Source organism: Oryza glaberrima, chromosome 9, assembly GCF_000147395.1.
Source record: "Oryza glaberrima chromosome 9, OglaRS2, whole genome shotgun sequence".
Lineage (NCBI taxonomy): Eukaryota > Viridiplantae > Streptophyta > Magnoliopsida > Poales > Poaceae > Oryza > Oryza glaberrima.
Window position 1 is genome coordinate 17906093 of NC_068334.1, and position 63436 is coordinate 17969528.

At 43.1% G+C, this 63436-nt stretch overlaps 10 protein-coding genes and 1 pseudogene across 11 annotated transcripts; 4 read left to right on the forward strand and 7 right to left on the reverse strand.

The window, feature by feature from the left end:
- The first annotated feature begins 4833 nt into the window (after positions 1-4833).
- On the forward strand, positions 4834-9415 carry LOC127784566 (3-hydroxy-3-methylglutaryl-coenzyme A reductase 3-like). Its single transcript, XM_052311895.1, has 4 exons — positions 4834-5859; positions 6115-6296; positions 7311-7657; positions 8524-9415. Exons 1-4 carry the CDS (start codon positions 4892-4894, stop codon positions 8764-8766), a joined length of 1740 nt encoding a protein of 579 aa, XP_052167855.1. The 5' UTR covers positions 4834-4891; the 3' UTR covers positions 8767-9415.
- Positions 9416-13419: 4004 nt separating this feature from the next.
- LOC127785392 (uncharacterized) lies at positions 13420-15808 on the reverse strand. Its single transcript, XM_052312826.1, has 2 exons — positions 15370-15808; positions 13420-13986 (listed from the first exon to the last, which is right to left on the reverse strand). The coding sequence occupies exons 1-2, from the start codon at positions 15740-15742 to the stop codon at positions 13457-13459; spliced, it is 903 nt and encodes a 300-aa protein (XP_052168786.1). The 5' UTR covers positions 15743-15808; the 3' UTR covers positions 13420-13456.
- A 3922-nt stretch (positions 15809-19730) lies between these two features.
- Positions 19731-20515, forward strand: LOC127785446 (uncharacterized). Its single transcript, XM_052312898.1, has one exon. It carries the CDS (start codon positions 19791-19793, stop codon positions 20340-20342), a length of 552 nt encoding a protein of 183 aa, XP_052168858.1. The 5' UTR covers positions 19731-19790; the 3' UTR covers positions 20343-20515.
- Positions 20516-24149: 3634 nt separating this feature from the next.
- LOC127785294 (uncharacterized) lies at positions 24150-25031 on the forward strand. The gene has a single exon (XM_052312730.1). It carries the CDS (start codon positions 24210-24212, stop codon positions 24813-24815), a length of 606 nt encoding a protein of 201 aa, XP_052168690.1. The 5' UTR covers positions 24150-24209; the 3' UTR covers positions 24816-25031.
- A 9115-nt stretch (positions 25032-34146) lies between these two features.
- On the forward strand, positions 34147-38906 carry LOC127785374 (uncharacterized). The gene is made up of 12 exons (XM_052312805.1): positions 34147-34815; positions 34975-35122; positions 35791-35851; positions 35985-36098; positions 36381-36512; positions 36609-36713; positions 36855-37249; positions 37371-37470; positions 37574-37633; positions 37715-37801; positions 37986-38114; positions 38362-38906. The coding sequence occupies exons 2-12, from the start codon at positions 35016-35018 to the stop codon at positions 38659-38661; spliced, it is 1590 nt and encodes a 529-aa protein (XP_052168765.1). The 5' UTR covers positions 34147-34815; positions 34975-35015; the 3' UTR covers positions 38662-38906.
- A 5835-nt stretch (positions 38907-44741) lies between these two features.
- On the reverse strand, positions 44742-46763 carry LOC127785094 (tetraketide alpha-pyrone reductase 1-like). The gene is made up of 6 exons (XM_052312518.1): positions 46523-46763; positions 46247-46419; positions 45944-46135; positions 45685-45847; positions 45331-45523; positions 44742-45208 (listed from the first exon to the last, which is right to left on the reverse strand). The coding sequence occupies exons 1-6, from the start codon at positions 46749-46751 to the stop codon at positions 45058-45060; spliced, it is 1101 nt and encodes a 366-aa protein (XP_052168478.1). The 5' UTR covers positions 46752-46763; the 3' UTR covers positions 44742-45057.
- Positions 46764-46905: 142 nt separating this feature from the next.
- On the reverse strand, positions 46906-48284 carry LOC127785095 (uncharacterized). The gene has a single exon (XM_052312519.1). It carries the CDS (start codon positions 48087-48089, stop codon positions 47097-47099), a length of 993 nt encoding a protein of 330 aa, XP_052168479.1. The 5' UTR covers positions 48090-48284; the 3' UTR covers positions 46906-47096.
- Positions 48285-48296: 12 nt separating this feature from the next.
- On the reverse strand, positions 48297-49209 carry LOC127785097 (uncharacterized; annotated as a pseudogene).
- Positions 49210-49392: 183 nt separating this feature from the next.
- Positions 49393-51506, reverse strand: LOC127785098 (protein Iojap, chloroplastic). The gene is made up of 5 exons (XM_052312520.1): positions 50985-51506; positions 50761-50887; positions 50296-50434; positions 50041-50129; positions 49393-49945 (listed from the first exon to the last, which is right to left on the reverse strand). The coding sequence occupies exons 1-5, from the start codon at positions 51192-51194 to the stop codon at positions 49833-49835; spliced, it is 678 nt and encodes a 225-aa protein (XP_052168480.1). The 5' UTR covers positions 51195-51506; the 3' UTR covers positions 49393-49832.
- A 523-nt stretch (positions 51507-52029) lies between these two features.
- Positions 52030-55206, reverse strand: LOC127785092 (NAC domain-containing protein 16-like). Of its 2 annotated transcripts, none has more exons than XM_052312515.1 (4): positions 54867-55185; positions 53723-54765; positions 52921-53470; positions 52030-52718 (listed from the first exon to the last, which is right to left on the reverse strand). In XM_052312515.1, the coding sequence occupies exons 1-4, from the start codon at positions 55030-55032 to the stop codon at positions 52369-52371; spliced, it is 2109 nt and encodes a 702-aa protein (XP_052168475.1). In that variant the 5' UTR covers positions 55033-55185; the 3' UTR covers positions 52030-52368. The 2 variants fall into 2 exon arrangements, with proteins under 2 accessions (XP_052168475.1, XP_052168476.1); XM_052312516.1 differs by having other exon boundaries at positions 52680-52815; positions 54867-55206.
- A 267-nt stretch (positions 55207-55473) lies between these two features.
- LOC127785093 (chaperone protein dnaJ 10-like) lies at positions 55474-60011 on the reverse strand. The gene is made up of 10 exons (XM_052312517.1): positions 59646-60011; positions 59465-59524; positions 58709-58791; positions 58307-58466; positions 57640-57769; positions 57306-57464; positions 56997-57175; positions 56802-56882; positions 56565-56711; positions 55474-55956 (listed from the first exon to the last, which is right to left on the reverse strand). Exons 1-10 carry the CDS (start codon positions 59730-59732, stop codon positions 55855-55857), a joined length of 1188 nt encoding a protein of 395 aa, XP_052168477.1. The 5' UTR covers positions 59733-60011; the 3' UTR covers positions 55474-55854.
- Between the last annotated feature and the right edge of the window lie 3425 nt (positions 60012-63436).

The following is a 63436-nucleotide window of genomic DNA, read 5'->3' on the forward strand; positions in this document are numbered from 1 at the left end:
TGACGAAATAGGATCAATGCAGATCGAGGCATATGCATTGCATGCACGCGACCAATTAATATGCTACTCCCTCTGTTTCACAACGTAAGTTATTTTAGCATTTCTCATATTCATATTGATATTAATAAATCTAGACATATCTATCTATCTAGATTCATTAACATCAATATAAATGTGAAAAATATTAAAATAATTTATATTGTGAAATGGAATTAGAGTACGTAGCTAGCATGTAATAAACATGTGTCCGAATTGACGAACAATTGACGAAGAAAAACTGCACAGGCGCCTGCTCATTCATACGGGACTCATGCTAGCGGACGATTGACGACCAGGGGTGATGCGCATGTACATGCTCGATTGACACTTATGGCTGCACATATTTTTTGCGAGCACACAAAAGTTCTGCGAGTCTTTGTATCAGAAGAAAGCATGGGTTTTACAGCCGGCCACCTACTACTAGCAGCAGGCGGCACAGATGAGGATTTACATGCATGTTGGACGCTAGGTTGACTTAACTAATTAAAACTAGCAAATACAGTACTACTTTGCAAAAGCTAAAAGCTATTACTAATTTGCTTTTCTCTCATTTTTGTTTACGCCGGGAAAATTTATATATTCTTCCTCCATTTTAAATATTGTATATGACAATATTAACGTTGGATATTTCTTTTTTTAAAAAAAAAGTTAGTGTAAACATAAGTCATAATTAAAATATCTTTAAGGTAAATTAAGTCACAATACAAAAAATACTTAATCGAAATGATCAAAGGTCGTATCAAAAGTTAATATAAATCATATATTTTTTAAACAAAGATGGTATTAATTCAGATTATGAGATAAATAACTCACTCCGTTCTAAAGTAGGTTTGATAACAACATGGTTGTTGACCTACATACTTATTACTAGTGTATAGCATATATCTGTTGGTATCTTTTTGTTCACAAAATGTTCACTATGATACTAGAAGCATATAAACCTGGCAATCACTGCTGGTCACTTGAGTGACTGGTGTATCTCCATCTGTGGCGGATCCCAAAAAGAAATAGTAGGAAGTCTGAACAAGCTAGAACAAAACTACAACATGCTCTCCTACCTACGTATGACAAATAATTTTGTGGAGGCTTCGTGGGGTTCCCATAATCCTCATGTCAGTAGTGGAGGCTCGAGCCCCCATAGCTCAAATGCTGGATCCGCCTCCATGTAGGAGTATGTGAGCAACGTGTACGCATTGATGGCACCTGATTGAAATGTACTAGGATAAAGATGGAGATCGAAGAACGAGATTAGTATGCAACAATTACCTACTCCCTCCGTCCCATAAGAAACCAAACTAGTACCGGATGTGACACATTCTATCTCTATTCAGATTATTGTATTAGAATATGTCACATCTAGTACTAGATTCGTTTTTTCGGGATGGAGGGAGTACCTGCCAAATATGTGGAGGTCAAAATTTGACATGCTATTTAATAAGTAATTAATTAGTACACGTGACAACCATATCATAGAGAGAAGCTAACTAAGATGACGATGGAACACCGAACAACTGCCGCAGTGCCGCTGGAGTGCTGATCACAGTGATAAATTCGTTGTGTCAAAAATTGATTCCAAGCATGGTAGTAGTTGTACTACCACAAAAAATAGATAAGTTCAAGTCCAACCATAGATTATTAACATTTGGACATTGCAACGATTCTACAGCTGGCTGGTTGTATAAAAATTTGATAAGTTTTCCAAACCATGCATGGCTGGTGTTTGTACTAACACGAAACTATATGAGATTAAGAGTCTTATTCATGGGTTGGACTCTAAATTGTTGGCCTCCAACTCGTAGAGTGCTAGGTCGCCAGGTCGTCCAACCTGTAGCACAAGAATAAACTTAATTTCTTCTCCTTCCGTTTTGTCCCTCTCCTATGTTTCTTGCGTAAATTTTACTTCTCTTAATAAAAAGGTGTGCAATCCTCTTGCATATTTTCGAAAAAAAATTGGCCTCCAACGCAATCATCAGTACGACGATTATATAGTATTACTTTCTCCATTCTAAAATAATTTATTTTTACTATCATATTTATCCCAAAATAATTTTATCTTTTAAACAATAAATTTTGTAAAAGTGGGAAACAATTGTATTGAGTTTCATCAAAGTGGGAGACAATTAAATGACTCTGTAGTTTTTCCTTTTTGTCTTTGGATTGATATGTGTGGGATGAGTGAAAAATGAAATTATTTTTGAATGGAGGTAGTATGTATGAAAAATATTTTAATCCTTTGGGTGCATATGAACTTTTTTAATATAGATAATTTCTGAAAATATTTTATATGTATGTGCCATAGATTATTGTGGCATTTTTTTTTACAAATACGTAGGGTATAAATTCAATCTGCAGATGCAAAAAAGGGATATGACAACAAAAGGTGATATTGTCTAAATTTATAATGAATTATTTTGAAGCAATTATATAAAATAATTGAAAAGCAATACCATAAACAGTACTGTTCTTAATTACAATTGATGGTACAACTATCTTTCTCTCTTTATTGGATTGATAATTTTGAATGTATTTCAACGATGGCGATTCTGCTAATTTCTATCTGTGTCTTGTAATAGAAGTTTTGTTTCAAAGTCGACAATACCACACAAGTTGCAACTGTCCCAAATATAGAATGAGGTATTTGGAAGTAATGATATAGAATAATAATTGCAAAGCAAATATCATAAACAGTACTATTATTAATTCCATTAAACCGGTACCTATCTTTATCTCTTTCTTAATATCTCTAAATAGAAATCAATTTTTTGCGGGAAAAATAGAAATCAATTTTGACAATGACAATTCTGACCATTTCTATATTCGTCATGTAATTGAAGTTTTGTTTAAAATTCAACATTACCTCTTAAATTTGTTTTCAAAAGTTCATTTTGTCGTCTCAAAAGATCATGAAAACGTATTATCTTAATGCATGGAAATTAATTTTCACACTTACCGTCCACACAACAACAGCAGCACTCTATTTTTTTCCTCTTTTTGCAAGATAAGGATAAACCTTGTATATATGGAATGAAATTATTTTCCAACACATAGCCTTTTGCACACTACTCCCTCCATCCTAAAATATACAGACACTTTATAAAAAATTTAATAATCAATTCCTACTAGTTATAAATATAATTTAATAATCAATTCCTACTAGTTATAAATATAGGAATTAGTTTATTTTGAGATGTAGAGGGTAGCTTGCAGCTGTCTAGATTAGTCGAGGGAGTAGCAAAACTTGTTACATATTTTTGTTTCCTCGATGACAATACAAATCCCCTAATGCTACTACTACCACTTTGGAGAAATATAATATATCTTTAGCCCTAATAATCCAACACGTCGTTGCAGCACTCGAGCTCTCGGTTGCCTACCTCACTGCGACGTGTGCACAGCAACAAGACTACGTGGGCAGCTGCAGTTCCAGCAATGGCATTAGCTAGAAGGAGACAAAAAGGAAAAAAAAAAGAAGAAGAACAGAAAAATGAAACTGCTGGGAGAAAAAGGGAAAAGAGAAACAGACCACAAACTGCACAAAAACCATCAACCCAACGGCAACCCAGAGAAGGAATGGGGAACTGTGGTTTCGTCTGCACGTCGTGCAAATTTTGGTTGAAAATGTCTAATTTTGAAAAGTTTATTTAGCTCTTAATGTTTAAACTTGGGTATTTAACCAATACTGTTTATATGATAATCTGATTCTCTTTAGTTAAGTGGAGTGCAATACTCCGTCTCCTTCGGAGATTAAAAGAAACGGTTAAGCATGTTTTCCGACCATTTTCAGAGGTTATGCTACGGTTTATTTTCAGTTTTGACCAATTATTCAAGCAGCAGTATCATGATACAATAGGCAATGCATCTAGTCCATAGGGAATTTAGTTCGTTTTGTAGTTGAAGTAATCAAATTTGATGTTACCAAATTTCAATATTTTTACGAGTTGACTAGGATTCAAGCCAATTTTTATCCAACCAAAATTGATAATTTCAATAATATCCCATAGAAGTTTGGTTTTTTACAAGTTTTACATAGAGTACAAATTCTACACTACAAATGTTTTGCCTATATGGGTTTGAAATTTCTCATCAAATTGGTTCTTATTGATCAAACTATAGTTGATAAACCATTAAAAATGAACGATGACATTAAAATTAAATTTTAGGTAAAATATTATATTTGTATTTTAGTGGTCTATAAAAGCCATGGCTGAAAAATAATATACTACAACAGGAAAAAAATAAAAACCAAATATGTAATTAGGTTTCAACATTTAAATTTTGGCTACAATGATAAACCAACAAACAAGTATGGAAGTATTACCAAAATGATTACTCCCTTCATCTAGCATTATACCAACTTCTATCTATGTATCTAGATAAGTTTTTATCTATATATTCCGCACGTTTTAAAAAGAACATCTTTTATAATGAATCTAGACATATAAATATACCTTTTATAATAAATCTGAACGTAGACTATATTTAAACTCATATTTAAAAGTAGTCATTTTTTTGAAAGGATAGGGTATAGCCAAAATTGTTATGTTTTCGAGTACTAGTACTACTAACTACTAGCAAAGAAGTTACTAGCCAAAATTGTTTTATTAGAAGTTGAAACTAAAAGAAAAGGAAGACAACGGAGGCCAGCAGGGGATGTGGGCCCCACATACGCCGCTCGTGGTGGGACCAGACTGTCATGGACCCATTCCGAACCCGGAGACGCCATTATAAATCGGCTCGAGTCCGAAGCAAGCCGAACCCGGATCTCATCTCATCTCGGCCGGTCTTCGATCCCCAAACCCCCCCGCCCCGCCGGAGTCCCCCCTGCTCCGACGAGCCTCGCCGCGCCGCGCCGATGGCTGTGGAGGGCCGCCGCCGCGTGCCGCTGCCGCTGCCGCCGCCGACGAGGCGGGGGAAGCAGCAGCAGCAGCAGGGGGGGGAGAGGGCGAGGAGGGTGCAGGCCGGGGACGCGCTCCCGCTGCCGATCCGGCACACGAACCTCATCTTCTCGGCGCTGTTCGCGGCGTCGCTGGCCTACCTGATGCGGCGGTGGCGGGAGAAGATCCGCACGTCGACGCCGCTCCACGTGGTGGGGCTCGCCGAGATCCTCGCCATCTGCGGCCTCGTCGCCTCGCTCATCTACCTCCTCAGCTTCTTCGGCATCGCGTTCGTGCAGTCCGTCGTCTCCAACAGCGACGACGAGGAGGAGGAGGAGGACTTCCTGATCGACTCCCGCTCCGCCGCCGCCGCCGCTGCCGCGCAGGCCACCCCGCCGCCGCCGCCGCCGCCGGCGCCGTGCTCGCTGCTGGGGAGCGCCTGCGCCGCCCCGGAGAAAATGCCGGACGAGGACGAGGAAATCGTGGCCGAGGTCGTGGCGGGGAAGATCCCGTCGTACGTGCTGGAGACCAGGCTGGGCGACTGCCGCCGCGCCGCCGGGATCCGGCGCGAGGCGCTGCGGCGGACCACGGGGAGGGAGATCAGGGGCCTCCCCCTCGACGGCTTCGACTACGCCTCCATCCTCGGCCAGTGCTGCGAGCTCCCCGTGGGCTACGTGCAGCTGCCGGTGGGCGTCGCCGGCCCGCTCGTGCTCGACGGCGAGCGGTTCTACGTCCCGATGGCCACCACCGAGGGCTGCCTCGTCGCCAGCACGAACCGCGGGTGCAAGGCCATCGCCGAGTCCGGCGGCGCCACCAGCGTCGTGCTCCAGGACGGGATGACGCGCGCCCCCGTCGCCCGCTTCCCCTCCGCGCGCCGCGCCGCCGAGCTCAAGGGCTTCTTGGAGAACCCGGCCAACTTCGATACTCTTGCCATGGTCTTCAATAGGTATAAACGACGCATTCCACTTTAATCCCCTCTTGTCCCTTTCACTCTATGTTGCACGCGCATAGCAAAATGACATTTTAGACGGTGTGGCTCTTGTGTTGGACGACACGTCTGTTGCAATCAGTCCACATCAAGACATAAATTTCATTCAACCTATAATTAATTCCCCGCTATTTTGTTTACAAGTTTTGTTTTACAAATCTTAAGGTTGGATGGTAAGATAATATAAGCTAATTTGCGGAAATATATGAGCAGATCGAGCAGATTCGCTAGGCTGCAGAGAGTGAAGTGCGCGGTGGCCGGGAGGAACCTCTACATGCGGTTCAGCTGCAGCACAGGGGATGCCATGGGGATGAACATGGTGTCCAAGGGCGTCCAGAACGTGCTGGACTACCTTCAGGATGACTTCCCTGACATGGATGTCATCAGCATATCAGGTTTTTACTTCAATTTTTAAGCCATGCCATGAACCAGTATACTTGCTTTACTTTTGAAGTTTATTAGTCTGCGGTCGCACGGCGGCTTATACTCTTGTCAGCATATTGATTGACTAGTTCTTCCAATGGTGCGTAGCATATAGACATTAGATAGCGTTCAAACAACTTTAATAGACGGTGGCTAACTACGGAAGCAGAACAGTGAACATAACCAATTGGTGGATTGCATAGGCTCATCGTAAACCACCGCTGAAAAGTTTCCCAAAAGCTTAATCGATATTGACAAAGAAGAGAACTTTTCAGCCAGACAGTCATGAACTATCTGGGCAAGATAGATGGTTAGGTCTCAAATTTAGGCACTCTGCTCGTTTTGCACAACAAAAGTGAGGGGAATTGGCGAAAATGATTTGTTGAACTGCAAAATCTTTCTTTGATGTTTGCGCTTGATCTAAGCTGATGTTGACCTTGTTCTTATTAATGGTGTGGTTTTTACCTTTTCGCCATATTCCTCCACCTGTCAGCTGTCGATAGTTCTAGTGCTAGTACTTTCAAGCGATGACAAGATGCCGATAAAAGATGTTTGACGAAGCCAACACATCCTTCACTTGCATACTACATACACTCAATTTTCAACATAACACAAGCAATATTCTTATCCTGATTTCTTCCTGCAAGGCTTGGCTGCCATCTGTAAAGCACTAAAATTTAAACTGATTCTTATTGTGAGAGAATCTCCAGAGATACTATGTTAGAAAATCCTACGAGTGGTGTTTCTTTGCTCTTTGGAACCTATTGAGCTCATCAAGTCATCATAAAGCAGTACTGTTAGTTACCCCCATGATCACCTCCTGATAGCAAGTTAGTAGCTTTTAGGTGATCTGTTGATGATTAGAACAGGATATGCCGTTAGCTATACAACTGTATCTTGTGTACATCACAACATAATAGCTTTTAAATCTTTCCATACTTTTTCATGCTTTATAATTTCCTAAACTTATATCCTCATACAAACAGGTAACTTCTGTTCTGACAAAAAGTCAGCTGCTGTAAATTGGATTGAGGGACGTGGAAAGTCTGTGGTTTGTGAGGCAGTAATCAAAGAGGAAGTTGTGAAAAAGGTTCTCAAGACCAACGTTCAGTCACTAGTAGAATTGAACGTCATCAAGAACCTTGCTGGTTCAGCTGTTGCTGGAGCTTTGGGTGGCTTCAATGCCCATGCTAGCAACATTGTAACAGCCATCTTTATTGCCACCGGTCAGGATCCTGCACAGAATGTGGAAAGCTCCCAGTGCATCACAATGTTGGAAGCTGTAAATGATGGCAAAGATCTTCATATCTCCGTTACTATGCCATCAATTGAGGTATTATATTGTCCTTTAACCTCAGCTTCTTCGTATTTTTCTTAGATTGCAGGCTATAGAGTTTGTATTGATTATTGAGTAATCTTCACCTAGTACTAATTGTTTGTCTCACACTACTGAAAGGCAGTGCCTTGCGCTAAGCTTCACCGTTATACTAGTTAGTGATTAGGTGCTAGGCAGGTCCTGTTACAAGCATAGCGCCTTTTGGAACATGCATTGTGGTCCCTGATCAGTTGACACCCATCATCTATGTCTTGTGTGGAAAGCTAGTGACTGGTCAAAACAATTTGATGTCCTTCATGATATAGGTTATTATTTTGTTTTTTTTGCCCAGCAGATGCCCTTTTTTAGTATTATATTTTTGACTCCACCAAGGAGCAAGTATGTACATGAAATTAAACTTGACCACAAATTTAATCTTGAATTTATATGGAAAAACCACTATGCAGAGGTAGGAAGTACTATGTCAGAATCAAATCATTTGCATGATGTGTTTAGCTAGTACATGTTTTGTCGAATAAACTCTTTGTCTTTAACGATGCTAATTCATCATTGTTCTTGGACAGTTGGTATTCATAACCTCCGTGCTTTTTTTTAAAAAAAAAAGAAACAAGGATTCCTTTCATATGCTGTCCAGTGTCCACTTGCTCACTTGCTCTTGTTATAATCAACAAATGCTAGCTAGATCAACAGCTCTCGTGTGTTTTATTAATGGCTTAATCTTGTAATTTTGTGTTTGCTTTTGCTTAGAAAGGCATCTACTAGCCTGTAGGGAACACCTGGTGGACATTTATGCATTAGCATTTATCTTATGTTTGCCAATTATATATAAATTGATGAGGTGTTCTGTGATAACCAAAATGCAGGTGGGCACGGTTGGTGGAGGCACACAGCTGGCCTCACAGTCTGCTTGCTTGGACCTACTTGGCGTGAAGGGCGCAAACAGGGAATCCCCAGGATCAAATGCGAGGCTCCTGGCCGCCGTTGTGGCTGGCGCTGTCCTTGCTGGGGAGTTGTCCCTCATCTCTGCTCAAGCTGCAGGCCATTTGGTCCAGAGCCACATGAAATACAACAGATCCAGCAAAGATATGTCCAAGGTCGCCTCTTGAGCGTATCATTTGGATCATTGCCGAGGAAATGGACAAAACCCCGTAATGTTAACTACTGTCTAATTGTCTTCTTGTACCCGCTGGAGAGAGTCTGGAAGTGGACACCCAAGAGCTTCACATGCTGATTCCATGTGGCATGCTCGAGGTAAAAAAAAAAAAGGAAGAAAAAAATGAGACAAACCCATCAGGCTAACGGGTGTCTACTCAGTAGAGTTGAGTGGCCATATTTACCAGGCGGAGGATGCCGTTGGTGGTGTATGTGGCCTATTCGTTTATTGATGTTTATTATTGCTCTTCTACAAAGTCGCTAACTCCGGACGATGGGCATTCTTCTATCACTGGGTTCTGTGTCCAAAGCAAGCTTGCATTACAGTTCACAACCCTTCCTTGGGCGCGTCGTCGGCAGCTGCTGGATCTTTCTGTCAGTTACTGCCTCGAGATGCTTGTATTACAGTTTCAGCTTTGTAACTAGCTAATTCGTTTTTTCGTCTAATCTTTTTTTATTTTAATCTTGCCCTGGTGATAGTCGGTTATGTTCCTGTAAAAAAATGTTGTGGTCCAGGGTGGTTATTTATAATTCGTGTTGGTGGTGGTGCAACTGTATGGTAGAGTTTATGTTGTTTCCCTTAATAAATTTTCTTTTACCAAATGCTTATCCTTTTTACTGGTGAACTCCCTCCGTACTCGTAAAGTTGTTTTGGACAGCGACACAGTCTTCAAAACATAATTTTGACTTCTTGTTTTTATAAAAATATTTATTGAACAGTGATATATATGTATCCTTTTATGAAAGTATTTTTTAAGACAAATCTATTCATATAATTTTTACATTTTCAAACTCAACAATTTAAGAGTTATTCATGATTTATATTCCCTAGGTTTGACTTAAACATTGTCCTAAACGATTTTTTTTACGAGTACGAAGGGAGTATATGTTACTGTATGAGGCAGTGTTAAGATGTTAAGGGCCTGTTTAGAGGGCTTCTTCTCACAGAATCTCCAGATCCCCTAAACAGTTCAAATTGTTACCCAGATTTTAAGAATCTGGAGTTGTAGAATTGAAAAAATAAATTATAATCCAGAAGCTGGAAAACCTAACTTCTCTAGATTCTTAGGAGCTCGCTACTAATTAGCAGATTCTTAGAATCTTAAGCTCTTCAGAAACAGGACCTAAATTACATTTCCAAATGAACCAAATATTTCGAGGCCTTGTTAAGCTTCAATCATTGGATCCGTCACTCTGTCAGAACTTAGGAAAAAAAAATCTATTTCACGTGGACTTCAGTACTTCACATCCGAGGCTAGTGATATGTTTGGCCCTGATCCGATCAGGAAATCCCAGAAAAAAAAATGCAGCGGTCGCATGTTTGGTTCTCCACTTGGGTCTCAGTGACACATCCAGTGTCAGTCTCACAGTCTCACGATGATGAGATGCAGCAAGAGGCAGATCAGGTGAGCTACTGCAGGAGAAGCAATGGCAATCGCACATGTATGTGGTTAGAGATGGGCAAGTGCAGTGCACGACCACGAACACCATTTGGATCCGGCAAGTCACATGGCCCCGTGGCTGCTGCCAGATTAAAATAGCTATTAGCTCGCAAGTTGCAACAACTATAGATAAACAGACTGATGGTAGACTCTGCTCCCTCACCTCTATCAGGTCTGGTTCGGTTAATCCCCGTAAGAGAGAGATTAGAGGGGATTTATTCCATATCTACTGTGGTGTAGAATTATTCCCCCTCAATCCCATCCAGTCCTCCTCAATTCCCTCTAAATCGAACAAGGTCTCAGGGAGCTCCCTGATGAAGATCTAAACGACAAACGTGATTGCACGCACGTCGTCGAGGCCTCGATCGGTTGCTGCGCACTGCGGCGAACTTTGGGTGAGGAGCAGTGGCGGCGCCAGCACTCCGTCGTAAAGCTCGAACGACTAGTAACGTTTGTGGAGCCCGAACGTTTGTCCGACCTACTCGGGAGTTGTCTTCGCCGCTGATTTAGAGGACCAAATACACGGCCGTTTAAGAGCCGCGTGGTTTTGGAGCTCTCACATACCTTGGCTTGCTGCCGGTTTATGAGACACCGGAGTTCTAAAATACAGGTACCGGTCGTGATGGTCCACGCTGCCATGCGTGGTGTGTAATGGGAGCACGGGTTCACAATCCTAACGAAAACTGGAGATACCCACACTCATGAGCGGTTTCGGTCGGGCCATATATGGGACGGTGAACTCTTGGGAGTCTACGGCTGTGTTTTTTATTTAACTTTCCCAACCTTTGATCCCTCGTTTTTCATTTATACACTTCTCAAACTGTTAAATAGTGTATTTTTACTGAAAATTTATATAAGAAAGTTGTTTTAAAAAATCATATTAATCTATTCTTTTTTAAAATAATAGCTAATACTTAATTAATTATGCATTAATGAGTCGTTCCATGTACACGAGGGAAGCAAACACAAGACAAGCAAACCGTTTACTCTACAAGGAGAAGCTGAAGCCGAGTAGTTCAAAATCAGCTTAAAGCTTATACATGCATTAATGACTCGGGGGCTGCCATGTTAATATGGAACACTTGGGCACCTTATTCTCGCGACGTCTTTGACGCCACACATGCTCCATAACTTGATCAAAATACATGTAGTTTTGTGAAGTTTACAAATAACTATTTGTTAACTGTCTGATATGTAGTCTATTAGCTATCTTAGTTTTTGTTTTGAATTAAAAGTCATGAAAAATGTTTGCAAAGCATCTCCAGCAGTAGCCCCTACTCTAAGAGTCTCTAATGGTTAAATGGGAGCTGCCCTCAAATCTTTAGGACTCTAAATATGTCATTAACTCTAGCAGTAGCCCCCATATCTTAGCCCCTATTTCTTTTTCTCTTTTATTGTAGTATAGAATATATGTTTATATCTAGTTTAACACCACAATAATTCAAACATATAAAATTCTAGCGCATGGAATTCAACCATATTTAAATTTGCAATTTCAGACATCACGACTCAAATTTTAATTCAAAATTTTCAAACATGAAAATGATATATCCTACAAACAAATATTGAACAGAAATTGATAGAAAATGTAATGAAACAAACAACCGAGCACCATGAAGCGCCTACAAATGTTTCACAAGATCATCTCGAAGTTGCTCATGTGCCTGCCGGTCTTCAATTTTTTTTTTAATCTTTAGAAACTTCTCTACCATATGTCCTCGTGTAGTCAACATGTAGATAATGTGATGCCATATAACTATATCGCAGCTGATTGAATTCTGAAAAAAACAAGAGTACAGTAACTTCATTCATACAAGTTAAATAAAGTTCATTCACTTCTAAGCTAACCAAATATCTTACATGCATGTGTGTGTGATCTGAACATTGAAATTAAGCGCCATATCTCATAGAAAGGATAATATTCATATCAACTTTATTATATTTGGGAAAGAATTCATAGCTAGAAACTATATAAATTGCCATTGCAATGCATATACAAGATCATTATAGGTCTCAGTTTTTTGGGTGTGTTGGTGTTTCAGTTCGGTTTCCTTGCTAGAGAAATTAAAAAAAACAGAAGATAAGAAGCACCAAAGACTATTGACTCACATCGTTGGTGAACAAGATACAGATGTATAGATTTTTGTTAGATGGGTTGATCAGGAGTTGACGACGAAGGACGACAACGTCGCCGTGGCCCGGGACGTCGTTGAGGGTGATGGTCTTGCGTTGTGGTTGTTGATGACGACGGTACCCGAGCTTCTCCAATTCCCAGCCGATTTGCTATGGGGAAGGCAGTGGCCAGATGATGCCGGCCACCATCGATCTACTATGCGGGAGACCATCGGCGAGGTCGACGACTGGAGAACGTGATCTCGGTGGTGTGGCGATGGAGGTTTTAGAGACTGCGGCGGCGATCGCACCTAGGGCGCAGGAGAAAAGAGAGCGCGCGTGACGTGAAAATTTTCTCACGCCAAAAGAAAATAGATGGGGGTTGTGATCTCGAGCCCCCGGGACTGGGGGCTGTGGAGGAGGATATGAGGGCCTTATTTTGGGCCTCTAGAAGGGCCATGCTGGACTTAATTTTTTACCCGTAACCCTCAAAAACTATTTAGGGACTGTGTTTTGGAGCCCTGCTGGAGATGCTCAGGCTATGATCTCCCCAAGCTTTCTCGACTTATACCTCCCTCGTATTTCGCGCGCACGCTTTTCAAATTGTTAAACGGTGCGGTTTTTATAAAAGGTTTATATTCAAAAGTTGATTTAAAAAATCATATTAATTCATTTTTTTAAAAAAACTAAATACTTAATTAATTATAAAAGAACGCGGAAGGTGAGTTCTCAACCACACCTCCATATCTCGTGCCTGTGCGAAGATATCTTTATTATTTTTCTTTCTTTCTCCTTTCACCTTTGGTGAATAAATGTAAATATATCACCTGTCAGTTTGTACATATGTGTCAGGTTATAAACATTCCTTTTTATTACCTTAAAGAGAGAGTGAAAAAAAAGGTACACCGTTATGTGGAAAATGTAGGTACTACTTTCGTTTCAGATTATAAGACTTTTTGTCATTGTCCATATTCATATAGATGTTAATGAATTTAGGCACACACATATATATATATATATATATATATATGAATGTGAGCAATGCTAGATGAAGTAGTATCGATCCATGATCAGTTTGATTTGTGTTTAATTATCTGAAGCTTGATCTGCCTCTGCTCCTCCCGATGTTGTCGACGAAGGCCTCGCCGATCCCCTCCCCGATGCCCTCGATGAGGCCGCCGATGACGCTGAACAGCGCGTTGATGGTGACCCTGGCGACGGCGGCGAGCGCGCTCCCCTTCTCCGGCGGCGCGACGCCGTGCACGTACAGCCCGTTCACCACGTCCTTGGCGCACCGGGCGTGCAGGTAGTACCCGCACGGCATGCACTGGTACACGTACTGCCCCGCCGGCCGCCGGCACCGCCGGCACATCTGGCACACGAAGCTCGTCCCCACGCCGCCGTCGCCGACGCCGACGACGTCCGACGTCGGTGTCGCCATCGGCGGCGTCGGCGGCGACGGCGCCAGCATCAGAGGGTGCTCGTGCGCCACCGGCAGGTCCATCCTCCACGACATGGCGGCGCAGCACGGGTGCATGGCGAAGCTGCACGACGCGCACCGGAACGAGAAGCCCTTCACCGACTTGCCGCAGATGTCGCACTTGCAGCGCAGGAACCCACCTGAAAAACAATCGGATCGATCAACTTGGAATTCTTCTTACCTATATCAAACATATACTCCATGTGTTAAAAAAAAACCAACCTAGTATTGGATGTAACGTTTTCTAGTACAACAAATCTGGACATACTTCTATCTATATTCGTTGTACTAAAAAAATCAAATCGAAAACTAGGTTGATTTTTTATGGGACAGAGGGAGTACGTGTATGCTCGTATATGCACATTAATCAGTACAGTGATGGATTTTCTTCCTCGAGAGGGTGTTTTCTCGTTTTATCATGTAACTTAAATAATTGTATTTTTTTATAAAACAGATTAATATTCAAGATTAAATTTAATTTGTACGAGTTATAAAAAAAATAACAAATTAAATTGAAGCTAGTATATGCACATTCACTTATAATTGTTATTTTGTTATAATTTATGAAAATCGAATTTGAATTGCATATTTGTATAGAGATGTATTTCATGTTAATCTATTTTGTTAATTTTTTTTAATTTTTTGATGACTATTTTTGAGTGATGAATACACTTTTCTTATTAGTAGTGCGTTAGCGTAGGAATCATCCTAATACTTCTAACGTTGGAGAAAAAAAAATAGAGTTTGGTTGAGAGGAGAACCAAAATAGACAAGCAGAGAAATATTCTCCCAGGGTGTTACCACAGTTATTTTCTTCGCAGTTTGACTAATTATCAGTCGCTCAAAATTTAAAATTTTCTTATCTGGCAGCTATTCCAAAATATTTATCTCACTCAATCAGTTTAGAGTCTGACTTCAAATTCTAAGACTCGGTGGATAAAAAAAAAATCTAAAACACGAACTACTATTCTAATTAAAGTGTGACACCAACTTTGTTCTAATTCTCACCAAATGAATACTTATTTTAGATAATGGGGAATCTCAACCATTGTTTCAACAAAAAGTGTAGCAAAATCCGTAACCTTTGAGCTGACCATGACAACTGGACCAAATAAAACAATGACTTTACCTTAAAAAAATAACTGACGTTGGATAAAAGAATATTATTCGGTAAACAATTCTATCACTACATCTCCACTCTGGAATTAAAAAAAAAATCCGCATAACCAACTGAATACTTATCACCTGCTTTTCAAAATCTTTTACTCGCAATCACCTTGTCCTATATATGCTTGTTAGTACATGCTACCTTCGTCTTTTAATATATTACACCGTTGACTTTTGGGTACAAGTTTCACCATTCATTATATTAAAAAAAAGTTTATGTAATTATTTATTTTGCTACGAGTTGTTTTCTCATTACAAATGGTCAAATGTCTAAAAATTAACAGTGTAATATATTAAAAAAAATAGAGGGAGCATTAATTACATTATCTTTTCTTTTATACTTTTGCATTGTGTACCTGGTTTGACGAAGAAGAGAAGGTGTTGGTGCTTGGGATGGAAAGGGTGGTCATGGAGGGACGGAGGAGCCAGGGCGCAGAACTCGTGAAGCTGGAAGCCGCAGAGCTGGCACATGAACCGCTTGCCGGCGCCGTACTCCTTGCACCCCATGCACATGAAGAGGTAGGGGAAGTCGAACCGCGCCAGCCGGTGCTCCGGGTGGCTGAAATGCACCATCTCGCCGTCGCCGCCGCCGCCGCCATCTTCACCTCGTTGCTGATGCTGACCTGAACAATAGTACTGCTCTTGCTGATCTGATGAAGAAGAAGGAGGAGGAGGCAGCCTGCCGCTGAACTCTCGAGATTTCAGCGACATGCTGCGTCTCCTGCTCATCTTGCTCGAGCTAAGCTAGCTGCTCTACCTCTTCTTGCAGGTTAATTACGGCTCTCCTCTTCAGCATTGCTGAAAAGAAATAGACTGGTGCTTTAGGGAACTTATAGTATTATCAATGAGTACATATAGGGAAAGCAAATGCACAGGAAAAAGGCTTGATCAGGAAGGTGATCGTTTGGTGTTAATCACCGTTTTCTACTACTAAAAATTATTGATCGATCTGATATTACGTGCACAGAGCACAGCAATGCAGCAGCCTTATTACAACCATGTGGTAAAGCTAGGTTTTGATGCTTGTGTGATGAACAAGTCTAGTCTAGTCTCCTGTGCGAGAAAGTTACAGCATCAAGAAATCTTTCTTTTGCTTCGCAGCATCTAATTCCTGTTAGATTCAGAATGCATGCATGTGAAGTTATGTGGGTCAGAAAAAACTACCAGTTTACCAGGTTAGCAAACTGAACTTTTCTCTTGATGTGTGAAAGGATCTTAGTACGTCGTTTGATACCTCTGCCTCGAAACCCCGCTTCCTCCATTTGACCATTTGTTGAAAGTGTTCTAACATGAGCTGGTCCAAACATGATGTTAAAATTTCCTTGAGAAATGCCAGAGGCAGCATCCCTCTAGTCTCATCTATTCTGCCTAGTTAAGTGCCTTTTCCTTTAATGAACTCGCCCCTAAAAGTCAAAAAAAGTCTATTTTATCATGGAAAGAACACTAAACTGGCAAGAGAGTTGATAATCATATTTCAATACGTAGAAGTAAAAACCTATACAAGATTGTGACATGCTAATTGTCCAATTTGTGGTTTAATGGAGGAGGATGGATCGATATCATGCCACTTTAGAGTGTACCAAGTCCAAAGCATTGAGAGAAGCAGTGTGATCAGTTTGGTCTCTGTCTAAGGAAGCAGGTCTTACAAGATACATCAAGTAGCACAGAAAAAGCTCATCTACTGTATGTTTTATGGAGGGCATGGCGCCTGAGGAAATATGAATGACATGATCCATGGTAATGGGAAGGCTACAATCGCAGACTCTGTGAATTTCCTTGTTAGTTATGAAGACACACTGTTGTCGCTCCGACAACAGCCTGATGATCTTAAGGGGAAAGGACCGATATTGTTGAGAGAGAGAGAGTTTTATAAGGAGTCGGTAGTCGGTACTGCCAACACCAATGAAATGGTCAGTACCACCTAAGGGCATGCAAAGCTAAATGTAGATGCAACATTCAGAGAATTAGAAACATGTGAATCAACTGCAGGAATTGTAATGAGAGATTGTCGAGGTCTGGTGCATGCTACCGGTTGCGCATAAAGCGTTGCCCTAATGTAGCCCTGCCCAGCAGTCCAGCCAGAAGCTCTGGCGTCCTTAAAGGGCCCAAAAGCCGCAGTGCAATAGGTGCACATGTCAATACTACTAGAGATTGGCAATGTTGAGGTGGCTATAAGGTTACAAAAGAATTTCCGGCCAGATCATCATGGAAGATGATGATGACGGATGCAAAAGGAGTTATACAATGGCTGTGTTTAGTTCACGCTAAAATTAGAAGTTTGGTTGAAATTGAAACGATGTGACGGAAAAGTTAGAAGTTTATATGTGTAGAAAAGTTTTGATGTGATGGAAAAGTTGAAAATTTGAAGAAAAAGTTTGGAACTAAACAAGGCCAATGTATGCAGAGTGTGCAAGTGCACAAGATAAGAAGAGATGCAAATAGGGTAGCTCATGTTCTTCCTAAGCTTGCAATGTGTTAAGGTGCAGAGTGGAGGTTACGTGCTCCTGAGATAATTCTTGACTTTAAAGAATATAGCCCTATGTTTAATCATTAATATAAGGTCTCTCTTTACTTTAAAGAAATAAGATGGGTTACAACTTACAAGAATAAAAAAAAATCAATAAGAAAGTATCACCAAGTTCCTCAACAACAAACACGCTGTAGTCGGCAAGACAAACCCATAGCATGTGCAACAAAACCCAACACTACACCAACCCTTTCACTAAAGGCCATTGACGGAGCCCAAACATGGGTCACCGTTGTCGTTGTTCCGCAAAAGTGACATGGCAGTTCCGACTTTCACAGCGAATACATGTCATTGTTATCAAAGCTTGCCAAAACAAAGCAACTTCGACTTCAGCACAAACGTATGTTGTCATCTCCGAGCTCATCACAAAAAGATCAAGTAGCTCCGACTTTTCATGGCAAACTTCAGTCAAAGCCACCATATTGCCACTTCCTACACATGTCTAGCACCAACACCTAGAAAAAGGTACCATGTCATCGCCACTTCCTGCACACGGTTGATAAGGAATATTTCCCTTAGCTTTGAAAAACAAGCAGTAGCATTTCCCTCTATTTTCAATACATAACAAAATTTATATATCTTGTAGTGTCTTACTCTTTAAGAAATGTCATGAATTGTTAGATTACTTGGTAGCTACAATAACATCTACTGCATGTTGGTCCAAAGTCCAAAACAGAACACTTTGATCCTTATGGGAAATGCAAGGATGAAAGCCTTCAATTTAGCTAAGCTAGTAATTCACAAATTATTCAAAAATAAAAGTCCTCGCTCACTAATAAGATCCTATTTACATAAATAGGTATATCTACACCATCCTTTCAATGTTAGAGTGCATAATCCATGAACCCACCAATAGTTGGGCATCCAAATTACGTTATCCTTTGCAACAATGCAGGTCCAACAAAAACCACAACTTGAGATCCTGAGCCTACACGGTCAGGTGAACAACATGATGGTTGACTATCATCTATATGTTTTATCTTTCAAATCTGTCTTCAATTTCTAATGTGAGACTAAATCAACATTTGGAATAGAAAAAGAACTAAATGAGAATTTATGGTTCATTTTTTTCCCTTAGATACACCTGAACCGAACGTTCCAAAATACACGCGAGTCCGCTTGATAAACTAGTGCTCCTACTCCCTCCGTCCCATTTTAAGTGTAACCATGAGTTTCGGTGCCCAACTTTGATCGTCCGTCTTATTTGAAAATTTTTTATAATTAGTACTTTTGTTGTTATGAGATGATAAAATATGAACGGTACTTTACTTTCGACTATGTTTTTAAATTTTTTTAAAATAAAACAGAGGATTAAAGTTAAGCGTGGAAAAATATGGCTGTACTTAAGGTGTGACAATGGATTACTTATTTCCGAGGAATTTGGGGGGAGGGGGGGGGGGTGTCCATAAAAAAGTCCATGTCAAATCCATGTCCCCTCTTGACAGAGCACTACTCAAGTCCCTGTATATATCCCCATGCGTCGTAATTAATCGTAATCAGCTGTCGCGAGCCGTGACGACTGACGACGACCTACTGTAATCAACTCTCCTTACTCCTCTGCAATCTGCACCGCACGAGTAGTGCTCGTGCGTCAGCCATGATGATCAGATGATCCCAAAACCATCGATGACATGTCGCTGTCATGCCACCACACCAATTAATAACGATTAACAAAGTTTAAAAAGTTAACGATTAACAGTGCCATGTATGCACGCATGATCATTATTTTAACACTTCAGCTCCTCTATAACCCTTGGGTCCTGAAGATTAATTAAGTCCGTTGATATGTCAGTCAAAGAAAACTCGTTTATTAATTAGGTTGTGTTTAGTTCATACCAAAATTAGAAGTTTGGTTGAAATTGAAACGATGTGACGAAAAAATTAAAGTTTATGTGTGTAGGAAAGTTTTGATGTGATAGAAAAGTTAAAAGTTTAAAAAATTATTTTGGAACTAAACACAACCTTAGTTTACTCGAAATGTGTCCAAAGATTCTTCACACATTTCCTCACTGATCGTTTTAATTGACCACGTACTCAATCCGGTACTCTCCTTGTCTCCGTTGACACTGACAGGCGTGACGGATTCGCCTGCGTCATCAACACAAAACATATGCACTAATGCTATCTCAGTACTATATAAGTAGAGATTAGCTACATAGGAGTGGTTCTAAGTGTCAAAGATTAGCTTGAGAGAAGTGGCTCTTAAGTGTGCCAAAGTGCGTTCGTGTCGATCGCGACTTGGAGAAGGAGATGGGCTGCTGCGTGTCGCGCTCGACGGCGGCGGCGGCGGTGGAGCGGCGGCAAGTGGTGGCGGTGGACGCGACGGCGGCGATGGTGATGGACCTGGACGGCACCATGGCGCGGCTCGAGGCGCCCGTGGCGGCGCGGGTGGCGCTGGGCGGCGACGCGTACTCCTGCTTCGTCTGCGGCGCCGACGAGCTCGACTACGGCGCGCCGGCCCGCGCCATGGGCGACGACGAGGCGCTCCAGCCGGGGCAGCTCTACTTCGTGCTCCCCGTCTCCGCGCTCCGCCGGCCGCTGTCCGGCCACGACATGGCCGCGCTCGCCGTCAAGGCCAGCGCGGCGCTCTCCAGCATCGGCGTGCCGACGTCGTCGGCAACGCGGCGCAAGGACGACCGGGACGGCGCCGCGGCCAGCGGCAAGCGGCGGCGGACGTCCCGGGTGGCTCCGCTCGCCGTCGTGAGCGGCATCGATGCGCACGCGACGCCGTTGATGGCGAAGACGAGAAAGTGTGGTCGTCGTCGTGCATGCGTGCGAAGGTTGAGCGTAGCCAGCGAGTGATCCGTCCATCCATTAATTCGACGATCTCAGCATAGCTGTGATTAGCTTTTGATCACACGAGTTATTGTGGATTTGTGGTTTAGTTTAGTTGATTTTTAGTCGTTCATCCCCCATTTGAGGAGGTAGCCATGTACAGTAAGTAAGAACGTACAAAAAAACAAAGCACATTTTGAACTTTTTTTTTTTCATGTATATTTAATTGCGATGTTCCGATAATGACACTATGGTACTAATTATCGAATGAATTAAAGGCAGCATGCCATTCAGTTATGAATCGCAATCTTAAACTCAGATAATTTTTTTATAATAGAATTGATTACATTTTTAGTCTCTACCCATGATCACACAATCAACAAGAATATATAATGGACGTGATGGGACAAAATCCTAACTTTCGCCAATAAAAGGGTCAACTGAAATAACAATTTCAAGATCACATACTCCCTCAGTCCCATAAAAACTTAGGACGTCTAGATTCATTGTACTCCTCCTAGGTTAAGTTTTTTCTGCGACGGAGGGAGTATATTCTAGCACGATATTTTGTAAGTACTATGACATCCAAATTGGAATAAAAACTCCTTGGCTACCAATTTCAAGTGTGTAGCAATGATTACAAACTCAGCTAATAAACAAGTTAAAAGTATCTTATCTATACTACTTTAAAAGAGATTAGTGATGGTGTTTGAGTCTACCTTCAACCAGGGTTTGCATTTTTGAAATGAGTGTTTTTGCTGGAGGAGGCTGAAAGAACCAAATTTTTTGGTATTTTTTGGCCGAAATTATTTAAAAATTTGACAGATTTTGAATAAATTTGGATAAACATTCACCAAATTCAAAAAAAATTGAAAAAAACCAAAAAAATTTGGGCGAGATAAATGCTTGCCGGTGGGGTGGGGGTGGGGCGAAATTTTGGAAATTTCCGAAATTGCAAATTACTACCCCTCTAGCACCACAAATTGATGTGGGACCATAACCATAAGATCTCCACAACACGTGAATGTCCCTAAAATTGATAATTCTCAAAAAAAAAATTTGTAAAGGATACGTACGAAAAGTAACAAAACCTTTAAATACACATGCCAATCACAGATGAATTATAAGCATCCGATCTTGTATTATCTGATATTATGGTTTGTGAAAATAGACAATGATAATAGAAAGATGTGGTGTAGCAACATGTTTCAATATGGTTATCTTGAGAGATGACATTATACGTCTAATCGACTAAATATGCTATAAAGTGGTAATTTCTGTTTTATTTTTCTTTTATAATATCCGTTGCAAAACCAAAACGAACGGCGATCGAACAAGCAGTACAGTACGAGCACCAACGATTTTTCCCGTTGAGCGGATGTCCCCCAAAGTTCAAATCCAAAAGCAAAATCTTTCGCTCTACTGCGGCTGCTTCTGTGTGTGCTACTTTCTCCGTCCTAAAATGTAGGTAATTTTTAAGATAGACATGGATATTAACAAAATAGGTACTACCTCCATCCCATAATATAAGAGATTTTAGGTGAATATGGCACGTCCCAGTACAATAAATCTAGACAGATCGTCTGTCCAGATTTATTATAGTATGATGTGTCACATCCATCTAAAATCCCTTAGGGCAACTCCAATGTATTTGGCTAGCTAGTCCATAGATATGGGACCCACGGCTGGGAGTCCATAGTTATAGAACCCACCATAATATGAGTAATTAAAGTGGGTCCCACAAAAGGTAAAAAAATCAGCACTCCTACAGCGTCGCTATTCCCATACCCTCCATACAGGAGCTGGCTAATGGCGATCCCATCCAACCCTATACACTCCTCTCCTCCCTTCCTCCTTCCCATCTTCTCTTCCTACTACACCATAAATTTTAAAAATATAAAAAAAACAAAGTTGGAAAAATTTATATATAGAAATACTATATAAAAAAATATTTGGATTCAAATTCAAATTTGAAACGGGTATGTAAACTTTTGACTTATAAACTTTAGGTCTACAAACTAATATTTGAATTCAAATTCAAATTTGAATCGGTATGTAAAGTTTGACTTATAAACTTTGATTCTATAAATTTTAGGTGTATAAACTTTAGATGTATAGAAATACTATATATAAATAATACTTGAATTCAAATTTAAATTTTGTTCTTTAACATTTGTGAACAGTGCTATTGTTCAACTATCATTTTTTATTATCTTATTGCATACCTATAGTGTTATAGACAGCTTTTACTATACTTTTGCTATAGACTACTTGCACAATGTGGTTAGGTAGCTGAAAAGAATATAATATTGATTATGGACTACTTTTACACAATGTAGTGTAGAACTAGTCTATAAGCAATACAATATTCCATTCAGCCACTAAAAAACATTATGGAACTAGTTCATAGCAAGAAAATAACAAAAGTTACCCATAAACATATGGGCTGCCCATATAGAATAAAATATGTTATTTGTCTCTACTTCCTCTCTCTCCTCCTAATACTACTTACTACCTATATACATTGTGAATGTTACAATAGCTAAAACCCATATACGTGGGTCCCATGTATATGGACTACTTTGACCATATACATTGGTGTTGCCCTTATATTATGGGACGGAGGGAGTAGATATGATTGAAGGTTGTGAATGGTGGAGAAAAAAAAAGTATATGAAGTAAATGGTTGTGTGTTTGGTTGAGAGGGGAGGGCAGGTGGAGAAATAGCTTTATTTTAGGACAAGTTACTGTACTGAAAATAGCTATATTTTAGGATGGAGGTAGTACTAATGGTCCGCTAGATCGAATCGATCGTTGTATATTTACAAATAAAAAATAATTTACGAATAAAATTTTTATATATGTGTTCTTATAATGATCTAAAAGCAAAATCTAAAAAATAAACTACGACGAAAATACCATAAAATCAACTTAAATTTAAAGTTGAAAATTTAAATTTTAGCTGATAAATATAGATATAAGCGAAAAGATCAGGTTAGAGTGAAAACCAAAACGAACGGCGATCGAACAAGCCAAAGGCGAAGATTCGCCGCACGGTGTGCCTTGGATAGGAAGATCAATCCGAAAAACCTGACTTGCGAAGAAAGACGAGCACATCTCCCTTGTATAAATGTGTAGCAAACCGGTCAATCCGCAAAGTGAGATCGAGACATTTCACCATGAATACTTTTCGTTACCTTTGTGACGTTGATTGCCAACAGAACTTCACAGACCGGTCTTCACAAAAACAGTGAAAATTTATCCCATTACACTGTTGCTTTCACAAGTCCCCCGCATCATCCTCCCACCGTCCTACAGAAAATCAATCTAGTATTAGAGTATCTTAATTCGTTATCTTAAAAAATATATTATCAAGACTATATTAATTTTTTTATAGGACAGAAAAAGTAAACTCCTGCATTTCGTTGGCCCAGTACTTCAGGTACCCCAAGATGTACCATTCGTGCGTACTACCAGAGCGCCGCACGTTGCTGTCACCCAACGCGAGCCGTGACGCCGCCAAAGCTAGCGTCCGCTCCGCTCAGTTCGTTCACCGATGCTTCGCCACGCACGTCCGCGTCTCTGCCTGTCACGCTCGTTCTCACAGCGAGAGATCACCAGTCAATAAAAAAAAAAAGTCCACAACTCAATGAGCTCGCATCGTACGTACGGCCGGACACTGACACAGGATGCGTGACGCACTCACCTGCGTCATCGTCGCCTCCCATCTTGCTCCCACTTTCCCAAGCAAAAACGCTCGTTGCTCTCTCTCTCTCGCCTATAAAACCAGCCATGGCCGATCGACTGCATCATCATCTTGCTGCCATATCCACTTCGACTCCAATCCATAATCGCGGATAGATCACTTCACTACTGCAACGGATTACGACTCCAATGGGTTCTTGCGTCTCGCGCTCTACGGCGGCGGCGGCGTCGGCGATCACCACCACCACCGCGGCCAAGGTTGTGTTCCGGGACGGCTCCATGGCGCAGTTCGCGGCGCCGGGTAGCACGGTGCGGGACGCGCTGGGCGGCGAATGCGCGTCGTCGTCGGCGTCCACCTGCTTCGTCTGCTGCTCCGACGAGCTCCGCTTCGACGCGCCGCCGCGCGCGATGGCGGCGCACGACGCGCTCCGGCCGGGCCAGCTCTACTTCGTGCTGCCCGTCTCGGCGCTCCGCCGCCCGCTCTCCGGCCAGGACATGGCCGCGCTCGCCGTCAAGGCCATCGCGGCGCTCGGGGCCTCCGCCACCGCCGCCGGCAGCAGCAGCGGCGTGTCGTCGCGGGGCAAGAACGCGCGCCCCGCCGGCAAGCAGCGGCCGCAGGCGACGGCTCGAGTGGCGCCGCTCGTCGCCGCCGGCGCCGACCACGTGTACGGCGGATACGACTCCCAGAAAACGGTGCGCGGTGATCGGACGGCGAGGATCAACGGAGGTGGTAGCATTGCTCGCCAACGCACAGGATTGCAGAGGTTGAGCGCCATCTCGGAAGGCGATGAGTGATCCAACTTGTTAAATTGCTATATACAAGTTTGATCAAGGATTAGTTGTTAATTATAGTTCATCAAGTTGTTAATTAGGTGCTCCCACATTTGTAGATATAGGAGTCCGTACTGGTACAGTATGTTCAGGGAATTTTGATACTGATTCTTTGCAGTATGCCATATCTTTTTTTAGGTAATAGAAATTGTTTATAACTCCATACTACCAAATGACACATAACCAATGAGTATTAAAAGTTAAATAAAAAACTTTAAGGTTATGGGATAGATCCCTATATGCCATATTGTTTGAGTTGTTCTTATGAAATTTGTGCACTTTATCACAATGGATTTGATGGAGAATTTGATCTGGAAATGTTCTTGTCCTTGCCAGACTTATCAGCTGCAGTCTGAACTCTGAACTCTGAAAGCAAATTTCCCTTTTCCTGCTGAGAACTCTGGCCCAACTTAATTGTACATTTTTTGGGCCAAAAATGGATGAGCCAGCCCATCCAGAGTCTTGAGATCGACGTCAAACAAAAACCTTGTTAGGTCTTCTTTGTGTGACTACTGTACTTTTCTGATCGTTTACATTAACAAAACCTCCATCAAAAGACGCCATTTTAATTCCCAAGTGTACTCTGATATTCTTGGCAGATGGAAACATTTCTTCAGAAGTAAGCGCCAAGATTCTTTTCTTTACCAGATCTTAAAAGAAAACATCATTCATCTCTCTTTCCATCAAAATCAAGAAAAGGTGTACTTATAGCCTGACGATTATATTATTCTTCACAAAAAAAAAAAAGAAAGGCCTGACGATTGTAGCTTTTATTCGATCTTCAAGACCAGGAGTAAAGCTCTGCAAATTCTGTTCGTGATAAATTAGTCAACTATACTAGTTACCGCTCAATGGAATTAACAACTGTAGCAGTACATTATTATTTTACTCTCTACTCTCAACACAAAAACATGTAATCTTTTCAGACGATGTTAACTGACGACAGAGTACAAAGCTCACTTGGCTAGCAGCCTAGCATAGGACCGAATAGCTTAATATCAGGTGCCAAATAAATCATCTTCTGCATATTAAGATCATTATCTTACTGCATTATATATATCGGAATTGCTAGATTTTGCGACATATTTTTTAAAGAGAACTTTTGGTTTTTAAGGTCGTTAGATCTGCTAGCTCTAAGATTCATGCAAGAAGATCGCATACAAATTACAAGTGGAATTTTAGGCCGTTAAGTCTCCTCTATTTTCACGAATGCGCGAAATAATTGCACGCCAATATATTATAAGAATAGAGTTAAGTCTCCTCTAAAATTCGTACAAGCAGATCACACACAAAAATAGCACGCTGAAAGAAGGAGACGGGCACGCAATCTCAGGATTGCTATCGCTAGCTACTTTCTCTGGTTTTATTTTAATTGACGTTTTGGATAATAATACGGTATACAAAATATATCTTTGACCTTATTTTTCTATTGTAATATATATAATAGATAAATATATGTTTACTTTTTATTATAGTGCTTTGAAAGACAAATCTATATATGTTGTTCTAGTTCTTTTAAACTAAATATTTTTAAAGTTATTGATGGTCAAAGTTATAAAAGTTTAACCCCAACCATGTCCAAAACGTCAATTATTATAGAACCGGAGGGAGTACTGGCTAACCTGGCACCGACTCTAATTTGATATATTATACAATTATAGTGTAATTATATTTAAAAGTTTTTTTAAAAAAAATGTTGCAACAGATTTTAGGTACACCCTATATATATATTCGTGTTCGTTGGAACTAATTAAGCCGTCTTTACATCAAAGTAATATATTAATATGACATCTGATCTGCCAGTCAACTCGTATATATGTATGCGAGGTTATATTAGGATTTACTAGTAGACTAGCTACATTATATACCACATACGTAGTGCAGTATATACGATTTGCAGCGTCCTTCAGGCAAGAATAATACGTGCGTTGCTGAGCTTTGATTGCATAATTAATTAAGGATATAGTACAAACGCAGAACTGACAGCTGAACAACTAGCCGGCCCAGCTAACTATAACTGCAAGATGGTGTTCCATATTTTGGACCATTTTTTCCATGCAAGCATGCATGACACGACGTCGTCGTTGCTGGTGTTCAGCTACAGTGATGGTGATTAAGATTTAAGATGAACTAATCAACAAGCTTGCATGGTTGTTATGATCGGGATATATATGCTAGCTGTGCTTTCCCTCCGAATTAGGAATTTAGGATCGGATATGATCCTGCCAGAATCTGTAAAGTACATACCTGTATATATACTTCTATATATAAGATTAAGAATACGTCGTAAACACTTAAACTTATTAGCGCAAGTACAAAGGTAGAGACCGGTGTGGTCTCTACGTTAATTAGAGGCTATCATGTTACAATAGTTAAAACAGTACGGTCTCTAACCATTAATGTATCAAAATACTTTCTTACTAGTCATCTTTCCTATATTAGACTCAATGCAACGAAAAATTTCTTAATAAATGCTAAGAGTCGACTCTATGCCGCTGTCATGCGTAGCAACCATCTTTCTCTTTCCTTCTTCCTCTCTCTTCCATGTTACCAAATATGCTCTTCCATGTTACCAAATATGCTTGCATGACAATAAAAAAATACCGCTAATAAAGACCATTGTACATGCCCATGGGTTTTGATAAACTGAATTGTCCTTTTGTAACATATATTGAGGTGACTTAGGGCATGTACAAAGGTAGAGTCAGGTATGAGCTCTACGCTATCTAGATACTAGCATCCTACAACAGTCGGAGACAATATAGTCTCTAATCATTAATGTATCAAAATTTTTTTTTTCTTACTATTCTTTCCTTTCTTTCACCACCATGCAACAAAATATGCTCTAATAAATGATAAGAGTCGACTCTGAGCCGTTGTCATGCATAACAACCATATTTCTCTTTCCTCTTTTCTATTTCTTCCATGTCATCAAATTTACTTGCATTGCAATAGAGATAGACCACTAATAAAGACCGTTGTACATGCTGTTATATATTAGCCTATTTGGTTTAGCTGAATTGTCCTTTATACTTCGTTCAAAGGAGCTGTTTGGTTTAGCTAGGCTATTCCCGTGAGAGTTGTCATTTATATATTTTTAAGGACGCCACATAAACAAGAAGATATTAATTATTGATTAAATATATATAGCTCATACAATGTATCGTTTTATTCTTTTTATAGACAATTCATGCAAGACAGTGTAGACATGATTTTATCTAAATGAAACCCATTTCATCTCTCACTTTGTTAATTCCTTATCACATCGTCAAAAATAGTAATATGTCATCCTATTTAGGCCCTCTTTATTTAGACTTATAAGCCAACTTATAAGTCGAAAAGTCTAAGCCTAAACAAACAAGTAGCTTTTCCGTTTGGCTTTTTTGAAGCCATAAGCCACTCTAACACTATTAAGCCAAAAGCTAGGTTAGATAAGCTTTTTTGGCTTATGTGAGGTAGATGTATGACTCAACCACTAAACTTAGGACATTAAATCCACCGGCTTATAAATCATATAAGCCAATAAGCTAACTTAAAAGTCTAGGCCAATAAATCTAAGCCTAAACAAAGAGGGCCTTAATGAGAATGAAACTCTCATTGAAAGTGGCCTTAAACACATGTGAATACTAATTATAAAATAAAAAATATACTTATTTTGATTTTTTAAATAAACTTTTCTAAAAGAATATGTCGTTATCAGTTTAGGAAACGTGCTCACGATTAAAGAAGTAGCCGAGCAAACAATTAAGACACATCATGAGATTGCTATAAAAGTTTAGCCTGATAGAATTGGGTATAGTTTCGGCTTGGTAGTCACAAACAAACCAAATTGGAGTATTGTAGAAACGATTTCTGCGGGGGATACGATAGGAAATCCCGACCGATTAATTTGTTAGTTAGCACTAGCTTGTCTCCTTGCCAACCCTCTTAATTTCATACTGCTACAGGAGCAGCGATTAATTAGTTAGTTAATTACATACTCCTATTATATATTGTACCAGTGATTATGTTGCAATTGTGTACAATTTGTCATCAGATGTACATGTGCCAACCTCCATTTTGCGGGCACACTCGTACTACGTACTATCAAACAGTAATAGGAATCCCAAGGTGAGTACCCTGTGTCTGGAACACGGATTTCACAGGAGTTTTAGACGAATTTCGTACTCTCATACTACAAAGTACAGTACACTTTCATTCTGTATGCATATGGTCCTGACTATACAGCATTGGATAAAGGCTAATCAATGGCGTTTACCGTACTGTGTTTGGGGGGGGGGGGGGGGGGGGGTAAATGACACGGTTGCGTTTAATTTCCTCCGAGCAGGAGACAGTACATATGCATGGTACTACTCCTTGTTACTACTTCTGTCCCAACGTAATTATATTTCTAGAAAATTTTGGATATATTAACAGTAAACACAGATGATCATAATAACTTTACATGCATATATAGAACAAAAGAAAGGTTGAGGCAGATGGGGACGGAGAGATGTGAGGGCAGAAGTCATGATAGATATCACCGCTATCTCTATAAGCGGATTTTTCTTTCATTTACGTTGTATTTCTACTAGGGGTTTTCGGATAAAATATAATGGTGTGTCAGGTGGTTCGAGAACATATACGATATTTTGTACAAACACGATAAACTTTTTGCAAAGTAGCAAAATTCGCGTACATCTCTCCTAGGAGCTAAAAGAAATTCGAAAACGGTGGAAATCGATACGGGATCAAGTCTTATGAGACGAGAATTACAAATATATTTTTTTAACGGCGTTGTGCTTTCAGTGGTAGGCGACGTACCCGTCGACAGCGAGACGCCTATGGTAACTTCGTCAATCTCTTCAGAATTTGCCGGCCCAGTCTTCGAAGATGCTCATAGGGGTAGGGTTTGCGTGCGTGTGTTCATAGAGGTGAGTGCGCGTGCGTTGTGAGTGTCTGCGTTGTACTGTGTAGTTCTAAAAAAAATTGAATGATAGAAATATAATTATTCTGAAATTGAAATGGAGATAGTAACAATTAACATTCATGATTCATCATTCATTCATTGATTCGTGCGTGTTAATTCTCTCGGTCCCCGGCCGGCCGGAGTTAAGTACGGTTGAGTCCCACAACTCCACCTCTTTGTGAACTTGTGCGTTCGATGTAAATGAGGATGGCAAGAGTGGGTGGTGTGGTACTGTAGCAGTACCACTGCATTCTGCAGGGGCCTCGTTCTTAAGAAGCCTGGGCCATGAGGCCATCCTGTGCTCGTACTCGTACCAAATTATTCTCACTCCGATCAGCTATCAATTTATCAGTACTTGTATTGGTGGCTCAGTTTAAGTTTAGATTATCGGATATATTGTTATTGTGGATTATCTGTTTGATTTTATGAGTAAAATAAATAGTTTAAGAAATAACACGTAACAAATAGATTAAAACATGTGATCTTAGCCATATCGGAGAAGAAAATTTTAAACAAAACATATTTTTAAACGTGAAGCAAATAATCTGCTTTTAGTAATTCGATAAATAATTAAAAACAAACTGAACCTGAAACTCTGAATATCATCAGCAGAATGGTATGGGAGTTGATTTTTGTTTTCAGAAAACAATCCCTATGATATATGAGAAATGGCAGAGAGAAAACAAAGGAAGGGAGGTGACGGTGGTCCTATCGATGTCGGAGAGGACTCCGCATGCGGAGATGAAATTTCGTGGAGGTTCCATTTGCAAAGGGGTTGTTGCGTCGCTGGCGATGCCGGATGACGGATGGATAGGAGATGCGATGCTGTGCATTTTTTTTTTCTTTTGTCCGGCGCGTGGCCATCCGCTGATCCGTCCGTCCACGTAACAGCAGCAGCAGCAGCAGCAGCAGCAGCAATGAGTGGATCGCTGGATCCTCTTGGGTTTCTGGATCGATCCGGCACCGACACCCCGCCGCGCGCACGGGCACCCGCGCTGGCTCGATTCCACCGTGCGCCCCACACTAATTTTGGCTCGATTCCACCGTGCGTGCGTGCGTCCGCGACGTACGCCGACGTGATCAGCCGCCGCGGGGCGGCAACGGGAGGACGTCCAGGTGCGCCGACCCAGACGACGCATCGATCTCACGCGACTCCACGTCTCTACCGTACTCTGCCCCGGCCCATTGCGGCGGTCGCCACCCAGGTTATTGCACGCACAAAATGACCGTCCCGTGCTCCTCGTGCCACGGCGTGAGAACAAGGAGAAAAACCCAGCGGAACAGAGCAGCAGCAGCCGACATTCCGATCGATCCTTGTGGAAACTGTTCGGATTTCCTAAGACCGGATCGAAACTACAAACCGTCCGGTTTTTCGGTCAAATTTAAAAATTCAAACTGAACTTTAAATTGTGACGAGATTTGTTTGGATTTTTGTCGGTTTTTTCAGTTATTTATGGTTCTTGTGAAATCTGATGATACTGAACGTGAGCGGGTTTTTGATTCGGTGTGAGGATGGTGAATCTGTCCTGCACCCGTGAAAACGCGCGCCTCTACAGAGAAAATATACAGTGTAAATCACATATGTAGTGAAAAATATGAAAACTACTGTTAAATCAAAAAATTACACGTCGAAATCGTTCACATCACCATAAGTAAACACGAGTAAACCTACGAGTATTTTTCGTGAACACGCAAAAGGAGTGTACGTTAATATATTAGATAAAAAGAGTTTTTATTACCCAACACAATCAGCCAGACCGACTTATGCCAGGGAAAGGAGAAAAAGCAAAAAAACAAAAATTAGGAAAAGACTACTACGGCAGCTAAACGTAACTCCAAACAGCGGGAAGAAGCATAGCCACGCTATAATTCCAAAAAAATCCCAAAAATGACAACGCAAGAGTAAACCTATAGTTACTCTATAAGGATGAGGCGGACGAATGTCAGTCGTCCATTTTCAATCCGTCGGTAGTTTTCAGGTCTGTAGTTTTCACCGTATAGTTACCCCGGGTCTGCGTCGTTTTTCCGTTCGCGCCACGCGCTCGCTGCCGTGTCGGCAGGCAGGCGAAGACGCGAGTACAGCGCATAAAGAAAACGTCGGAGTCGGCGCCTTCTCTCTGCGGCCCCCTCGCACTTGTTTATACAATGAATTTGCCATCACCACGCATCAAAAACCCTCGCCGCTTTGCTGCTGATGCCGCGCGCCGTGCCATCTTTACTTCCTTGCACGCGCACGTACTTACTGTATTACTTAACGCCAAGATGCTTGCTGCTTAACTGGAACACTAATAAGTAGAGTAGCCGAGGCCGTGAGTACTCTAATCTAATCTTAGTGGCTCGATCGATCCCATCGGATCTCGGCCCATCCTTGTCGATAGCTTCTCTGCCGGAATTTGTAAACTAATCAAGGGAGTAGTAATGACGGCTCGTCCTCCATCATACGACTCCTCCCTCCACTCATCAGCTCCAGCGCAGAATCTCATGCCATGTTTGCCTTCTCATCCAATGCAACTAGTACTGGTAGTACGAACTGCACGGATTTTAGGAGTACTCACATTGGCAGTGAGGCCGAGTTTAGAACAGGTATAATAGTAGACTATTAGCCAGCTATAAATATATTTTAATAAGATAGAAGATGAGAGAGAAAAGCAGCGGGCTACATATCTGTAGTCAGCTGCAGCACGGACTACAAGACGCAATGTGTGCATGACAGGTGGGACCATATATTAATAGTATAGTAAGTAACTATTGTATGAATTAGCTATTAGATTAACTATAGATAAATTAAAGTTAGTAGTGGGCTATACTATTAAACTTGCTCTTAGATCCAAAGTTTTTCTTCAAACTTTCAACTTTTTCATCGCATCAAAACTTTCTTAAACATAAACTTCTAATTTTTTTATCAAATCGTTCCAATTTCAACCAAACTATCAATTAAATTGAGTCGAACTAAACAGAGATTAGAGATCGATCGCATCAGGCTTATCAGACTTCAGAGACGGGCCGTGCTACTACTGCACGCTACTGTGGATGCGAAACGCAACGCATGCAACGCGTGTGTCACTAGCGTGGCGTGGTGCGAAATCTCGGAGTTGAGTACATGCAACTGCAGAAGAAGGCAACCGCCTGGGTAGTGGGTACAGGTTTGACCAAGCAACTGAAGCGTCCGTCACGTACACAACCTCCTGTTGCTACTCAACTCAACGTCCTCAACCTGGCTGTGTTTAGTTCGGCGCAAAGTTTAAATTTTAATTAAAATTAAAGATGATATGACTAAAAAGTTATGTGTATGACAGGTTAATGTGATGGAAAAAGACTGAAGTTTGGATCCACTTTGGATCTAGATACCGCCCTGATGTTGCTGCTCATCGTCTCAACCTGCTGTTGCTGCCTAGCTGCTCGCTTCTGTTGCACAGAAAGGTACAGTACGTTGCCCACTTAGAGTAGTCTCAAGGAATCTACATTTCGCCGTCTAGTGGTAGAAGCAAAATTGTGGTATTTACATCATGAAGAAAATGAGAGTGCTAGGGGTTACATCGTAAAGTGATCAAAAGCGGATGAAATGTACTCCCCGTTTTAAAATATAAACTTTTTTAAAATTTCGTTTGAAATGTATCTGGATAGACGTGTATAGACACGTAAAATGTTTATATTTTGAAATAGAGATAGTAGATGATTTACTTGTCAACATATTAATATCTCTAGAAATAAATTAAGTAGCTCAAAATAAGTCGCCTGAGCAACATATTTCATTTTTTTCGAAATCACATTTTAGAATGTGAAGGAAATAATTTCATGAGACTGGCTTATTCAGCAGTTTCGAACGGGGCCTTGGCAGGTCTACAACAATAAATTATATTTGATTTTCTTAAGCACAACACAAATGCAAATGCCCATGCAAATTTTATTTGATTTTTAATCAGAAACGAGCTGATTCATGTGAAATTTCTATCTTTGTAGGGTGTGTTCGAAAGAGAAGGTTGGAAACTTCTCTCGTGCGAAAGTAGAACGGGATGATTCATTAGTACGTGATTAATTAAATAATAGTAAAAAAATGGCACAATATTTGTACTATTATTGTCATCCAAACAACATTGGCTACATTTTTTCTCTAACATATCATCCCTATTCCCCTAAAGAACATAGTTAGTGACTAACTAACCAAAACGAAAAAAAAAAAACAAGTTGTCTGGGGTGGATACATGGAACAGGTATCAATCAAAGGTGGTGGACTAGGTAACTTTTGCTTAATCCCTTCATATGCCAAAGCAAAGCAAAGAAACAAGAAGAGAAGGTAGCAACCTAATTCCCTCATTCTCACACCTGTCCTCTCCCTCTAGCTTCCCCACCTAATAATAGTCTACTCATTCTCACATCTCCTCCTGCAAAAAGAAAAGGATTTTTCAGTACAGGGGGATTCGGTGCTCGTCCCCTTCCTCCTCTCCTCTCTCCCTGCTTCTGATGCTGCTGTCCCAACTGTAGCAGTAGCCACCACCTTCTCCATCTCGTCGGCTCTGATTAGATTTCTTGATGTCGTGTTAGCCTTTCCCTGTTCCTTTAGCTAAAGAATTTAACGGCAGTGGGGCAGAGACGGATTGATGCCATTGTTCGATTCTTTCTCCTCCTTTTGCTTCCTTTTAAGCATTGCTTTTCCTGGCCATTCTTTTCCATTCCCATTTGTTTTGTAGGCTAGCTGCCATAGCCTTTTTCTCGTCTTCCAGGGCTAGTATCTCAGTATCTCCACTTGCTTCTCATTCTTATAATCGTCGTCGTCGTCTTCCTCTGTGATCTGTGGTTGCCTTCTCTGCTTCGCCTCCATTTCTGTTCTTGGCTGCTTGTTCTTCTTCTTGGGCGTTGTTAGCCAAGAAAGCGAATTCGTTTCTTTTTTTCTTGAGCGATTTGAGCTCGGTTCTTTCTGCTTTGGACAGCGATTGAGTGAATGAGTGAGTGAGTGAGTGAGTGAACTCAGGGCCTTTCCTGCTTTCTTCATGGACAGCTCACTCTGCACAGCTCAAGGTAAGGGGACACCTGCTGTTAGATTCATCTTCCCAAACGGATTAGTGCGAGTTCAGCCTGATAGCATCGCTGGAGCGAGTGATTAGGAGTTCTTGGCTGTTGGGATTGCTCGCCATTGCACACGTTCTGGAGTTGTTTATGATTATCGGTGCTTGGCAGGTTCTTGCTGAGTGAAGCAGAGAACTTTAGCTGCTGCCGCCATGGATAGGGCGTCAAGATCAGGTGTTCTTTCAGAGACGGCTTCTTTCGCCGACACTCCGAGGTCCATCTATTCGTCCTGCAATCTCCAGCATCTTCAGTCACAGAGGTTTGCGCTTCTCTCAGAGTATATTAGTCCATAAAAAAACTAATTTTCTTCTCGAGCTTGTGCAATTCAGTGTCAATTTCAATTCGTAAGTTATCTCCTGCATTGAGTAAGCAGGAATGAGTAATTTACAAGTTCTGAATTGGTATTTGGGGAAAAAAACTGATGAAAGAGCACTGAAAAGGGAGCTGTGTCTAGAATCCAATCCGTAATTAAGTGTGCTATTCAGTCTGTCCCATCATTCATACGCACATAGGGAGTAATTTTGCTGAACTTTAGTTCGGCATCTAATTAATTTGGTACATTACTCAGCAACCGTCCCTCTTCAGTCCACATTGAATACCTCTTGACCACATACATGTAGTTCTTGTACGGCTCCACTGTACATTAGTGTTCAGAGTTCACTAGAACACCATTTGACCACATGGTATACAAACACAAAAAATAGTTTTGAACAAAATTAAGCATAAGGATATAGTTATAAAATGATTTTTTTATATATATTTGTGAATTTGCGGAAGAATGTACTATCCATGTAGTGTCCGCTATACCTATCTTCTCGTACTGTTTTTTTTTGGGACTTGTATTTTTTGATGAAGGCTTGAATTGCTTAGTTAACTTTCAATTTGTTGTGTAATTTGATTGAATGAATTTTCTTTTTTTCATTTTAGTATCCGGAAGATACATGAAGGTGCCTTGGATATATCGCCACGATTCTCCTACTGCAAACCTGTAAGTATACCATTTTCACTTCATTCGCCATTCGGCGCAGAAATAAAAAGTTATTCTACAGTTATTATCGCCGACTAGACCCTTGCATATATTGCATACAAGTACTTGATTTTGATTTTACCACATCATACAGAATGCTAGTCAGGACAAGATACTGCACAGAAGATTCTCACTTAACTTGCCAGAGCATATGCCAGGCCATTACTCCAGGACAGTAACTGAAAGAAATCAAAAGGCTGCTTCAAAGGTCTGATACAATTCATGGAAAATTGTTTCGATATTTTTAAATATGATCAAATATGAAGAAATTCATGCCTTCTATTCATGTGAGAGTTTGTTCTACTTTTTTTTTCATTAGTAGAACCATAGAGTACAGTAATTACACCCCTAGTGTGCATGGACATTACTAATCCAGATCAATGCACAATGAAAGCTGAAAGTTATAAAAAAACTGGGATGCATGATAATGAGTTAATCTATGGCCATTTATTATAGATGTATCCTTAGTCTTGATCTTGCATTACTGCAGTCCATCACAGATCTAGTCGTGGAGATTGCGGCCCTTGAGCAGGAAGTCGTCCGAAAGGAATTGCATCTGCTATCCCTCTACAGAAAAGCATTTGATCAGTATTTATCGGAGTCTGGCAGTGTTACGAGTGAGGTACATTATTAAGGATGATACACAAATCAGCAGAAATCATGTGATGGCTAGTATAAAGGCCAAATATTCATGTGCTAAGATTAATGCCATTGACAGGTGGATCAAGAATTGCTGAAAAACATTGACGAGGGTGCCCTTCGTTTGAAAGACATCAAGCAATCTGCAGCCTTCAACTTACCAACAGTCTCAGATACTAAAAGTGTGCGAACCTTTTATCTTCATTTATTTATTTTATGAAAATGCAACAGCTCATTTGAACGGACACAGACCACACTATTATCTCCTTTTAGTAACATATTCTTTGTATTTGAAAACACCTGACTCGTCTCTCATATTTTGCAGGAGGTATCAAGATCACCTTCAAGGCATTCCAGCCTTGTTAACTTCTTGAGTGCATCTATTTCTGAATATGTACCCAAGATCTCTTGCAAACTATCAGAAGACATTCTGAGCTGCATAGCTGCTGTCTACTGTAAACTCGGAAGCGTGCCACTGCAAGATAGCGAATACATAACCTCCCCCAGTCCTTCTGTTTCATCTTCAAGTACTTTTTCTCCGAGGAACCGCAATGATAGCTGGAGCCCTCGGTACAACTTCGATATCACCCCGAGCCCTCGCCAATATGGATACGAGAAAGAGAATAATGAACAAAAGAACATAGGCATGATAATTGTCCCAAGGATACGAATAGATGCTGACAAGTTTGATTACGCCTCAAAAATGCTTGAGACTATCAGGTAAGCATTTAAAATAAGAAAATTACAAAAAAAAGTCACTTATTTAATCATGTGAACTTTTCTGCCATAATGTTAGATGCGTCAATTAGTGAGCTGTATAATTGTTCATAATGTTTCCCAGGTCCCTGATTCAACGGCTTGAAAAAATTGACCCAACAAAGATGACACACGAGGAGCAACTCTGCTTTTGGATTAACATCCACAATGCTTTAGTCATGCATGTAATGCTCTATACTAAAATCGGATATCACCTTAGCTATGTTCAGTATTAGCCTCAGAAATCAGATAATGGTATTTAACCTAAACTGCTTTGTAATATATCAGGCATTTTTGGCCTACGGGCTGCACGATAAACGCATGAAAAGCACGGACATGATTCTGAAGGTACATCCTATTCTCTAGTCTTTAACTTCACTCATTTTCATATATGAATCTTTCTGACCATTCTGACAAATATATTGCCAGGCTGCGTATAATGTTGGTGGGCAGTCAGTAAACGCTCAAATAATCCAGAACTCAATTCTTGGATGCCAATCCCATCGTCCTTCGCTGGTATGTCTGCCTTTCATTTCCATTAACAGGACAGACATTTCTCTCTAAAATCATCAACACTTTGACAGTATAAATAGTCAAAAACAATCATATGAAAGAAACAGTGTACGGATAAACCAGAGACCACCGTAAAAGTTGCCATTGTGGCAAACTAACAACGGAATCTTGTACACCGTTTTCGCAGTGGGTTCGGGCGCTGTTCGCACCAACGAAGAGATCCATGGCAGGGACAGCCAGGCATCCATATGCCCTTCAGCATCCAGAGCCAGTTGCTCATTTTGCCCTCTCCACTGGAGCATTTTCAGATCCACCTGTAAGCCACCACTTCCAGCCATACTTCAATCAAGAAATTTTTACGGTCTTCGAGTAGGTACCATATTTTTCTATCGCAAAATTTGGTACTACCCAAGGTACTACTACAAGTACAAGGTAGTACCACATTCAACGCTAGAAAAAGCTGTACTTCCTGTACCTCTCAAGGACGGTAAAAAATGACTCCAAACATCCATGTAAAAAAAAAAGGAAATATCAAAGCTGTAAGTTGGATCTTGTGTTTGTAGGTGAGGCTGTACAGTGCGAAGAAGATACACCAGCAGCTGGAGGTGGCGAGGACGGAGTTCATCCAGGCGAACGTGGTGGCGAGGAGGCAGGCGCTGATGCTGCCCAAGGTGCTGCACTACTACGCCAAGGACGCAGCGCTGGAGCTGCGGCATGTGGTGGAGCTGGTGTGCGAGAGCATCTCGGAGGCGCAGCAGCGGGAGATCCAGCTCTGCCTCAGGAGGAGGATCGACAAGTGCGTCGAGTGGCTGCCCTACAAGTCCTCCTTCAGATACGTTGTACATAGGGACCTGGCCGAGTAGGCATGCAGCAAAAAAGGATTTGGGTTCGTTTTATTCTTCTTCTTCTTCTTTTCTTTGTTTTCTTTTCTTTTTTGTTTGAAATTCAAATTTCAAATTGCGGTTTGGATGTGCAGTGCTGTCTCGTTGTGGTGTAAGTAAAAGAACGGATTTCTGGTGAGGGCAATGGCGTGGGTTGGGTTTGTAATGGATTTTGCATTGTGTGTGTGTGTGTGTAAATATAAGTGATTTGTGAGTTGTGATGCTAATAGTATGGCAGTGTCGACAACTCGACAAGAAAGGGGAGAAATATTGGTAACTTTGTCACAGTTCGATTTTGTCACGAGTGCCAAAACTTTCGCCACAAAGTGAGAGTATGACATGTTGAACATGTATTCTTAGCTTAACTTCCAGAACAGTATGGCATGTTGAATCATGTGCTTAATAAAGTGTAGCTTGTCTTAGCTTATACTTCCTCCGTTTCACAATGTAAGACTTTCTAACATTATCCACATTTATATAGATATTAATGAATCTAAGCATATATATGTGTCTAGATTCATTAACTTCTAAATGAATATGAGCAATGCTATAAAGTTTTACAATTTGAAACGGAGGGAGTAGTACTTTATCCTTTCTTAAAAAGACTGTCACGGTTAAATACAGCGGTTTTAGAGACATGTAACCATGCCTCAGGCTAAATTCCTTTCACACGAAGATTTTGCTCTTAATCCATTGCAACCCAAAAATCTAACAAATATGAGCCGTTGATTTGGTTGTTGATGAATGGTTGAGATATCTCGTACTTGGTGGTGGGAAGAAAAATCCTCTTGGAAGAGAGAGACAATGAGGGACTGCCATTGAAGAGAAGAAGCAACCAGCAAAAGTGGTGCAGTTTGTCTACCTTGGTGGATCTTACCCGATCATCACAAGTCAATGATTAGATGTTTAAACGTGGTTGGATTGGCACAACCAAACTTGAAAAATTCATTCATCGCTGTAACACCCTGAAAATTCGACCAACAAAATCAAAACTCTAAAAGTACGGATTTTCAAAAACTTTTTAAATAAATTGCATCATGCCGATTTTATTCGTCTATTTCATTGGATTTTGATTTCGGAGTTCGTTGATCGCGAATAAAGAATAATTAATTAGGAATAAACCCTAAAATTAAACTGGCAAAATAAATAATTAAAATATAATTTAAAATAAAGATTAGGTGAGGTTGGTAATAAATAAAAATATTATCGCGACCATATTAGTATCAATTAAATTTAAGTGCGATGGAATAAGAATTAACTTTAATTAAATTCAAGTAAATTATATAAAAATAAAATATGGGTAATATTAATCTAGGGTGAATCCATTGGTTAGAATAACATAAATATTGAGTACACTTCATTTATGCAAAAATTAGGAATTAAAGAATAAAATTTATATAGAGAATAGGCTAAATTAGGGTTAAATAAGAACTAGCACTGTTCATTGCGCAGTAGGTGCTCGACGAGGTTCCCTAGCCCTGCCCCCTCCTCTGCCGCGCGCGCCTATCCGCCCCGAGCCCCGCGCCACCGTCGCCGTTGCGTCCTGTCGCCGCTGACGCGTCGCGCGCCCATCCCGTCGCCTCGCGCCCCGCGCCGCGCCGCCCACCCGTCGCGTCGCCGCTGCCGCCTGTTGCGCGTCGCCGCGCGCTGTCGCCGTCGCGTCCCGTCGTCGCTCCGAGCCATGCGCCGCCGCTGCCGCGCCGTCGCCGTCACCATCCCGCTGCCGCGCCGCGCGTGCCGCCGTCGCCTCGAGCCCCGTTCCGCCGTCGCGTCGCCCGTCGCCTCGCCGCCTCGTGCCCCGCGCCGTCGCGTCGCCACGCGTCGCCGTCGTTCCGAGCTCCGTGCGCCGCCATCGCGTCGCCATTAACCGGCCCCCCTCTTCCCTCTCTCCCTATAAAAACCCCACCTTCCCCATTCTCCCCACTCCATTCCCTCCTCCTCCCCTGTACCCTCTCCACCGCGCCGTCGTTCTCATGCCACCGCGCCGCCACCCTCGGTGCCGCCTCACCGCGCCGTGTGTCGCGCCGGGCGACACCACGCCTTGCGCTGCTGTCGCCACCGCTGCCGTCGTCGCCGCCGCCGTCGGTAAGCCGCCGCCCTCCCCTCGTTCCGCCGCCGTCGCCGCCCGGGGAGCATGAGCCGAGAGAGAGAGAGGAAGAAAGAAGCCGGGGAGAGAAAAGAAAGAAAAGAGAGAGAGAGAAAAAGAAAGAAAAAAAAGAAAGAAAGAAAAAGAAAAGGAAAGGGAGAATAGAGGAGAGAAAAAGAAAAGGAAAATAAATAGGAATTTAAGGGAGATTAAGAAGTTTAGAAAATTTAAAATAATTAGAATTTAATTATAGATTAATTATAGTCTAGAATTGTAAAATATTAATATAATTATAGATTATTTTTGGTGATCTCTGTAAGTGGCCGATTCGCGGTAGGAATTTAGATTTATTTAAAAAATAAATAATTATGTTGAATTCTTAGGAATGTACTTCTAAATCACAAAGTGACTTGGGTTGAATGACCCTGAAATTGGAATAGCGTGGTTTCGCAAACTTTGTAGTCGATATAGAAAGATCGATTCGCGTTCGACTTTTATTCGAGTTTATTTGGATTTCATTTGAATTCTAATTGAATTCAAATCAATTCTTCGCATGTACTTTTAGACCCCGAGGGAGTTGTGGATCCGAGCGAGGATCAAGACCCGCAGGACTACGAGCAAGGCAAGTCATCACTATTCTTTGAACATGTTGATCCCAATTGCGAACTTATTTTGTTTACAAGTAAAATGGCATGCAATGATGAACATCCTACTTGTGATTATGCCATGCCTTGATTATTGTTTACCCCTTATGCCTTCGTAACCATGTTTACGTATGAGTCCCTAGTCAATTATGACAATTGCTTAGAAATGCTATTCTAGAATCATGCATACTCATATTTATCAAATGCTATATGCTTGGGCAATTACCTTTGGGAAGGTAATTGAGATGCGGCATGTGGAGACATGAGCGCCATATTGCCATGATGTTGATGACATGATTTGTGAAAGGAGAAATAAAATTAAACAACTGTTTTCGACTGGGGTGGACGGAGGATTTGGGTGGTGTCCGGAAAAGGCTAGTACCGTCCCCGGTCAATTAAGGTCCAAGCCATGAAGTTAAGCATGAAACGACCCCCGTACAACCGCACTTCTCGTATGGGTATAGACCTAGCGGAGTAGATAACTGAGTGGAGGCAGTATCCATGTATAGTGGTTTCTTGATGTGTGAGGCAGGGGCTCTACGGTGGGGCAGCCATTAGTAGGACCGCGAGGCGGGTGTCTACAGTGGTGTCGCCATCGGTAGGACTGCCATGTGAGAATCTAAACATAATTATAACTTAATGCATGTGTGAGTCTTCCCTTCCCGGGTGCGCCAGAACTCCTCTCATTGCTAGAAACCGTGTATGCCTAGAGTGCATGAGGATATAAAGTTCATGGAGCAGGTACTGCCAATGCGAGGTTATCAAAAAGCTTTGCCGTGACGCATCTTATGTGTTGGGACGAGGCTCATGTGTTGGGCAGTCGCGGAGTGTGGGTAAAGTGTACATCCACTGCAGTGTGAGTAAACCAAATCTATTCGAATAGCCGTGCTCGCGGTTATTGAGCACCGGGACGTGTATTACACTTGGCTAGACTCTAAATTCTTAACTTGTGTGGGATGGGTTATTGCATGATGATTTTATGCTGTTGGAGCCACTTTCCGAGAAGAGGGAAGATGGACGTCCTCAGAAAACCATGAGGACTCAATGGCAGGAAGCTATCCTTGGGATTACAATGGATGGTGGATAGAACCGTCATTGTTTAACATGAACACTAGAACTAAAATTTGGTCAGTTTATGCTAGGTCTTAGGCTTGTGAAAAGAATTACAAAACTTGCTTTGCGCAAAAGAACCATAGCCATTCCTTGAATACCCCTATCATGTGCATTGTTGCTGTGGTGGCTTGCTGAGTACGGTTGGTACTCACCCTTGCAATATATAAACCTAATCAGAGGCCGGAGATGAAGCTTCGGAGGATCCCTATGCCTATTACCAGGAGGGTGATGAAGACGATGGCGCTCAGTAGGTCTTAGTTACGGTCGTTGCCTGTGGCAATGGCGTGCCGCTGCCTTAACTCCGCTGCCTTATCTACTTCTGCTTTTGGAATGTATTCCGGACTGCTCGGTCCGATGATCTAAGACTATGCCTGCGGGCTTATGATGTAATAATTTGCACTAGACTCTCATGTATGTGCATTTGGTATTTCAGCTATGAACTCGTGTGTACCAGACTACTTGATCTAGGGAAATGGTACTGTTTACACGATTGATTCCTGTTATAAAAACGGGGGTCCACAATCGCTTAGTGCACTTTAATCAAGTCAGTTTGTGTGAGAATTGATTGAGTAAAACATCAGGTTTGGGTGGTGGTTTGTTAGCTTGAGTGACTACAATATTTGGTAGAATATCAATTTGCGGGGTCAAACGGTATCCGATTGAGCTAATTGACTGCTTGGAAAAGACTCATAGATCATCATTTGTGTCAAGTTTTGTGCAATTTGCTTATTTAGTTAGGGAGATCTCAGCTAAGAACTGAAGGTTACAAAATATGCTATTTATCTACTTGTTGTTGTTATAACTCTTTTTAGTTATTACTATTGGTTGATGATACCAAATGTGTAGTTTGATGATATAACTGTCTATGTGATGTGTCTCTAGATGTTTTAGAGAATACTTTATTTGTACTCATTGTTGATTATAGCGGAAGGTTAAAGAGGACCATCAGTCCGGTGGTTATTTTACTTTTCACACCGATGAGATTTTTTCCATGTAAATCACTATGTATTTGTGTGCATGTGTTTAATGTTACTCCGTTACTGATTTGCTAGCTGAAACTATCCTCAACGTTTATAACAAGATGAGAGGTTAATTGTGCAGAATATGTTTACCAGTTGGTGAATTTACTAGTTATACACATTGAAGTTGTTTGGTTCACCCTTGACACTAAATTGAGATGGCTGCGGAGCAGAGGAGCCAAACAACGCTGGCCAGAACAAACGTGCCTGGCTGCCTGCTGCCCTCTGCGCATAGTGCAAAAAGTCGGACCGGCCATCGAACCGGTCAAGCTTCTGGTTCACCGGCTCACTGGTCTGACCGCAGTGGCGGATCTAAAAAATCAATTAGTTAGTGTCATAACGTATCTATCGGTGTCATAGTATGTTAATTATGCTTAGATCATGATGTTATGACATATGGATAAACAGGTTTACTATAGATTTTGCCCAAAGTCATCGGTGTCGCCTAACACCGGCCATAGTACTGTAGATCTGCCCCTGTCTGACCGCCGGGTCATCCGGTTCGACTGCAGAACCAGAGCATTCATATCATATGTGTACTCCCCTTTAAACAGCATGTGTAAGTAGTCTAGTTAGCTTAGTTGTTGAACTTGTAACGAGGCATCCAGGGTTCGATTCCCATCTCCCCCACCCTTTTTTTCATTTATTCGCCGGTTCAGATGCGTCCGGTTCGCCGGTTTTCACCCAAAAACCGCCCGGGTCTTCCGGTTGTGACCGGTTCGATTGCATATCCGGTCCTTGCAGCAAACCGAACCGGCTGAGGGGCTGGTTCCGGTTTTTCCCGGTTCAACCGCCGGGCCGGTCTGGTTTTTTGTATTATGCCTCTGCGTCACACGGTGAAATTGTCTCGGGCTGACGGATCGGAGCGCTCGGCCCCGCGTGGGAGACACATGGGCCGGATCTTTCGTTTGTTTCGCACACTTGGCCCATGTGTCGCCCACACTGCGTGACCAAGGCAAGCACATCAGGAAGGAAGAAGCCAACTTCAGATTTCAGAGGCATCATTTCAGACCTCCGACATGTCAGCAACAGGGTTAACAATTTCGGAACGAAAATGTCCAAAATTCAAATTTCAGGTTTACCGGTGGGTCTTCTTGATAGGATGTTCTACCAGCTGAAAATTTATTTATTTTTTATTTTAGGAAAAAAACAAAAGTGTTAATTTAGCAAAATTTGTGAAGACTTTGAAAATTTTCATTCGAAATCTCTGAAATTTCGGTCACACTTGGTATAGTTATGTATTCTGAAATAGTAAACCCTGATCAGCGGCACTTAATACCGCTTGAAATTAGCATCATCCAAAGTGAAAGCAAGCAGAGCATTACATTTAAGCATATGGTCTGTGAAGACTGAGCAACAAATTGACAATTTATTTGTAGTCTGGTGAGGGAATGACATGCGAATTATTACAGGAGAAACGCAGTGGCATGCGAAGTGTCGAATCAAAGTCAGAACAATTCAAGTGTGCGCTTGGCCATGAGCTTGTTGGTACCGTGCCAAAGATCCCTTTTTTTCGTTACAACGGGCACTCCAGCAAGTGTCCCTGATCTTTCAGCGACTCGACACAATCACCAAACATCTCTTGCACCCCTTTGAACTTGAAACCCAGCTGCTGGATCTTGGATGTGTTTAGCTCATATGACTGTTTCTCATATGGGTTCCTCAAGCTGCACAGCAATTAATTCCAAGACGAGAGTTTCAGTAAACAAAAATACAGTAAACAAAACTGCTTGTAATTAAGTTGTAAGCATCAGAGATGCAAGGGATTTAAGTGTTTCAATTGACTGACCTCCTTGGGATGGGAAAAATTGGAAATTGCTTCGCAAGCAAGGCGACTAATTCGTTGTTGTCAAGAACAACGGAGTTGCAGAGATATCTCCCAGTAGCCTGAGGTGCTTCGTACACCAGAATGTGGCAGCTCGCCACATCGTCGATGTGAACATATCCCATTCTCCCATACGAGATGAATCTATCTGTGTCACCTGCAAGATCATTCCATTGGCAAATAGCAACCCATTTCGTTAGCTGAGTAGCTAAGAAAGATTAAAGTTTGAAGAAAAACAGTAGAAGAGAAGAGTAAACGGTCTGTATTTGCAGCAACCTTTCAGAGATAAATAGTGATTCCAGAAGAAACAAGAAATACCTTGAAGTAAGCCAAGGATGTCTGAAGCAGTGACAGACAGTTCATGTGATAAACTGGGCCCAATCACAAATGATGGAAGAACAGTTACAAGGTCAATGTTGTTCTCCTTGGCAAACTCCCATGCCGCTTTCTCTGCAGATATCTTTGCCAGGGCATACCATAGCTTCATGCACATAAATATCAGTAGCGTTGTTAAATCAAAGGTTTATATGGGTCACAAAAGGTGCAAATAATCTGTAAACCGAAATGGACTTTTCACCTGTAGCTTTTCACAGAGTGCCACAGAGCTCCATATTGTTTCATCCAGTGAGATTTCTGGATGTTTACTCTCATCCCTGATTCTTACCGTGGATGATGAGGATGTAAGAACAACCCTTTTCAGAAATGGATTCTTCTTGCAAGATTTCAGCACATTCAGAGTACCATTTATCGCAGGAACAAGCATTTCTTCCTGCAACAGTAATAGCATGCACCATGCAGTGAGAGTGTAGTATAACAGTTCAGGTAAATAAACATTCAGATGCATCATAAAAACCGAAGATTGGAAGTAATTTTATCATGCCTTGCAATTGGAATCAGATTTGGCAAGGACAGGCGATGCAGTGTGGAAGACGCCTTCGCAAGCCATCACAGCATCGTCAAAGCTCCCTTCTTCCATCAGATCAGCTCTCACAAGTTGCAGCCTCTCCTTTGCACTTGGTAATCTCCAAAGGTGGGACACTTTCTCGCGATTGCCTGTTAAATTATCCAAAACACACACACCATAATTAATCTCACAGTTGTGAATAGTAGTAATGAACTGATGCACTGTCATAATCAAGAAAAATGCTACACATACTTGGGTCTCTCACAGTTCCTATCACATGATAGCCCGCCTCAAGAAGCCTCTTGATGAGCCAAGAGGCGACGAAGCCTGAAGCACCAGTTACACACACTTTGCCCTTGGATGAGATCACCATTTTCTCAAACTGGAAGTGATGATGTTGAACTCTGAAGCAAATCAACCTGCTCATATAAGCACAGCAAAGAAATATCCTAGAGGAGGAGGACCAAGAAATGTTGTACATCACCTCATTTTTGTGATCATAATTAACTGATGGAGAAGCAGGTTGGTTGAGGGTAGATTCAGTTAGAATCTTCTCTAGGTAGGGAGTTGGTTGAGTACATTAGCAATGCGTTCTGCTTGACATTGCAAGAAAACTCCACATATGGTCAAGCAAATAGTATCAGGTTCCATGTAATCCACGGAATTCTTTTAATTAGCAAGACAATAACTAGAATTATTAAGGGAGAACTGAAAATGATAAAGATACACATTGCTACCAATCATTTACAGCTGCCAGAGTAACCAGGCGAACTCCAAGTAAGAAACAAATGATTGATTCCAAAACTTTTAACCCTAATAGCAGCAGCTAACGTTTCAACGAGTAGCTCGTCCCAGAAAATGCTTGGAACTTGGGCTCTTCCTTCTTTGCAAGTTCATCAACTTTAACAGGAGGAGCCTTCTCTGGTTCTTTGCTGCTGCTGCTGCTTTTGTTTGAACCAAAAACAAGCTTCCCCTTTTTCTGACGTGTAGAGTTGCTAACTCCTGATGCTGCTGTCTCCTGATTCACCTTCTTGTTCGAGTCTGAAATTGCAGAACTTGCAGCAGCAGGATTAGAAGAGATCCCTGCTGCTAGCGGTTTTGAGGCCTTACCATCCAAACGATTCCCTGAACCAGTGAATGCTCTGAATTCTGGCTCATCTTTGATTTGATCTTGATCTTCGGAAGCCGCCTTGCTTGAAGGAACAGATGGTTTCTGCTGAACCTTTTCAGGTTCTTTGTAATCGAGTGGAGGTGCGAAATCGACCTCGCAATCCGTCTCGATGATGCAGACGGCCGAGGCGGGCTTCGTCTCGACGATGTCGATGAGGAACTCCTTGTTGTTGTAGGCCACCATGATGGTGTCGCCGGTGGTGAGGCAGGTGAAGCTGCGCAGCGTCTTCTCCAGGACGGCCTTGGGGTTCGCCGTGTCGAGGAAGTCGCCGGTGTGAGGCTGCAGCTTGGCGTAGCTGCCCTTGGGAAGGCTGGCGCTCCTGACGACGACGAGGCCGCCGTCGTCGAGGCGCATGCCGCGCATCATCCACCGCGGCATGATCACCGTGCCCTCGTCGGCGACGAACTCCAGCACGCCGCAGTGGGTGACCCGGTGGGCAGCGGCGGCGTCGCCGTGGGAGAGCTCGAACAGCATCGGGTAGTCGATGTGGAGGGAGGCGAGGCGGTGGAGCGCCGACGCCGGCATGATCACCTTGTCTCCGCCTTCGAGCTGCGGCTTGTTGAAGGCCGCCGCCGAGTAGCACCGGTACGTCTGCTCGAAGCCTCTCCCGCCGTGTCCTCCATAGCCATGCAGAATCCGGGAAAGCATCTCGTCGTCGTCGGCGGCGGCGAGCGGAGATGCGGTGCGGTGCGGCGTCGACGCGAGGGAGGAGGGGACGCGGGCTTATAAGGGCGGTTCGTTGATCCGAACTTGGCGAGGATTCGATTCCGAGAGCCCCGAGACGCGGATGGGTAGGAGAAGAACTCGCAACAAGATTCGGTTTAGAAATCTAAAATTGATTCGGATTTGGGACGAACAATAGTAGTGCTTCAATCTGATTCGAGTTTCGCGGCGAGGGCGTCGAGAACACCATGGAAGCTGCTGAACCTGGCGCCGACGACGTCGACCTCGATGCCCAGCCTCCTGACGCCGTCGGCGGTGACGGGGCCATGCGCGGCGACGACCATGCGGGGCCAGCGCGCGCGCAGCCGCGGCCAGCTCCACCCCGCGGCGTCCAGCCCCTTGAGCAGGCCCTCCACCTCGGCGGTGGAGGTGAACACGACGGCGTCGGGCGCCGCGGCGTCCACCAGAGCCTCCGCGCAGCGCGGCCCCGCCCAGCACGTGACGTACGCCGGCGCGCGCACGGCGACCCACCCGGCCGCCTCCAGCCCGGCGAGGAAGCCCGGCACGACCGGCGGCTCGCGTAGGCCGACGACGTCGGGCACGGGGCAGAGCACGCGCCTGCCGGACCCGCTCCCCAGCGCCTCCACGAGGCCGGCCGGGGTGGGGACGTCGGGGACGAGGACCGACACCCTCCCGCCCGCGTCGCCGCAGAGCCTGGAGAGGAACGCCGCGTCGAGGAGGTCGGCGTCGCTGCCGAGGGCGGCGACTGTGAAGGGTAGCGCGGTGGCGGCGTCGGAGACGGGGTGCCGCGGCCGCCGCGCGGGGGAGGAGGAGGAGGACGGGAGGAGGGCGCGGGAGAAGGCGGAGATGCCGGAGCGCGAGGTGAAGGCGAGCGCCGCGAAGGCGTCGAGGCCGCCCGGCGCGACGAAGGGGCGGAGGATGTCCGGGTCGTGCGCGCGGATGGCGATGGTGGGCACCGGGACCGGCCGCGCGCCGCGCTGCCGCAGGATGGCGTGGAGCCGGCCGCCGTAGCCGCCGCCGCCGGCGTCGGTCTGCGGCGCGCCACCCGCCGCCCGGCCAGCGACAAGGTCTCCGGCTGCGCCATCCCTCCCGTGGCAGTTGAGTCTTCAGAAATTCAGATATAAGAATTCAGAGAACACTCTGAACATTGCAAGTTTTGCAACCCGTCAGAACTCTTATCAGATTTCAGATAGCAACAGATAACAACATTACACCGGCAAATGGCACGTATCTAACGCGTAGATTTGTTCAGGATTCGACCAAGTAATTTTACCGCGGAGTAATTTTACTGGATTTTGATAGAATTTAGTCCAAATACTACAAAGATCCCTTGAAATTCCTTCATTCCAAAGGATGCCTAAGTTGAACTTGCACACTGCATCCTCGCGTCTGAAATCTGAACTGGCACAATGTGTTACATCTTGGCCTCTATTCGTCTTGGCACCAATAATTATCGTCTCTAATGTGATAGTTAATACAATGATTCACGTAGTCTAACAACAGATAAGGAGAATGTTGGCATCATGGTGCCCCACTTCTGAACTTGGCGAGCAGTCACCAGGTGACATTGGCGAGTTAGACCATGCAAATCTATAGCTCCGAGCAGTTCGTCACATATGAGCAGGAAGACGTGGAGAATCCATGGCGCAATGCTGCTCGGTTTTTGTGGAAACCTGCAATTTCTCCAGGAGAAGATGAAAACAGCAGTCACTGCAACTGCTTCTCAAAAGGGAGTTCAATGGAGGTTGCGTTGCCATAGAACTCTTCCAAGTTGTAGAATGCTCGCTGTTGCGGAAGAAATATATGGACAACAACATCGCCTGTTAAGAGTGAAAAGGGTAATAGGTCAGCCGCAGATTTGCGCATCGAAAAATCTAACCATTTTACGTATGACTGTAGAGTATAGAAGACTAACCGAAGTCCAGCAAGGTCCATGAATTTGGTTTTGTATCACCAGATGCAACTATGCTAAACTGCTTCTCACCGATGTCTCTCATCTTGGAGCTGCAATGCAAAATGTAATCCTGAATATTGCATGCCAAGTTACACGAGTCAAAACTGAAGTCGTAATATGAAATCAAGCAGAGCATTTTTCAAGTTTCTCTTTGGTTGAAATTACATGCACAATTAGTTGTGAACAAGTAACTTAAACTGATGTTTTGAAGCGAACCTGATAGCATCAATCTGTGCATTTGAGAAAGCAGTGAGGATGATGAAGAACCTCGTCCAGTAAACGAGCGGCTTCACAAATAGTACACGAATATCCGCAGCCTTCACCTCGCTTGCAACTTTAGCTAGGGAGACAGCAACTGAAGAGAACACAAAGATATGTTCAAGCTTCAGGGATTTTGTATTTTGGACCGTTAAAGAAAAAAATATTATAAAGCAAGTGAGTACGAATCTATATATGACTACAATGAACAATCAGCAACAGAGAATTCAATTCAGCACATATAGCAAGCAGGACATTCGATTTGATTCTTTTGATAGGATGACAACTTCAGCAGGATACATTCATGAATAATGTTCTCAGGGTTTTTGTCAGTAATTCTTGAACAAATTTGTTCAGTTTCTAGATTGGCTAGGCATAAGCAGACTGGAGTTAGAAAGAGAGAGGAGTGGAGAGGCAACATACAGGACAAGCACTCGGCGTCATCGTCGGCATCAATGCCCGGAGCCCCACCGGCGTTGTACACCACCTCGCCATGCTTGCTGAGCAAATCCTCGAGCAGGTTGTCCGCGTCGTCCCCTCTCCCAGAATTCTGCTCGGAGCTCATAACCAACAGAGATCAGCATAGAGCTTCCCAACAAACAAGACGGGCGCGCGGGAGAAACGAAATTGTTCGAGAGGACTACTACCACATTCGACGACGAGGAGGACGACGGCGAGCGAGCCCGGCAGGGGAGGGAGCGCGTGTGGGGCAGGTCGCTCCTCAGCCGGTGGTGGTGGAGGAGGGGTCCTCCCCCGCCGCCGCCGGCAGCGCGCCGCGGCCATGGGGCCAGCGCGGCGGCGGCGGCCCCCGGTGGCGCGCATACGAGGGCGTGGGTCTGGATGGCGGCGGCTCTCATGGTGGCCTTTGCCGCGGCTGCGGGATTCTCGACGGGGAGGAAGACGAAGAAGACGAGGTTGTAGTGAGACAAACGGCAAGAGGGTGTGAAGACGTGAAGGAGATAAGCAGGAGGCGCACTTGACTGAAGAGGTTCAAGGGGGATATGCTATGCTAGATTTTTCTTTTTTTTTCCTTTTTGGTTTTTTTCCCCTCAGCCTATCCATTTTAGTTTTAACGGTCCAAATGCTGCTTCGGCGCATTGAGATTCGTGCAAACAGTACACTGTCTACTCTGGCAGTTTAACAGCAGTACATCTGTCTACCGGATCAGGATACTCTGCCGTCGAAGTCACGTGACTTTGTTACTAACATATGGTCCGATTATCCCTGGACCACATGCAGTGAGAAAGGCACCATGGATTTGATTAGAGAGGATATCAATCTCAATCCTATGCCATGCACGGTTTTAAATTATATTAATTCATCTGATTAATAAAATATCTTATTGGCCTCAGGAATGAAAAAAAGGAACAATATCGTCTTTGCCACTTGTGGCTAACAAGCTCAAACTATAATAATATTAAAATAAGGAGGACAAAACTCACACCTATCTAATTTCCGTGTCAAATCTAAACATAGAGAAGGAAAATATCTGATCCAGCACAGGTAAATCATTTCATCATATAGTAGTAGAAACATAGAAACATGTTCGACAGAAAAGATGGGCACAAACTTGACGATTGGATCATTGGAGTCTAAATTTATATTTATACAACTCTAATGAGGCAAATCTACTAGCAGTAGTCCATCATTTTTTTTACACATTTATAGGGGCAGCCACATAGGAAAATCAAGTTTGCAACAAAAATGGATTTTTCATTTATCGTGCACAGCAACTGCACTTCTCAACAATCCATCATCGTTTAATTACATTCAATATATACTTTCATCAAAATGATGAGGACAAAAACATCCAGAAGTTCACCTCAGATATTTCTTTTTCTCATTTTGTTTTGTTTTAACATCTCTCGCATAATATTCTGAAAGTAAGTGCTAACACCACATAATCCTCTAATATTTTCCTAGATTGTTGCCTTTTTCAATGTAAAGGAATAGAGGAAAGGATAGCAAAACAAGAATTAGTACTTGAAGTAGTAAGAAGCATTGGCCACCAGGATAACCGGGTGCATCCTATTATGTAGAGGGAAACTTCCATAACCCCTTGCTAAGCTTGACTGCAGACCCATTGCTAAAGGTCCACATGATAGCAACAAGTAAAACCATTAACGAGATGAAAATTAGCCCACCGCCTCTTCTTCTGGTGTTGATAAGAGTACTGCTAACTTCTTCTCTTGCAGGTTGTTGTGACCTAAAGCTCGAAATGCGTTGCAGTGTTCTGTTAAGACCTATGTTTTCAGCAGCCATAGCTGGACTGCTAGGAACAGAATCGAGCAAGGCAGATAGAGCCCCATTGAACCATGATTGTGAAGCATATGAACTCCGGTTAGGCGGTTGCTCATTCACTGTATGAATAATGGTAGCATCTGCAATGTTCAGAAGTAATAGTAGTTTCAATTAGAAGTTGGGACCCTCTGCAGCATTATGCTTCATCTTCATACAAAGAGGAGGCATGCTGGCTGCCTTTTATTGAGAAAACAATAATCAGAAGTTGGACAGTATAGTTTCTGAAATAATTTTAAGGTAATAATAAGAGAAGCTTGTAAATGAAATGGCGTTGTTAAGCACCTGATGAATGTGAGAAGATAACATGGTTGTCCTTCATATGGTTCCGCACATTTAGAGCGACTTGATTATGTGCCCATAATTCAGTTGTATGCTGAAATCCCTGGTTCTGAATTCCACTAGCACCAAATTCAACATAATGGTTTTCAGCCACCACACCAGTTGTGTCAAATGAACCAGGCAGAAACATTGGAGCATCAGAGTATTGCAAACTATCAAACACTCCATCATCAGCAGGAATCAAGTTCTGACTTGTTGTACTGCCCAAAATCTGTTCTAAATCTTCTGGGTCGAAGAAATCATTGATTTCAAGGAATTCATCATCACCATCCTGCCTATCATAACTACCCAATACTGACATAGAGCGCAGAGGACTTGTTTCTTCCACAGCATTTGTTTCTCCATTCATTGGCTCGGTGGTGAGAATAGACTCAGTAATTTGATTACTTGGACCAGTTTGCAGATCAAAATTTGGGCTTTCCTGCACCATAGTAGAAAGATTTGCAATGTTGAATGTAGCCCTCTGGCTTCCTTGAAAATCTCCGAAGGCGGCCTGAGTAAGGTCCAAGCAAATAAAGCTTAAGCATATTGCAATAAAATTGTAACAACATAATTACAATCCCTAGGATGATGTTTTTTTGGTTTTAGGAACATAACATGTTCCCAAGGTGTGGACTAGACATCTAAATTATTGTGTCTTTCAAAACTTGGATTGGAAAAAATTGTATGAGCACAAATGCAGAAGAAATTACACATACTCTACATGATGAACTAGTACAAAATAAAGTGCAAAATTAAGACAAACCTGATGACAGTCATGGAGATGAACTGGTGTGGAGAAATCTGGCAGTGATTCGGCATTTTCCAGGTCATTTTCTATTTGCATCAGAAGCCCTTCAATATCCTGAAGCTCACGGACAGTACATTCTTCTGTCACCACAGCACTACTAACAGTGGTAGAATCTGCAACACCAACCTCCTCCCTATGAACACCAAGACAACCCTGATGATCATCATGTTGAAGCTGCGATTGGGGAACGGATGCTGAGAAACCAGAGAGCATTTCAACTGTCTGTTGATCATCCGATATTTGCATCAGAAGTTGCTCGAGACCATCAATTGGAAGTTCAGCGCACGTATTCTCTGCCATCAACAAAGCACTGCCACTAGTCGTAGCATCCGCAACATCTGATTTTCCGCCATCATCACTGAGCCAACCTTGATGAACACGATGCTGAATCTGAACTTGGGAAGTAACATGAGTTGAGAAATCCAATTGCGCTTCGATTATGTCCTGATCATTTTCAATTTGCGCAAGGAGCACATCAAGATCCCCACCGGGAAGCTCAAAGTCAGCATGCTCCTCAGTTGTTGCAGCTCTACCACTAGTTGTGGCTGGAGCCGGAAGAGCCGCCTCAGAAGGAAGCTGGTCGTGGTGGTGGTCGTCGTCGTCGAGCCAATCCTCCTCCCGGAAGGGGGCGCCGTACTGCTCGCCGTTCTTGGGCCCGGCGCCGCTCTTGTGGAACAGCTTGTACAGAGCGTACGCCTCGCGGTCGCGCGCGGCGGGCGGGAGCGCGTCGGCGAGGAGGGTGTACTCGTGCATGACCCAGTCCGTGCGCTCCCCGCGCGGGGCGCGGCCGTGGTGGTACACGAGGGTCTTCTTGCTCCCCACCGCGCGCCCCGAGGCGGCGCCGCCGCCGCCGCCGTTGCAGATGGAGCGGTCCTTCCCGGTGGTCTTCCAGTAGCCCTCGCCGGTGGTGCGGCTCGCCCGCGAGCCGTTGGGGTACTTGCGGTCCATCCGGCTGAAGAAGAACCACTGCTTGTCCCCCGTCCGCAGCGCCGACCTCTCTGCTCCGCCGCCGGCAACACGATTCCACGGTGAGGTCGTGCAGGAGAAGGAATCGACGACGGGGGAGGAGGAGGAGGAGGAGGAGGGGGGGAGTGGTTACCAGGGAGGTGGGAGGGGTGGGACTTGTAGACGTCGACGTCGGCGATGTAGGGGGTGGGGCGGCCGGTGGCGATCCGGCGCTTGAGGAAGTAGAGGACGAGCTCCTCGTCGGTCGGGCTGAAGCGGAACCCCGGCGGCCACCGTAGCGGCGGGTTCTCCATCCCCATCTCGGTCTCCTCCGCCGCCGCCGCCGGAATGGGTTGGTGACTTGCACAGCAACCTCTCGACGAAATGGCGAAATGGCGAGTCAACTCGACGCCCTCCGGCTTAAAAAAACACGAAGCTTACGGAGCACGGAGGAGGAGTCTCATGTGTCTCTGACATCTGGGCCCATGAGGGTGGGCTCCATTTGTCAGTGACTTATGTCCCCCTAACTTTGTCCCTCGAGCTCCTTCCACGGAGAACAAAAGCTATGTGCGTGGGCCTACGCTCCTCCGCGTCTTCTCGGTAACTTCGCGCGTCGCCACGCGCGACCGGCCCTCGGGCCCACATGTCAGTCAACGCAACGCAGATTGTACTAGGAAGCATACGAGAACTGCAGCAATTTGACATTTGTAAATGGGAATCAAATGTTCCAAGCCTTTTAGAACTCATGAGACAATGATTCGTACTTATCTGAGATGAGATGAAAATATGCAGCAATTATGGGCCATAGGCAAAAACAGTTATGCACCCATAGACAAATGGAGATTGTTGTTCATGTACAACAAATGCCGATCTGTTGCCGCCTCAGCAACAGCATTACAGATTTAACAGCAGCGCGATTTGCACAACACGCGCACCTGCCTGTACACGACACAAACACAACTGAAACTGAAGGGAAAAAAAAAGCATGCAGAGGAGTAGGACAACCAGCACTCTACTACGACTAATAAGCACAAATCATCTTGACCAATGTGACCAACCATCTACCAGGAGGAAGAAAAATATTGTACAAAATGATGACCCTTTCTGGAACCAAAGCTACTACCGCGTCCGTCCCATATAGATCATGGGATTGGATCCCTCTGTGCACCGGGGGGAGCGGTTGGCATTGGAAAGTTGAGTGAAGGGTAACCTCCGACGAATTGAGGGGCCTCCACATACGGGCTCTATCATTGACAGCGAGAGGAACAGATGTTTCAGTCTTCCGTTTGATGGAGTAAACTTTGATGTCAAATAAACACCTTAATTTAAAGAACAGAAAGAAATGAAGCATATGGTTTGAAAATCATTTTTCATAGTATACAGTGTCAACATGAGTGGCACATTCAGGTTTGTTAGCATTGGCAGGCAGTCAAAACAATTTGTGGGCTGAAACTGCAGGTTGTAGATGGATACTTCTACTTAATATCAGAGCTCTCAATGACTGTTTTTCTGCTACTGTAATTTTACCATTAGTCTGCTGGTTAAATGTATTGCTGTACATGGCAGTATGGCACCACAGACATAGTTGTGTTCATAGTGGTTTTGCATGTTAATTGCCTGGAGATCTATAGGTGCAGCTCAATGCAACTTGACCTCATTCAGTCACCACAAGGTACACTTATGAAATTGATTTAAAAATATTACTAGATAAAAATTTCTTAACAGCAGCATATAACGAAACCTTAGATGAACCGAGATAGTTCCACTTATAAAAGTCATGCAAGACTTGTAAACCAGACATCTGTGGGCATGTGGCATCGATGATCTTACTACTTAGATGAGGGATTTTCACCTGGTAATACGGTGGGTTTGGATCATATGGATGCTCCCTTGGGGACATTGGTGATGAATCAGGAGAACTACCATCATTGTCATCAGAATTATTTATTGTATTGTTGATTGTTGTGACCTCCCCCTCACTAGAACCAAGCTTAACACGCTGTGATATAAAAACCCAACTTAGTTCATGGAAGTACACTAGACAACTTCAAAATCAAAGGTACATGGATAAATATGTAAAGAATGGTACCTGGAAAATTTTGCCTAGAGTTTTCAATCCTTTAGCTCGAGCTCTTAGTTCCTCTCTCCTGATAGTGCTATCTTGAAGCACCTGATATTGATCAAATATTTAAAACCATGCTAAAACTTATGCTAATGAAATGTAAGACGAATACAAAAACAGTTATGTAACAATAGTGAAAGTAGCCAGGACTTGAGGACAGACCATCTGACAGACATGTGATAGGGTTCCCTCTATATCAGCAACATTAAGCTTCCATAAGGAATCAACCATAACACTTTTGTGGGTCTCCATGTAAGCTTCAAGTTCCTCTTCGGTGTAGTGGCACTCAGCACTAAGATGCTTCTTTAAGTCTTCCTGCAGCTGCATGAGAGCTATTGCACCTGCAGAAATATCAGAAAAATCAAATTTCATGACTAAATTACAAATATATTCTAGTATCAATGTAGCATATATTCAAATCTGTATTTGTGGTAACTCAACCAAAAACTAATGAAATAAAACAATGTTTACCTGTTGCAGCTGTTACTTGGGATTTAATATAATGGCCTTTGTTTCTGAACCATTCAGCTATAAATGGAACCCCCAGGTATATAGCTTTCTTTCCAAGCTCCTTCGCAGCTTGTCTTGAATATACATAACCAATAGTACTCAGCATATCAACCCCATACGCTGCAGGGTGAGCAAAATGGGACAAGAAAAGACTGTGATTCATAAATGAGCTGGTGGCCTAAAAGCAGACAAAATATCAGAGGTTTTCCTATTACATTGTTGCACAGATACAAACATGGTTTTCCTTTTGGTGGAAAAAAGAGGGGGGAGGGGGGTTCAAGGGTTGAACAAGAACCTGCATTAGAAAGTCTGGACACCTCAGCTTCTGCAAACTGCACAAATTCCTCTTTGTTTCCTTGAACATAAAGGTGCAATTTGTTTTTCAGTGTCTCTGCAAGTTTCTCCTCCCTTTCCTTTTGTACAACCTGCGGTTATTGTTAAGTCCATAAATGAGTATTTCAAACTACAGCACTAAATGAATGACTCATTTTTCCTTAATATAGCTAGAATACAACTACATCAGCACCATCGATTGCATTCTAAGTTCTAACAATCACCAGCAGATCAACTTGTAGTTTCAATTCATGGCTATGACAAGTTTATAACGGGCCATTCCCTCTACAACAAATATGGAAAAGGGGCGGAAGTGCAAGAAAGTTATCAAGGCATTGAAAAGGCTAAATGCATAAAAAAAAAAGATGAACTCTAAAGAATTATAGCATTCCAACTTTCAACTTTCCTTTTTTTAGTATGAAACCTTAACAATTAAAGACTACTGAGAGAAGTAAAATGAACTTATTCAAATGAACTATGTTGCATCAAAATTATAGGTTGCGAGGTGGACAACAGGGAAGCTACAAGGGGATCATAGTCTTGTAGGCAGAAGAAATATTGCTAAACTTCCAATCAACGATGAGCATGTCAAGCATATGTCCATAAAACTTGGTGTTAAAGAACCATACTCGCATTTTCTCTTGCAACATCCTTGCATCAATCTCTTCTTCGTCACCAAATATATCAAGTGAAGCCATGGATGCCATCGCCAATTGACCAATGTAATCCTCAAAAAGCTCACTACCAAACAGCATTGCAAAAATTGCTGCTGGATCAATTATTGCTTCCCTACAGAACGTTGATGACAAACAGGTTAGAAGGTAGTCATCACGACATCTTACAAGATCCTACAATATCAAGATGAGGCCACCAATTCCATTGTTAAAAGTACATCTGATAAAGAGAGGGAACTATTCCTTCCTTCTGTAAATGGTCAACTACGGTACTACTTCAACAACAAAAGACTTCAGTTTCTTAGTGAATTGTTTCCATAAGTAACACCGTTGGACGTATTTGTCGATTAGACTTACGTTGAAATACCAGATTTCCCATATGAGTCATACGCTTGACGTTGTGTGGGGTCACTGAGTACTTGGTATGCCTCTCCCAATTCCTGATGTCAGTTTCACCAAATATTAACAATTAACAAACATGAGCAAAAAATCATGCATCCTTATTTTCGTGTAAAGTTTTAGTAGTACCATTGATTGGTTTTCAAAATGACAATATGGACATAATGAGCTACACACATGTAGAATAGCTATTCTGAGGCCATGCTGAATAAATTGCAAAAATTACTCAAAAATGCACTGTGCACGATTACATGAGCGCAGCAATATGCTCATGCAGGACACATACCCCTTCCTGAACCACTCATCGCATAAATGGTTTGTCCTTTGGTACAACTAGGGAGGATGAACAAATTTCACAGTAATCCACCCTAGCATACTTTATTTCCGACGAGAAACAAAAATCATCACAGGACATCGCACGACGTTGCTAGCACAGGGCATTTAACGATGTAAAGGCTCCGCTACGTCCTGAAAGTTAAGACCTACATTTTTGAAGCATCTGAGTGCCACATGGGGAAGCACGAATGCATGATCACCCTATATCCAAAAAAAAATAGCACTAAATCAACACTGCTGCACGCTATTTCCTGATCAGCGTAGACACCGTAGCCACAGAGGAGTTGCAACACGTTGCTGCGGCTATGGTTTAATCTCACAATCCACTGGAGCATAGAAGGGGGAAAAACACATTAGTATGATGCAGCCAATACTTGCCTGGAACTTCGCCGCCGCGAGCGGATCATTTGGGTTCTTGTCCGGATGCACCTTCCTCGCCTGCCAACACCAGCCAACAACCACCAATCACCACCAGCATCAGCAACAGCAAAAACACAATGAGATCAAACCAAAACCAAAAACGAAAGATGAACAAGCTGCCGGAGAGAGGAGGGATCACCTTCATGTAGTACGCCTTCTTAATCTCCACCTCGGTGGCCGTCGGGCTCACTCCCAGCACGTCGTAGTACCCCGTCTCCCTTACCATCGAAGCAAAATCGATCACCCGCTTCTTCCTCCTCCTACACTCCGCTCTCCCCTCCAAAAAACCAAACCCCGATCTCTCTCTCCTCTGCGTCGACTCGATCGGTGGCACCGAGATCTCACGCTGCTCGTCGCGGCGGTGGTGATGCGATGTGATGTGGAGCGTGGAGGAGAAGCACAGCAACAACCGCTGCTCTGGCGGCGGAGGGGAAGAGGGGGGAATCCGACAATAAAGCGCTTGGAATAATTCGTTTTTTTTTCCTATTTTAATTGGGAAGATGAGTCACATTGACATGGGAGTCCAAACTGGGTTTCCTCGGGTTAACTTAAACCCTCCACCTAAATCGCCTCGATTTTCGGTTAATCCCCCACGGATTAGCGGCTAATCTGCGGGTTGCGGGGTGGGGCCCACCGACCTGGAGCAGGTAGATGGACCACATGACCGACCGGCGAGGCGACGCGGGCGCTGACCCAGAACCCGGCTTGGGCGGGGTGGTTAGGTGGGTCGGAGACGAAGGCCTACTGGTGGTAATTTGCGAGCTCGTGGGCCCACTCCAGCTAGGCCGCTACGGAGTACAACCCACTGGGCCGGTGGGCCCTGGCCCCTCCATGTTATCTTTTCCTAACCCCTTTCTGTCTGAAATTATTCCTGAAAAAGGTTATACGGCCAAAAACTTTCTTACTAAATTCTTATTACCAACGCTGATTTGGCCATGGGTAAAACTAGAATTCCTGTAAGAAAATTATTACGTTTTGTTAGAAATAAGTGTCGTTTTAAACCATGGTTAGAAAGACACTAGGCTCTGTTCGAGAGTGAGGGTTGGGAACCCTCACTCCCCGGCACACAAATCGAAGCAGCGTTGTAGTGCGTCATTAATTAAGTTTTAGCTAATTTTTTTTCAAAAATGGATTAATATGATTTTTTAAGCAACTTTTATATAGAAATTTTTTTTTGCAAAAAACGCACCGTTTAGCAGTTTGAAAAGCGTGCGCGCGGAAAACAAGGAGGAGGAGTTGAGAACTTGTACTACCGAACAGAGCCTAGGTCGATTAATAATCACTGGTATATAAAAGTTTATAACTAGCAAAGCTGTGATATTTTGAAGCTATTTCCGGAGAGAAATCTTTAGCTTCATTTTACGCTTATGCTTATACTTATCAGCCAAAATTTTAACTTTTTGTTTTTAATTTGAAGTTTATTTTTTAGCCTTTGCTTTTAAATCGTTAAGAACACGTATATAAAAGTTTTATTCATAAATTGCTATCCATTTACAAATATGCCATTTCGCTTTTTCCTCCAATATGTCAAACAATGGGGCTGCATATCTATCCATGCAATGGCATTTTCGTAAGTTGAAAACAAATATTTAAATATACTTAACTGGACGTATATTACAAAACTTAACCTTACCCATATGAAAAAAAAAACAATTTCTTCCAGAATTAGCACGCTATTGTGCATTAGTACTTTCCAACGCGAAAAGGAAACCATCTGAAATTCTAGACTTTGGTTTGGTGGAGATGGAATGGAATGGAATGCAGACGCGGCAGGGAATGGCCCGCTCTCGTCGATGGCCATTGAAAAAGACCATCTCCACTCTCTCTTTTCTCTCCAGAATGCATGTATGCACGCGTACGTGAAGCATGGAAGGATCGGTGGAAAAGGAGGAAAGAGTAAAGCGAAATGGGCGGTGGAGGGAGGGAGGGAGGCCCGGATTTGAGTGATTGTGGACTGGTTTACATGTGTAAAGTGATTTGTCCGACATAATAAAGCTCACCCACCGCTGTTGTTGTCCTAGTAAGGCCTCCTCCAATAAGAGTGAGTCAGCTAGCTCATAAATCTTCACATCAGCTTTTGTATGATGTGGAAGAGAGAGAAGATAAGGAGAGAATACACTATCTCTTCTTCAAGAGCTAAGCTCCTAAAGAAAATGGGAGAGGAATTGTGAAACCCAAAGCATTTTAAATAATGTGCTATGAGACAATCTATTGGAGAGGTAGACTTTTTGCTATCTTTTGTATGAGGTGGACAAGCATGAGCTAGTGCACTAGCTCAACCATTAAAGAAGGCTTAAGAGCAGGTACAATAGCAGGCTATAAGCCAGCTGCAAATATATTTTAAGGAAATAAATAATAAGAGAGAAGAGCAGCGGGCTACAGCTACAGATTTGTAGCCAGCTGTAGCACAGACTCCAAGGCGCAGTATGTGTATGACAGGTGGGACCAGGTATTAATAGTGTAGTATGTAACTATTGTATGGATGAGCTATTAGATTAGTTATAGATAAATTGGAGCTAGTAGTTGGCTATACTACTTGCTCTAATCCATCCCCGTATGACCAGCACAAAACGTGCGTGCACAATGTGCTAGTAGTACCCTACTATTCAGGGTAAGTTAAGCTAGCTAAGGTAGGTTAGCGTAGGCTTAAGCTAGGCAGAACATTCTGGAGGTGACCGAAACAAGGTGGTGCATGGACGCTTCATCGTTAAGGCAAATCGACGACTAGTAAGGGGCTTTCAAAATCAATCTACAAATTTAGCGTTATTGAATTTCGGAATTTCAGTAAGTTAGAGATATAAGATAGAGAAATTTTGCTACAGGATACTTTTTATATGTGATTTTAGTCCTAAGACACTATCCAAACTCACATTTGGAAAAAAACACTCCATAAATGTAGTAATTTGCCAGTGAACACTAAGCCGATTAAAATAATACTTTCCGGTTGGGGAGGAGAGAAAAATCGCGTGAAATGTCAAAAATGCCTTGGGCCCACATGTCAGCTCTATCTCCTATCTCTCTTCTCATCTCTCTCAGTATTCTCTAGGCGCGCTCGCACGGGGCGGCGTCGGTCGCGGCGGAGATGGCGAGGACGGCGGCTGGTGGAGTGGAGCGGGGCGGCGGCGGCGGTGGACAAGCGCGCGGCCGGCGGAGCGGCAACGTCGGTCGAGCGGAGTGGCAGCGGCGGCGACCGAGCGCGCGGCAGGCGAGGACAGGACGGGCGTCGGTGACCTGCTTGGCGATCTCGGCGGCGGTATTGAGCGGATTGGCGGTGGTGAGGACGACGGGGTGCGCGGCGAGGGAGACGGGGTGCGCAGCGAGGGCGGATGCCACCGCCGGCTGCTGCGCGTGGAGGGCAGTCGGCGGCCGACGGCAAGGCGGACGCGGGTGGACGGGCGACCACGGAGGAGGGGGAGGACGGAGTCACGCTCGGACGCGCGCGGCAGGCGAGACGGGAGCTTGCGTCGTCGTCGCCACGGCCGCGAGGCTTCTCGGTGAACACTATTCGGCGGGCGAGGTGGGAGCTTGCGTCGCTATCGTCGTCGCCATGGAGTGCGCGCCGCCGCGGCTCCTACCGTGCGCTCGCTTGCCGCCGCTGCCACTCCGCTCGGCCGACGCTACCGCTCTACCGGCCGCGCGCTCGTCCACCGCCGCCGCCGCCCCGCTCCACTCTACTGGCCGCCGTCCTCACCATCTCTGCCGCGACCGACGCCGCCCCGTGCGAGCGTGCCTCTGAGGGAGAATACAGAGAGAGATGAGAAGAGAGAAAGGAGATAGAGCTAACATGTGGGCCCAAGGGCATTTTTGACATTTCACGCGATTTCTCTCCTCCCCAATCGGAAAGTATTATTTTAATCGGCGCGGTGTCCACTGGCAAATTACCATATTTATGGAATATTTCCCCTCAAAAGTGAGTTTGGGCAGTGTCCT

Coding starts and splice junctions, on each gene's coding strand:
- LOC127784566 (XM_052311895.1), top strand. CDS start 4,892: ATGGCTGTGGAGGGCCGCCGCCGCGTGCCGCTGCCGCTGCCGCCGCCG. Junction 5,860..6,114: donor CTTGCCATGGTCTTCAATAG/GTATAAACGACG, acceptor ATATATGAGCAG/ATCGAGCAGATTCGCTAGGC. Junction 6,297..7,310: donor GGATGTCATCAGCATATCAG/GTTTTTACTTCA, acceptor TCATACAAACAG/GTAACTTCTGTTCTGACAAA.
- LOC127785392 (XM_052312826.1), bottom strand. CDS start 15,742: ATGAGCAGGAGACGCAGCATGTCGCTGAAATCTCGAGAGTTCAGCGGC. Junction 13,987..15,369: donor TCTCTTCTTCGTCAAACCAG/GTACACAATGCA, acceptor ATTGTTTTTCAG/GTGGGTTCCTGCGCTGCAAG.
- LOC127785446 (XM_052312898.1), top strand. CDS start 19,791: ATGGGCTGCTGCGTGTCGCGCTCGACGGCGGCGGCGGCGGTGGAGCGG.
- LOC127785294 (XM_052312730.1), top strand. CDS start 24,210: ATGGGTTCTTGCGTCTCGCGCTCTACGGCGGCGGCGGCGTCGGCGATC.
- LOC127785374 (XM_052312805.1), top strand. CDS start 35,016: ATGGATAGGGCGTCAAGATCAGGTGTTCTTTCAGAGACGGCTTCTTTC. Junction 36,513..36,608: donor CTGGCAGTGTTACGAGTGAG/GTACATTATTAA, acceptor TGCCATTGACAG/GTGGATCAAGAATTGCTGAA. Junction 38,115..38,361: donor GAGCATTTTCAGATCCACCT/GTAAGCCACCAC, acceptor TTGTGTTTGTAG/GTGAGGCTGTACAGTGCGAA.
- LOC127785094 (XM_052312518.1), bottom strand. CDS start 46,751: ATGTACAACATTTCTTGGTCCTCCTCCTCTAGGATATTTCTTTGCTGT. Junction 46,136..46,246: donor AATCTGATTCCAATTGCAAG/GCATGATAAAAT, acceptor TTACTGTTGCAG/GAAGAAATGCTTGTTCCTGC. Junction 45,209..45,330: donor ATTTTTCCCATCCCAAGGAG/GTCAGTCAATTG, acceptor ATTGCTGTGCAG/CTTGAGGAACCCATATGAGA.
- LOC127785095 (XM_052312519.1), bottom strand. CDS start 48,089: ATGCTTTCCCGGATTCTGCATGGCTATGGAGGACACGGCGGGAGAGGC.
- LOC127785098 (XM_052312520.1), bottom strand. CDS start 51,194: ATGAGAGCCGCCGCCATCCAGACCCACGCCCTCGTATGCGCGCCACCG. Junction 50,435..50,760: donor TGACGCCGAGTGCTTGTCCT/GTATGTTGCCTC, acceptor TGTTCTCTTCAG/TTGCTGTCTCCCTAGCTAAA. Junction 49,946..50,040: donor ATGGACCTTGCTGGACTTCG/GTTAGTCTTCTA, acceptor CACTCTTAACAG/GCGATGTTGTTGTCCATATA.
- LOC127785092 (XM_052312515.1), bottom strand. CDS start 55,032: ATGGGGATGGAGAACCCGCCGCTACGGTGGCCGCCGGGGTTCCGCTTC. Junction 54,766..54,866: donor CCACCCCTCCCACCTCCCTG/GTAACCACTCCC, acceptor GCGGCGGAGCAG/AGAGGTCGGCGCTGCGGACG. Junction 52,719..52,920: donor TATCTTCTCACATTCATCAG/GTGCTTAACAAC, acceptor TGAACATTGCAG/ATGCTACCATTATTCATACA.
- LOC127785093 (XM_052312517.1), bottom strand. CDS start 59,732: ATGGTAAGGGAGACGGGGTACTACGACGTGCTGGGAGTGAGCCCGACG. Junction 56,883..56,996: donor TATCACATGTCTGTCAGATG/GTCTGTCCTCAA, acceptor GATCAATATCAG/GTGCTTCAAGATAGCACTAT. Junction 55,957..56,564: donor CAAACCCACCGTATTACCAG/GTGAAAATCCCT, acceptor TGTCAATGATAG/AGCCCGTATGTGGAGGCCCC.